Consider the following 72,089-nt stretch of genomic DNA (forward strand, 5'->3'; position numbering starts at 1 on the left):
AATCGAGTTGAGATTCTATTATGCCCACATTCAAACCCATCATGTTTGTAGTATCTAATCCATTTTTTATTTTTTCTTCTCTTTCTCTAGCATTATGCTACTTTTCAATTGAAATACACTTAATGTGTTTTCTTTCTCTCTTTCTTTCATCAATTTGTTGTTGTTGACTTGGTCTATATTCTATGTGACACTCAAATCTATTATGCATCTCATTCTCTAAAGAATGCAAATTCAAAGATCTATTTGAAAATTGAAGTTTATTTTTAAATTGAATTGGTGTATATTGATCAGAGCAAGCTAGAATATCCGAATTGTTTGTATTCCCTTGAACTATATTTTTATTTTTTATTTCACAATCCATCATTTATGTTCTCTTTCTAACACATATTTTTGTTTCATCTTCATTATGCATAAAATTTTGTGACCCATTTTCTAGAATATGCACTTGTTCCTTTTTCCATTGCCTATATTGTCTTTAATAATCCCTTTTGTATTGCCTTCACTTCTCCTCAGACTAAAAGCTTAAATGTCTTGGTCGCATAGGTACAATGTAAAATTAAACATAAAATATGTTTGAATTCTTTGATTGATAAAGGAAGTAAATTAATTTTTTAATAATAATATTCCTACCTCCTATTTAACAATCCATTAGATTTTATAAAAAAAATTAACAATAGATATTTTTATCTTTGCCATTGAAAATATCAAACACACATTTTTCTAGTTGAACACTGAACACTATTCAAATTGAGCCATTTCCATCTAAATGTTTCTATAGTGAATTTTAGTACTAAAAAAAATTCAACATTTTTATTCATAAACTAAACAAAATTTTGAACATAAATGTTTGAAATACAAAAAGCTTCTAAATATTCAAAAAAACTGATGGCTAATTGTAATACAAATTAATCCTTTATTAATTACATTTTGCTAATGTAAAATGCAATTTTCCTTTCAATCTCAATAAATATAATTATTAATTTTGTAAATTAATTTTGACTTTTCCAAATTTAATTACTCTATTAAATAGATTTATAAATTTTTACTATCTTAACAAATAGTTAAATAAAAAATGCTAATTGAATAAAGTAAATATGAAATTAATAGAAAACATAAAATTGAAAAGTTAAACATTTATTTCTAAACCTCTCAAAAATAATCCTAAGTGCCTCTAAGTTAAAAGTATATAAGTATATATTTCATATGTTTATAGTTTAAGTATAATTTTAACTTAGAACAGTATAAATATATTATACCTAATTTTTTTTTTAATTTAATGGTTTTAAAAAATGAAGATGATTAAAGTAGAAATGACACTAACATAAAATTGAAAAATGAAACATTTATTTATAAACCTTCCAAAAATAATCCCAAAACAATATTATGTATTTGTGAAGGTGGCTCTAAGTTAATAGTATATAAGTACCTATTTCATATGTTTATAGTCTAAATATAATTTTAACATAGAATAGTATAAATATATTATACCTAAATATTGTTTAGTTCAATGGTTTTAAAAAATGAAGTTGATTAAAGTAGAAATGACACTTACATAAGACACATTATGTTTCTTTTAAAAATTCTTAATAAATGTAAGTTTATATTTTCAAACTAAGGAACTATTTTGATTCTATAGTTTTAAATTTTTTTTAAAAAATAATTTTTAATTAGATATCTTTTGATACATATGTTACTTTGTGAAGTATCACTATAATGATAAAGTAGTCCACTCTTCAATATTTTCCTCTACACCTCAAGCTATCACCCACAAATAATAAATACCAATTCTTGAAAGAAATAAAATGTTCTAATTTTTTAAAATAAGACAATCTATATTGTACAAACTACAAATTTGCATTCAGGCTATTGTACTGGCCACATAATAAGTTTCAACTCAAATTATTTATTTGTTTATGTTATAATAACATCTAAGGGTTAAAATATATCTGAAAAAACTGATATAACATACTTTCATCGATCAATATCATTTGACATTTAGATGTTTAGACATAGATTTGTTTCTTTATATAAATTCTTCATTTGAGAACTTTTTAACATACTTTCACATACTTTCAGCTGTGAATATTATATTGACATTCGGATGTTCAAACATAGATTTATTACTTTATAACAAGAAGGGATGAGATTTCTTATATATGAAAATAATTATCAATGACAATCTTACCTTCAAAATAATATGATAGATCATTTTCATTTTCACGTACTCATTTTCTATCTAACTAGTTCAACATCCAGTTCATATAGAAAGAAGAATAAGCTTAACAAAATAATGCCATGGGAGTCCTTGAATTTATAATTTAATTGAGGAAAACTGCATCCACTGATTAGTAATTCTCACAAGGTTTCCTTTGAATTAAATCTAGTTACTAATTAAAGATTCATTCCCAATGAAAGAACACTCATACTACTATTATCAATTCCTTGCCGAGTTCATTTTCCAAGAACTTTCCTTCCTTCCTACAGCTTGATCCTGAAGCTAATAGATAAAAAAGCATCAATTCACAGTAAGTAGATGCAATTAAATGCACAATTGTAACAAACTAAAGGAAAAACAACTAAATTTTTTTCAAACAACCATACACCTATAATTGCAACGAGAGATTGACACTCTAAAAAAGGAGATTCAATTATTGATATTAAGTGAAGAGGAGAATTATTTTGATAGAGTAGATAAATGGTTGAAATTTGCACCCACAGTCATAGATATTCTACATACATCTTGAAGCAAGTTTTGCATTCATATTATACATGCTATAAGTATGATCCATGATAGAAACCATATTGTATGTATGTACATTACTGGTTTCAAACATACTATATTTTTGCAAATCATATAGTTAAACATACAATTCCATCTCCCAACACCCTGTTGCATGCTACAGGTAAGTATAAGTATCCAGTAAAATTAGTGGATGAGGACCGCATGATAACACAATCCAGTGAACCTCATCCCAATTTGACTGACCCTTCATAAGGAGTTACAACACTAGAACATGCATGAACATAAATTTTGTGTGTTATCTTGACATTGATGTTGGAAAAAAAGGATATTAAATAAAAAATAATCTGGTATGATTTGATGCGCAGTTGTCACACAAGAACAAAAACCAATCTCCCAGGCAAGGTTCAAACACACACTTATTCCACTGGGTGCTAAACTATCTAAACCAATCTATAGTCCATGCGATTAATTAGGTGCAACGTTTGTGATGATCAATACAGTGTAGTCCTACAATATTGACCGCTTTAAAATAATTCCAATATACTCACACATTACAGGTGTGGACGAGTATTCCCCAATATATATAGGCATTGCGAAGGGAGGTTTTGAGGCATGAGACTGTTGTGACAACCATCCGCATTGTTGATCAAATCCAGAAGGTGTCAGGCCCCTATTTGGCTCCAGTAAGATTATGGAGAAAAAACACATGAGATGACACAATCAATCATTGATTAAGACCAACTTTATACATGCATGACATTAAGATGAACCAAAGGTTTGTTTAGGTCAAGCTTCATCCTAAGTTCGTTATTCACATGGATTAATAGTGCACCAGCCCATAACAGTTAATATTATTCACGACGTAACAAAAACTAAAAGAAACATTATATGTTAACCAAATTCTTCCAGAGGAGATTGAGGCTAACGTCCACATATCTAAATCTTGGAAAGAACAAAAACAAAGCTAACAGCAACTTAGCTACTTTCTCCTCCAACAAAGTAACTTTATGGAATTTAAACATAATAGTATTGATATGATTATTCACACACTGCAAAAACATTAATCTAAGATTACCATTCCATAAATTTTCATTCTAGAAGAGGAACCTAGTATTGTCTATGCTTCCCCTTCTCTATCCTTGAAGCCCAATCTTCTACTTCTTCCAATATCCACGTTTCCTTGTCGCCTCCCTGTGTTTTGATGGAGGATACTTAAGAACAATTATGCAACCAATCAATCTGACTTTTTTCAACACCATCAATATTGTAAATGACATTTAAACAACATTCTTTCAACACCATCAATATTGTAAATGACATTTAAACAACATTCTTATGTATTATTTTTACTAGTTAACTAGAATTAAATGAGTTACACAAAATTACAGCTAAATATTTAAAAAGAAATTATTTACACAATTTTGGGGTCTCTTATGAGACTAGAGCCTCTTAGCTAATAAATATTAATAAATTAGAATATACTAGATTATGGACTAATTAACTAGCACACATTTTTGGAATATGAGGTCCATTTAATATTTTCCTAAGACCCAATTCTCATTTCATTTGTCCATTGATCTTTATTTTATAAATATAATAACCATTGATTAAAGGTTTGGGCAATTCAAAAATGGATGAAAGCCAATTTTATCAATATTATATTGATAGTGTATTGTGGTAACTTATAAAATATATTAAATACAATCATAACAAAAGTGATATCAAATGAAGACTTTCTTAGTGTAACATCCTCTCTAAATCATAATGGGGACATTAGGTTATTAAACAATAATTTTGAAGTGATACTAAATTATTTTATTTTGTAAATAGTATTTGAAATTATGAAGGGAATTAACTTATAACAAATTATATTCACCATTCGAGCTCTTTTGAGTGTTTATTGTGGTTTCAACACTAGAAAACTTAGCCCTCCCTGACTAGGTGGTCTACTGTGACCTTTGGTTAGTTATCTCTAGGGGGGTTCACCTGGATGATGAGGGGATTTTGAGAGATTGGCAAACTTTGTTTTTCTTTAGAATATTGGGCCCATGAATAGTCTAAAGAAAGATGCATATATTGTATTCCTAAAGGAGTGATGGAAAGGTGCATTGGTGGGACATTCAAACCTAGAATCATTACCTAGTGATATTCCATCCATATCTCATGGGGATACTAGGCCAAAAATTCTTCTACCAAATTTGGTGGTTGACAGTATCATGAAAGGATTTTCTCTATTCCTAGTTGGTAGGTTTCTCTATTTTAGACCTACCATCAACATGGTGAGAAAATGGATTTCTAATAGATGGAAACTGAAGAGTTCTATTGAGGTTGCATCCATGGTGGGAGCTCTTCTCCTATTATAATTTTCTAATGAGGGTGATGGAAACTAAGTATTGGTAGGAATGTGAAGATATGGAAAACATAATCTAGTTTTAGAAAAATGGAAACTTGGTTTCAACCCTAGTGTTGATCTTCAATGGATGGCCTTAGTTTGGGTTAGATTATCTAGTCTCTCTTCTCAATCCCCTTTTTCACTTCATCAAAGTAGATGTGGTCTCTCTTCGCAAGTCCTAGTTAGGATTTTCCAAGATTTGTGTTAATGTGGCGATGAAAAATAACCTTCCACATATTATTTCCTTAATGTATAAATTAGGGAATTGGAGGCAAGTTATGAATTATGAAAATGAGGATCTATAATGCTAAAGGTGTAGGAAATATGGCCATGTGGTCATGAAATATAAACCCTATGTGAATATGGGACAAACTGACCAAGAGAAGGGAACTTCTTAGGAAGGGAGTACATTAGAAGATGTCTAGGATGGTTCCTTGGGAATGGTGCAGATTAATGACAATGGGAAGGAAGTTATCAAGGAATAGAGTGCATCAGAAGATGTCTAAGGGTACTCCTTAGGGTCATGCCATATATTAACCTCCCCTTGGTGAAAGAAAATGAAATACAAACCACCCAAACGGTGGACACCGTAGCCATAGAGCATCTAGGGAAGAATTTCCCTCTAATGGAGAATACAATAGAAGAGAATAGAGAAGATTTGGAGGATGTAGATTCTAAGTGGATATTATGGTGGGGAGGGACCCTCAGTATCCTACCATAAAGAACCCAAAAGACCCACTACTGTTAGAGACAAAAGACATGTGAAAGGAAGGCATACAAACCTAAACATGAATGATTTGTTCACCTTTGCATGGTACTTGATCGTTTCCCTTCCATGTATGAAGGATTCACTAATCTTAGTCTTGGACTCCTCACTAATGATGGATGAGGGTTGTTAACAACCCAAGAAGAAGGCTTGAGGCCAATCTAAAGCTAATGTGGGCTCAGAGACAAGAGATGGATGGCTACCAAAAAGAGTGGTGTGAAAAAAGGTAACTTCTCATAATATTGCTCATGGGAGGGACAAAACCTTGGAAGATATCCAAATGTGTAGGAAATAAAATCATTTCATGGATTATTAGGGGTCTAAATAGCCTGAGAAAATAGTTTGATGTGAAAACTATGATATAGGATCATAAGGTAGATATTATCCTTATTCAAGAGGTTAAAATGAATAAAGAAAAACTTGATAAGTTTCCTAACTACATGTGGCAAGGGGGAAAATATGTTTATAATGAAGTTGTTGGTGCTTTGGGAGGGATTTCTATAATGTGCAATCCTAACAAATTAGATTGAAGAGAGGTAGTGTACCACCTCCATTTTGTGGTGGTGGCCTTTACTGATGAGAAAAATAATTGGGTGCTCCTAAATTTCTATGCTCCTAAGCCCAGGAGGGAGACTTTAGGTATGAGAGGAAGCATTAGTGTGTATGAATTGTTGGAAAGGAGTCAAATGCATTTGTATGGGGGATTTCAATGCCCCATCATATCCCTCAGAGAATATGGGAGGTCTTGATGATGTTAAAGAGAAAAAGTAGGATTTGGAGACATTTCTTGGAATAAATGATCTCATTGTTGTGGAGTTATAGGGAGTCTAGTTTAACAACTATAACAATCATCTAGAAACAAATCTTATTCAAGTTAGACTCGATAGGCTACTTCTCTGAGCAGATGAGGATATTTTTCCTCATACCTTGCTTCATGGTTTTCCAAGATTGGTCTAAGACCACTTTATTCTTTTGTTTAATTAGAAAAATAATACCTAGTACAAGAGGAAATGCTTCTCCTATGAGATTTTTTGGTACTAACACCAACAATTTTGTGATCATGGTAATGAGTGGTTGGAAACTTAGATCTAGGGGACTGTCATGTTCTGCATAGAAAGTAAGCTTGAAATTATCTGAAAGGAGGTGATTGGTTAGAATAAAACATCCTTCGGAGATATTTTATGCAAAAAAAAAGAAATTGAAAGTAAGATGGAGGAATTCTAGGAGAACATGGTAGGAGACCTTTCAATTACTACCCATGAGAATGAACAAAGCTAGAGAAGGAGATGGAATCAAGTGATTGTGTTGGGGTTTTTACACTATTAAGAAAAAACATACTTAATACCAAGATAAAAAGATCACAAAAACCTAAGGATTAGCTAATTCCCATAAATAGTTATATGTGCTTCAAATCTGGACACAACTTCAACACAATCAGAAAGATTTTCTACTCTTTAGGCTCTGGAAAGCCAAGGTGGGTGCACCTGGGGGATGAAAGATTTATAATATGATATTGCACACATATTTCATTCATTCCATGAAATTATATAACAATTCAAATCCCTTATAGTAGATTGGTGACAATTATTCTTAGATTTACAAGTAATTTTGGGAAATAGTAGCTAACTAAGACTTAGAGGTTAAATGTAAACAAGTGCTGACCAGCTTTGACACTCTTCAAAAATTAAAATAAAATTGATTTAACTTGGTTTTAAGCTTGATGCTTATTCATGATTTATCCATCTATAGACTAAATTAATAGATTAGTTCCTCACCCATTGGGATTCAGAGTCTATCCAATTTCAAGACCTAATTGACTGCATTACAATCAATATTATTAATAATTATCACTGAAACTCATTCTTATACACATCCGTCCTATTACCATGGAAATCCTATCAACTTCACTAAAGCATTTACTTAATTCATTAAAATAAAAGCAACAGTGAAAGGACATACAATTTGATTTAATTACATTCAATTGAACAAGCTTTGCTCATACAATGTCAAGATAACCAACTAATGAAGATGGAGACAAGATTTAGCAAGAAAAGATATGGGCAAAATTCATCTTTTTATTAATTTCTTCTAATCATTATATGACAATTGTGACAAAACTCAAAATGACTCAAGATAAGACATTAAATCCTATAACATCAATGTATTCTTAGATATTAATGACGACATCCCATGGTGCATCATATGTCGATCACCTCACTCCTCAGATTACTATGAAATTGCTCAATCATTTTCCATAGGCCAGAGTGCCTTGAATGAGGAGGAGGAAGAAGAAAAGAGCCATGATGATGTAAGTTGTAAAATGGTTAGCATGTGTGATGACTATGTAGATTTTGACTTTGAGGAAAATGAGAATGACATTACTAGTCAAAGAGCAATTTACTAGCTACAACATCAAAAAAAAATTTCACATGATGAAGACAAGGGATGTGTTACATCCTTAACTATTGATCATATCAATCTAAAACAGCATTCTCAAGAGGATATCGACAAAATTATTGCAGAGATGATTTTTCAAGTCCATAGTAATTATAATTTGAGAAATAGGATACTTGGTAATGAATTTGGTAAGCCTTCTGGTATATTCATAAAACACATTACCCACAAGATGAAGGGTGATAACAAGAAGACTAGTATGGATACAACAAAGATCACATAAAATAAGGCCAAGAAATGGAAGCCTAAGAAGAAGGTATAGTTTCAGACAAGTGATGGACCCAAAGAAATAATGCAAGAGAAGAAGTCTGGATTTGATTTGTTCAAACAAATGATAGTGCTTGCTGATCAAAAGATTTCCACTCCAAGTATGCTTGTAAATCCTATTCCTATTGTATCTGAAACTATTGATATGATATCTATACCAACACAAATAACTACCAAAGTACCTTTATCTAAATTGTTTAGTATTTATGAGCATAAGCATAAAGCCTTGTCATTGTTAAGTGGAATGGGTAATAGTAGAAATACTATTGAACAAAATATCACATAGCAAACCCTAGTGATAATTCAAGATAATGGCATTGTCTCCAAAATTCTTGAAATATTTTTAGATGATTTGTTTGTGGCTTATTTACAAGATATTGACCCATTTTTTCTTAGTTTGACTATAAAAGGATAGGCCCTAAAAAATTCCATGATAGGCTTAGGAGCCTCTAATGCCATCATACCTTTCAAAGTTATGGAAGCTTTAGGTCTAAAGGTAAACACCAAACAAGGGAGATGTAGAGGAATAGATACAAGGGAAGTCCCAGTCATAGGCACTATCAATGCATTACCATTCAAGCTAGCTTCATACCCTGATGTAGAATTGACAATGTCAATCCTTGTAGTTGATATTCCTCCAACTATGGAATGTTGCCCTCTACAAAATGGAGTGCTACTATGGGAGGTAGCCTACAATGTGACTTGTCTTATGAAAATTTTCATATAGGTGATATGGCTATTAGGGTAGATAGGGAGCCAAGTGTAAATCATGTTCTAGGAGAAGGAATTGATAGGGATTCAACTTGTTTCCTAGACACTAGTGTGAATGAATTCAAGGAAGAATTGATTATTCAAGAAGTTGAGAAACTTTCTACTATGATTGTACATGAATTTGAATGTTGCATGGACTCCCGAATTCTATGGACCATTTATTTTGATGGGGCCACCTCCAAAGAAGGTTTAGGGGTAGGGGTGGTTTCTGTTTACCCTGAGAAGAATACATTTAGATATTCATTCACATTAATTTTTCATGTACAAATAATATAGAAAAGTATGAGGCTCTCCTATTAGGAAGGAGAGTTTCAACCCACCATGGAATCAAGAAGCTACATGTCATAGGGGAATCTGAATTAGTGGTTTCTCAAGTTAGGGAAACGTATGCTTCCAAGAACAAAAGGATGAAATAGTATAGAAATTTTGTGTAGAATCAAAATTGAATTGTTTGATGCATTTGGTATTTCTTGGAGGGTTAGGAATCAAAATAAGATGGATGATCTATTCACTAATGTAGCTATCAAATGTAAGGATGCATCATTTGCAAGAATTTCATAGATTGAGATTCAGAAATTACCTTACATACATGAAAATATAGAGCATTGGCAAGTCTTTGAGGATGATAAAGATATAGTAATTTTTTTGTTAAGTGAAGACAAATACCATGGTCAAGAATTAGATTGTAGTGGTTTAATTGAAACCATAGATGGTAAAGAAACAATTTTTGGTCAAGAGATCATACTGTTGAAAACCAATAAAGTACCTAAAGGGTTATTTATTTTAGAGAACATGTTTGAAAATCAAGATAGGGTAAAACTTGGAAGTAGAGATCATAAGCCTCAAGAACTGGAAGAAATAAACCTAGGAACCTTAGAGCCTCCAAGGAAAGTTTATTCTAGTCAAAATTTATCTACTGAAATTAGAAAGCCTTTAGTTGACTTGTTGAGAAAGTACAAACATTTTTTTTCATGGTCATATGATGACCTTAAGGCCTATAGAAACAACTTATTCCAACATGTCATACCATTGAAAGAGAATGTCAAATCTTTTAGATAGAAGCAAAGACCGGTCAATCCTACCTTAGGCTCAAAAATACAAGAAGAATTAATGAAGTTGAGGGATGGAGGGATAATCAAACCAATTAGGCATTCTACTTGGGTTTCAAATTTGGTGCCTATCAAAAAGAAGAATGGAGATATAAGGCTATGTGTAGACTTTAGAAACTTAAATATTTCTTCCTTGAAAGACAATTATGGGTTACCAAACATGGAAGCTATGCTACAATAAGTGCTTGGTTTTGAATTGATGTCCATGATGGATGGATTCTCAGGGTATAATCAAGTTTTTGTGAAGGAAAATGAACAATTTAAGATAGCTTTCACAACTCCATGGGGTAGCTATGTATATGTGAGAATGCCATTCAGGTTCATTAATGTAGGTGCAACTTTCCAAAGGGCTATGGATGTAGCCTACCATGTTTATATCGATAAGTTTATGGTAGTATATCAAGATGACCTCACAACATACTACAAGAAGGATGAGGACCATTGTAGACATTTGGAGAAAAATTTTCATCAAAGCCTTGGAATATGGGGTATCTTTAAATCTAAAAAAGTGTACATTTGGGGTGACAAAAGGAAAATTGTCGGGACATATAGTGTCAAAGGATGATGTTAAGATAGATCCTAAAAGAGTGATAGTCATTGCTAAGGTTCCTGAACCAAAGAATGTGAAGGGAACACAATCATTTTTTGGGCAAGTCATTTTTCTGAGAAGGTTTGTTACAAATTTTGCTGAAGCTAGCAGACATATCTCCAAAATGCTCAAGAAGGGAGCTACTATTAATTGGGATGGTGAACCTTCACATGCTTTCTAGAACATTAAAACTAATATTAAGAATTCTATAGTCCTTAGGACCCCAAATTACACCAAGAAAATGCATATATTTTCTATGCATCCTTTCATACTGTGGGTGTAGTTTTATTAAAGAAGAATGAGGAAGGATATGAACAACCAATTGCATTATTTAGAAAATCCTTGTAGCCTACTGAACTAAAGTATGAAATAAATGAGAAACAAGCCTATGCCTTGGTAAAATCTATAAAAGCCTTTAGATGTTTTTTGATAGGTACCATTGTGATTGCATTTGTACCTAATGTAGCTATTAAAGACATATTTTCTCAGCAAGAGGTGTCAGGTAGAAGGTGCAGATGGATCAATAGGATCCAAGAATTTAACATTGATATCTAGATCACAAAATTGGTAAGAGGTCAAGGATTAGAAAAGCTTATGGCTTAGTCTAACTTAGATGCTAATCAGATAAATATAGTAGCAAATAACATGAGATCAGATTCATGCGATATTAATCACTATGAATGGTATACTAATGTCATATATTACTTGCAACACATGGATGGTCCTACCCATTTGATAGAAAATGAGAAGAGAAGTACAAAATTATAAGCCAGCAAATACATCATTGTTAGGGATGCTTTATGGTGGAAATTTTTTGATTGAATGCTACTAAAATGTGTTGATCAAGATAAATCAAAAGAGATATTGACTAAAATGCATGTTGGAGTTTGTGGAGGATATTATATGGCAAAAACTACTACCCACAAAGTGATTAGAGCTAGATTCTGGTGGCCTTCCCTTTTCAAAGATGCTTAGATACTAGTTAGAAAGTGTGATACTTGCCAAAGATTTGTAGGAAAACTATAATTCTCAAGGAATACACCATTAAAACTAGTTGAGGTCCAAGCCCCATTCCAGCAATGGGGGATTGATTTTATAGGTGAAATATCTCCTAAATCTAACACTGGTCATTCATGGATTTTGGTAGCTACTAACTATTTTCTAAAATGGGTAGAGGACATTCTCACAAGGAATGCTACTAGCAAGGTTGTGAATAATTTTCTTCTCAATAATATTATTTCAAGATTGGGATTCCCTCAAAAGATTGTGATAGATAATCTAATGTGTTTTAGATATGAGGAATTCATACAATTCTATGACAAATATGGTATAACAAGGTTAGCATCTTCTCTATATCATCCACAAGGAAATGGACAAGTTGAATCCAGATATAAAAGCTTGTTAAAAGTCACTAAAAGGACACTGGATGATAAAAGAAAGGCTTGGGATTCCACATTGCTATTAGTAATATGGGCTAATAGGGTGATTGTGAAGAAAGCCATAGGTGTAGTAGCTTTTCACATTGTGTATGGAATCTAGGCAAGGATGCCTCAGAACAAATTTGAGGGGTCTATATAATTACATACAAATTTATGATGAGGACATTATTGATGATAAGTAGGAGAGGTTGGACTAGTTAGTAGGACTAATTAAGACTAAAAAAGAAGCATCTCTCATAAACCAAAAATTACAACTGCACATCAAGACACTCTATGATGGAAGAATAGTGAGCAAGAAATTGAACTTGAAGATCTGGTCCTTTTGTGGAATGCAAGGATTGAGGATAAGAGAAAACATGGTAGATTTGATCCTATATGGCTAGGTCCCTATCTGATTGAAGCCACATGGCGGGGGGGGGGGGGACTCTTATATTCTAAAGGATCTATTAGGAAATATTCTTGAACTACCAGTTCAAGGATAGTTCTTGAAGAGGCATTTTTGCTAAAATACATGTTTTCATCCATGAGTAGTAGTCTAGGGTTTTTTGTACATTCTAAAAATCCTTTGTGTCTTTTGTATAGCCCTTGTAAATATATTTTCTTATGTGGTTGCTCTCTCAGAGTTTTCAAGAATGTTTAGGTCAAGAATGTGGTCTACTTCCCCTAGGGATTTTGTGATCTCATATGAACTTTGCATAGTCATTGTTCCTAGATAGAGCCACTATTGGTCATGTTTTTATGAATTTGTCATTTTGTGATTTATACTAGTTCTTATGAGAAAATTAGGTTTTGGTTCCTTTTCAAATAATAAGCCCTAACAAAATCCCTAATTTTCTCCGTATTCATGCCCTAAGCAAGCCCTTTAGGTCATATGTCTCACTTTTGAAAAATGAGCGAGAAAAGTCATTTTTGAAAATTTATATATTTTGAGAACCTTTTAAAGATTTTTCATTTGGCTCCGTATTTCCTCAAAATATTTCTTTCCATCATATCTTCCCAGATCAATAGTGGTTGCCATATCATCATTGAAAATTGTAAGGTTTTCACCCTTCACGACATGGGAACCGTTGCAAATAGAAACACGGCGAGACCCAATTCTGATAGATGGGCGCTAGGATTTTTATTACTATTTGTGATTTTCAGTGGCATGATGGGATGTAAAAAAATGTTAGGCACAATAAAGAGATACTAGTTAGAATGTGTCGTGTTTTACAATACTGGATCTCTATAGAATCACAATGGTCATTATGTTGCCACCAAAATTTGTGAGAATTTAGTTTGTTGCGACATGGTGACCTTTTGCAAAAATGAAAAGACAGTGGGGCCAACAATGAAGATGGGCATCGTAAAGTTCTTTGTCATTAATATGCTATGTCATCATTATGGAATGTTAGAGGTTGAATAAATAAAGTTTCACAATGAGAACGTGTTGATTTCATTGGGCTGGATTATTTTGAATTCTACGGTGGTCGCTATGTTACCATCGAAAAATGCAAGGTCTTCGCCAATAGTGACATGGCAACTTCTCATGAATTAAAATTTTGGTGGGACCTATTTTCAAAAGGTAGTGCGAAAATGATTAATAATTATAAATTTTATGCCAGCGTGTCAAGGTGGTTTGATGTCACATACCACGTGGATCTATGCTTAGAAAAGGATACATGTTGATTGGAGCTGTCAGATTTTCTCAGATTGATAGTGGGCACCATGTCACTATGGAAACTTTCCTAATCTTTAGTGCACATGACATGGCAACCAAAGGAAAAATTAAGGACCCACCATAATTACATTAAAATGCTTGTAAAATATGCAGTGTTAGATTAAGATGAATCAACAATGATCGCTATGTCACATGCAAAAGTTGCTTGACATTTATGCAAAGCGACATAGTGAGAGTGTGATACATGTTCATGAGTGCGAGTGGGTCTAGAATAAGTTTCCAATAGTGGATGGAAAAGCTTACATGGAGAAATTTGATTGGGTTGACTACCAACCTAGAAAATTGAAAATGAGTCACTCATGATTTTATTCCTAGATCATTGAATTTTTCAAAATTAGAAAGTGTTGCCACCCTATTTCTCCTAACAAGTCATTTATGAAAATTGAAAGCTTCTTGTGCAAACTAAAACTAGAGATATATGCAAGATTTTTCCATTTCTTCTCCATGCAAATGAATTTTAGAATTACAGAGAGCAAAGAGACAACTAAAGAATTATTCCTCGCATGTTTGAAATTGCAAAAGATTTTTAGCATCCACCATTTGTTGAAAAATTTGGAGAAGGATAAATAAATAGCCAAGTAAGTATCTAAATCCATTAAACAGTGAAGAGTTTTGGTACTTTTGTGCCACTAGTAAACATGCCTCCAAAGAAAGTTTCCTTAGGAAAGGTAGATCATGCAAGTAGAAATATACATGATGGCCTTCTTGAACTATTTCCAAAGTTTACAAATGAGACTACCCAAATGTAAGAGCTAATTTTTGTGAACCCTAGGCTCAATATTGTGGACAGGTTGTATGATAGAGGGAATTGCGTTAGAGATGCTACCACTACTAGAAAAGGGTTTCATCATTTTAAGAAGTGGTTCTCAAAAAGAAAATTATTTGGTCCCCATGAGAACATTTGGAATTTTGATTCGAGAAAACTTGAGGTCCCTCATGTTTTTATGGACTCTAAAATACTCATGGCCATTGACCAAAATTATGACCTAGCTACTAAGATAGTAAGAAGAATGGATGTGGAATTCCTGGTAAGAATAAATCTGAAAGAAATTTGAGAAGTTTCTGGTCTAGAACCATTTTTAGATTATCATGTAACCATTAACCTACTAGGACTAGAGAAAGAATTCTTATCTAAGAAGGATAAAATCAGGTAGTGTGCACTAAGAGCACACATAGATTCAATTGGGAATTTTCTAGTAGTCATAGCATCCACTAAAGATCCCTTTAAAAAGGAATTTTTTACTCAAGGGCCATAGAGATATATATAACTCTAGGTAGGGTTTTTGGCGAGGATGAGGAAAAATTTATGCTAATAAAATTTATATATATGTTGATTTAGATTTCCTCTTTTGGTGTTGATATTATTTTTTATTTTGCATCCTATATACGAGAGGAAATTGATATAGGGTTAGTTGGAATTGTGAAGGGCAAGGTGGAAAAACTTTTGGCCATTATTCATTGTTAATGCACATGTTCCTATTTAAAGGGGTTACATATTTCAAAAAGAAGATGGTTTTAAACTGAAAGTATGGAGAGGAAGATGTGTCAGTCTAGTTATAGAGTGTAGACATGACCTGGGATGCAAAGGAGGCTAGCTTTGTCAAATTCGATAGGTATTTTGCCTCTATGTTAAGATGCCTCATATTAAGGGTCAATCGTAGAATTTCCAAGGCACTCATGTAATTTATCAAACCCATGGATAATCCTTCTTATTTGAAAGTATCACATAATTGGGCAGATATCATACCATACCCTATTTCAATAGTTTTTAGGGTTTATGGTTTGCAAGAGACTCCCCATGTACTACCCTACTAGGTGCCTTTGCATGTAGGGATAGTTGAGATGTTGTGGTATGTAGGAGGATTGGAGCAAGCACAATTGGCTAGAAGGGGGAGAGGCTCAATTTTCCCAACTTGTACTATGGCCCATCATTTCATAATCACAAAAGGTGGTTGGTTCTTCTTGTATAAATTCCTGGACCAATACAAGATGGTTGTGTCTCATCCCCATTTTTGTGACACTAAAGGGATTTTTGATGTGTTTAAAAAAAGGGCTAAAGTTGGTACAAAAGACCATCAATTTTATTTCCCTAAGGACATAATAAAGAATGAATTCTCTCTACAAGAGTAGGAGATCAAAAATAAAAAATGGAAGGTTTATTTTATGATTTTAGAATTTATTCATTGTTTTGATAATACTTATAAGCCTCTAAAATATGCCAAAACAGAGGTAGACAAATTGAATAAACTTATGATTACTTGTTTTGAAATCATGGAAGTCATGAATGAGAAAAAGCTATTCTTTATTAATTATTTTCCCAAGAAGGCCAAAGAGGCCATGAGGAGGTTATCTTTTACTCATTTAGTTGTCTGAAGAAGACCTGGCTACAATATAATTCAAAATAGCAGGGCCACTGTAGATAAAGAGAACTAGATAATGGGATCAACAAGTGTTGTTCTTGAGGAAAGACCTAATGAGCCCTCACCTAAGGGGTAGAAAATACTAAAGGAACAAACACCTCAGATTGAGGAATATTCACCTACTTAGTCCCCATTAAAAATAGGAGATGAAAAAATCCCTAGAAAGTAGGTGGAACAATTGGGATCCCAATGGGGAGTGTTCATTACTCAAGTAGAGTTAGAAGAGGGAATTTCGTAGGAACCTCTAATGCCAAGCCTTGAATTAATAGTGGTTGACTATAGAGGAAGAGATTTGGACCCTATAATGGATTAGGCTAGTCATGAATTCATCTCTGATGATAATTTTGTCAAATCCAGAGCCTTCTACCAATTTTCTTGGAGATCAAACATGAGAATGTTTGAAGAAAAATGAAATAAGCTAAAACTAGAGCATCTGAAAATGGAAGAGGCAGATGTTCAAAATCAAATAAAGGAATAAATGATGCAAGAATTCATGAGGTTGTCCTCTAAAGAATGGAGACAAATGATAAAAGCATATGGTGTTTTGTTGCTACCCAATTGGGATATTGCAGATGTTTTGGTTTTTAACTCTTTTGCAGACAAAATGAGTATAGACGATCAAGGGAAGAAATAAATGAAACGTTCTAAATTTAGGGAGGACCAAGCTACATTGGTCATTTGGTCAATGAGGAAAGGATCTAGGACTAGCTCTTCCCAGCCTGATGATATTGGGTTGATAGGTAACCTAATTGTGAAAAGAGTTGAGAAACTACTAGTGTAGAAGGTGCACATCTGGGTGTTAGATCAGCCCACTTTATGTTAGCCACAACTCTAAGAGATGAAAAGGTTGGAGTTAGAAGACAGGTATGAGAAGGTTCTAGATATATATAATAAAGAAGTTCAAAAAATAATTGAACTTGAAAATAAAGTAATGGGATGATCCACTAGGCCAAGAACCACCTACCCTAATCCACCAATGGAGCCTTTTAAATTCACTCCCCTCATTGAGATCCCAGGCACACCACAAAGGTGACTATATTATACTGCAGAATATTTTGAAGAAGAAAAGAGAAAATTGTGAGAATTACATGTGGAACTGAATGTACAATATGAAGATAAGCTAAGAAAGGCCCTATTGTATTTAGTCAATAAAATTGACTAGCCCTCATTTTATGAGAAACTAGCAAAGACATTAAACACATGGAATGAAATAAAGACAACTGATGAAGGCTTGAAACCAATTATCAACAAGTGGAGTAAGAGGAGAAAATAGGTCACCTTTTTATGTTTTTCTATCATCATTTTATCACATGAACATATAAAAATGACTTATGATATTACCAATGATCTTTTAGAATTTGATTATAAAAGTGTTGAGCTACAAAGGAGAATTGTTAGTTATCTAGACACGTACAAGAGTATTAAATTTGATTTGTTCCCACATGCTTTAGATAAAATGAATAAGTTGAAAAATAAGGAGGAATGTGCCCAAGAATTAAATGACCTATTTTTCCTAAGGATGAATAGGGTCATTAATTATAAAAGTTTAGTTATTGTTTTATTCTTTAAGACATGATTTTTTTGAAATTGACAAAATTACTGAAAATGTGATTAATAAACAACATGATATTCTACAATATAATTTGCTAGATGACACACTTTTTGACAAGTAGATGGCAGATATCGCTCATGGTGAGCAGTTAAAAGATGCTGAGACTAATGATGATGAGGAAATGGAACAAGATGAGGTACAAATAATTGACACATTAGTAAGAGATGAAAAAGAAGAAGAGGGAAAATGTGAGCAACCAATTACAATTGCTAGCACAGAAATTGAGACTAATAATTTGGCATAAGAGAAAATAGATATAACTATTGTCTTATTAGTCCATGATGATATAAATGGAGATCCTCAAGTTGAATTGAATTTGCAACAATCAAAGCTAGAAACATCACTATCAATTCCATTAACCACATCTTTTGAGGAACCACAACAACAATAAAGCCAATCATTAGCTTTTTCATCAACAAGAAAATGAAACAAAAGGATATCGTAGAAAATGGTCCCACCAAAGGAATGTTTATGATGCAAAATCTTTTCTATTGCACAAATATTTTTCTTTTATGATAGTAATAAAATGTAAATATATTTTGTCTTCAGGACAATTGTTAGTTCTCTATGCCTGAAGCTTATTGCATCTCATACTATATAAATGAGACTCTAAGGCTAGAGAAGGGGTCCAAGTCATTTACAATTTTAGTGTTATTAAGTATTGTTTGGACTAGTTTCTTGATACAAGCTCTCTGATGTTTTCTCTACAAATATCTGAGAATACATTGATGATATAGGATTTAATGTATTATCTTGAGTCATTTGGAATTTTTTCACAATTGTCATATAATTTTGAAAGGAAATTAATACAAAGATGAACTATCCCCATAACTTTTCTTCTTGAATCTTGTCTCCATCTTCATTAGCTAGTTATCTTGAAATTGTATGAGCAAACCTTGTTCAATTGAATGCAATTAAATCAAATTATATGGCATTTTACTATTTCTTTTAGTTCAATTAATTAAGTAAATACTTCAGTGAAGTTGATAGGATTTCCATCGTAATAGGAAGGATGTGTATAAGAATGAGTTTTAGTGAGAATTGTTGATAATATTGATTGTAATGCAGTCAATTAGGTCTTGAAATTGGATAGACTCTGAATCACAATGGATGAGCCATTGATCTATTAGTTCAGTCAATAGATGGAGAAATAATGAATAAGCATCAAGCTTTAAACTAAATTAAATCAATTTTGTTTTAATGTTTGAAGAGTGTCAAAGCTAGTCAACACTTGTATACATTTAACCTTAGAGTCTTAGTTAGCTGCTATTTCCCAAAATTAGTTGTAAATCTAAGAAGAATTGTGACCAATCTACTATAAGGGGTGTGTATTACTATAGAATTCCATGGAATGAATGAAATATGTGTGTATTATCATGTTATAAATATTTCATCCCTCACGTGCACCCACCTTAGTTTTGCGGAGCCTAAAGAGTAGAAAATCTTTTTGATTTTGTTGAAGTTGGGTCTAGACTTGAAGCACATATAACTATTTATGGGAATTAGCTAATCCTAAGGTTGTTTTGATCATTTTATCCTGGTATTAAGTATTTTTTTTCTTAGTAATGTAAAAACCCCAACATATTGAATAGAGGAAGTCTTCTGGAAACAAAGATATAGGATTTAGTGGCTTATGGAGGGGGATATGAATATGGCCTTCTTCCATAGGTCAGCCTCAAACCATAAAAAAAGAAATACTATTAGAAAGATCATTAATAATAGTGTTGACCTTATTGATGATAAGAATAATATAAGATGCTCCACATAATATTTCCAAGATATATACAATTGTTCTCATTGTGGTTTTAACATATGAGTGAAAATACACTTAAAGTCATTACTTAATAGTACATAGTTGATGGTGAGCAAGTAGTGTATACTGAGCATAACTTGTTAGATAATGCACACCAAGAAAAATATATAGTATATGTTAAGCACTAGTATGTGCCAACTAGATATTTAGTTCTAAGTCACTCTAGTGACGAGAAAGATAATATATGCTGAGTGATTTAGATGTGAGTGAATAGTGGATGTCAAGCATCAGAGGCTTCAAGTATTGAGTAAATAGTTTTGGACATAGTTGTTTGTAATGGCACAAAATCATATGTAAACCATTTTGGGGGTGACTTAAGGATTTTTTTGTGATTCTAAATGATAAGAACAAATCTTCATTGAGGATCCCTATGTAATACATGCAACTAATTAGAAAAAGGGATGAATTAACTATCAAAATGGGTGAATAAAAATTGTTGATTCCTACATAACCTTAGGTCACCTAATTATTCTTAAGGAGGGAAAACCCTAAAGATTTTATGAGTGAAGAGAGAAGTTTTCATACATAGATAGAGCATTCATGGTGACTAAGGAGTTGTGAGAAGTGATTGAATTGCAAAATTAGTTAGAGAGAATAGAAGAAAGAAAAAAGAGCATAGAAATGATACATCTTATCAAAGAGGATCAAGTATACATTAGGAAAGAGGTTATCTAATATCTAGCAGAGAGGTGCTAACTAAAGGATCAAGGCTAAAACATTCTAAAAGGTGAATCAGTAATAATCTCTTAATTGAGTAGTCCTTGCAAGATTTTTTATTCTAAGTTGAAATCCTCTAACCAAAAGAACTTTTAGTAGGGTGTTGAAATGCTTTAATAGGAAAAAACCTAATAGTCTTTATAAGCCTTTAAAACAGGGCCAATCTTTCACAAGGTAGATCATAGTTTATGATCCAACAATTGTGAAGACTTTTGGGTGTCATCCCCACCCCATTTTTACCTTCTAATTGGAGGGTTTCTAGGTAACCAGATATGTTGTGTCACATGCATTTATTTATTTTCATGCTATGGATGAATATGTTTAGTTTGGTATTTCAGTTTACATACAAATTATGATATGGATGTGTGGTGAATATTTTAATGGCTAAAGTATTGAAGTATTGATTCAACCCCCCCAGAGTTTACTTTTCCTATTATTATTTTGAACAATATAAAAACCAGCTCAATCTTAGGTTAAACCATTAGTGGAAAGGGAGTTATTGGAGATTATACACTAGGTAGTGGATGAATGAATAAACAAAGAGCTCATGAACAAAGTGATTGAGGATGAAGTTAAAAAGGTGGTCTTTTCTATGGGATCCTTGAAGGCCCTAGGCTTTGATGGATTTCTATTGATATTTTTTTAGGAGTTCTTAGAGATTATTAACAATGATATTGTTATGCAATAAGGGACTTTTTCAGATTCAATAGAATTCTTACAGAGCTAAATTAGACTTTCTTAGTTTTGGTGCCAAAAGTTGATGACCCAACTCAGCTAGAAGATTTTAGACCTAGATAAGCCTTTATGGTACCATCTATAAGATATTTTAGTATGAATATTGATTTTATTCCTTTGGGTCTCGAGTATCCTAAGCATTGGTGAGCATGTGGCAGTATTGACATGATGCATTCATGGCTTTGTTTCTCATTGATGTCAACATAGAAGTATGTGAAGACTGACAAAGTAACAAATAGAGATCATGGTCATAGAGGCAAGGTTCTAATTTTTAGGTGATGTGTAGTTGAGGACATGTTCATCACTGTGTCTTGATGAAAAAGTTCAATGTGTACATAAAGTAAGCCATAGATATACAAAAGTTATGTGTGATTTATAGAGAGCAGTACAGAGACAGAGCACTTGAGAAGCAATTTTTGGTGATTGCATTATATCTTCTAACAAAGATATAATCTAGAAATTTGTAGTTAGATAGTGATAGAAGATATTATGATGGTGATGTCAGTGTGTGGACAAGTCCTAAGTTACACATGTGCAGAATTTTTATAGATTGTAAGCCGACAGTGATATTGTAATTATGAATTAATTAATTATCATTTTATAATTAATTGGGAAAGCCTCAAGGATGACTCAAGGAATACTATTTTCCTTATTTGTAAATCATATGTTAAGTATCAATTGTGAAAAGGAGTAGAGAGTTTGGTGAATGCGAGTAAGAGATCCAAGGGATTCTTGGATGCTAAGTTCATGATTTGGTTACAAGATCAGAAGGAGTAGAAGTTTGGTTGACATGACAAAGAAAGATGAACTAGCAATATAATTTAATTCTATTATTATATAAGGAATAATATAGATATTATTTGGATAATGAGTTCATTGGTCATTCTGTAAAGCTATTTGGATAGAGGGTCGATCTGCCTTCTAAAACTCCTAACATGGTTGGCACAACTCCTAATAAGGGTGGAATTTCCTAACAAGGATTCAATGTCTCCTAACATGAACTGATATGTAATGAATATATTTCATAGACTCCTAGCCATGTCTATCCTCTAATAAGGAATATTTATATTAGTACATCATCTTGTGGGTATCATCTCCATTGGGGTTTTCCCTCCAATCAAGGGTTTTCCTAGTTAACATATATGGTATTATTATGCATGAGTATCTTGTTATAGTTTCTAATTATATTGCTCATATGGTAATGATATAGTAAGGTTGATAATTGTGATAATATTTGGATAACAATTGATAATTGTGATAGTAGTTGGATATATTCTAACAATTGGTATCATAGTAATAAGTCCTTGTAGAAAAAGTTTAACAAGTTTGGGAAATCATGGCGAGTCATTTTAGAAAGGGTAGTCCTATGTCTAATACAGGAAGTTTCATCACACAAAAGATAGAGCTTCTTGGTGAGTTATCAGATTTGTGGAGAGAATAGAGAATTGAGTTTTGACATCTAGAAGCCTTTTGTTTCATGCAAAATAATAGAATAACAAGTAAAGATAGATTTGAATCTAAACAAGACACAAAGATCAAAGATGGTACTAATCTTCTTATGAAAAGGGAGCTAAAAGGTATGAAAATTTTTATTTGTTGGTCATGCAAAGAGTTTGGTCATTTTTCATCCAGATGTCCTAAGAGAGTAAGAAAAACTAGAAAGAGTTCACTTTCTAAAGAAAATGAAGAATTTAAAGAAAATATTGAAATAGTCTTGAATGACTATGATGATAAAGACAATGAGCTTAAATTAGTTAAGGAAGAGGAAGTAAGAAAAGAGATATCTTTGGTAACTATTTTTGATGAAAAGTATAACCATGAAAATTTAAGATGTTTTTTTTGAGACTCAGAATAATCCGCAAAATGATGTTTGAGCAAAGAGGAGAAATATTAGAACTAAGAGTTGAATTAGAAAATGTAATAGGAATCTAACAAAGAATCACTCTCCAGAGTAGATAATTGGAAGAAAAGACAAAGGAGTGACAACAAGGAAAAAAGTCAATGAGGAAATATGTTTGATTTCTCAAGTAGCATCTAAGAGTGTAGATGAAGCATGCAAAGATGATCATTGGGTTCAAGCATTGAAGGAAGAATTACATCAGATTGTGAAGAATAACACATTGGAATTAGTTCCTAGACCTAATGACAAGAATGTTATTGGAACCAGATGGTTATTTAGAAACAAGATGAATGAACAAGGTGAAGTTGTAAGAAATAAGGCCAGACTTATATGCAAAGTTTATTCAAAAAATGAAGGAATAGATTACAAGGAGACATATGCTTCGATAGCCATAATCAAAGTAGTAAGAATGTTTTTATCTTATAGAACAAGCAAGAAGTTCAAAGTGTATTAGATGGATGTCAAATAATCCTTCATGAATGGAGAACTTGAGGAACAGATATACACTAGCCTACATGTTTTCGTCTAACATAATAAAAGTATATGGTATCTAGATTGAAGGAATCTCTATATGGTCTAAAGAAAGCACCTAGAAACTAGTACACAAGGTTGGACGTGTATTTGGAAAAACATGGATTTGCTAAAGGTACAAAAGATAGTAACTTGTATTTGAAAGAAATTAATATTTTTTTTTCTGATAAAAGTAATATTTGTTGATGACATAATATTTGGAGGTAATGATGAAGCAAGTGATAAGTTTTCTAAAGAAATGAAGAATGAGTTTGAAATGAGTATGATAGGAGAAATGAAGTTCTTCCTAGGTTTGCAGATTTTCCAAAATAGTGATGGTATTTTCATCTCACAAGTGAAGTATTTGAAGGATTTTCATCTATTAAGTATCATTTTTCTAGAGAGAAGGTAGTAGAAAAAGAGATTAGATTGGAGTATGTTATAACTAAAAATTTGATTGTAGATATTTTTACCAAGCGTTTACATGCAAATACATTTGAGCACTTAAGTGGTATGCTTGGGGTTACACCCATACCTACTTCTGAGTAGATGATGTAGAGATTACATCAGTCTAGTGGTACAAAACATTATTATTTTACTAGATTGAACATTGATGCTTCCTATGTGGGGGAGTATCTTTGATAAGTAGAGTCATTGAGGACTCTTTTTATTCAGTATTGAGCAATGTCTTTGGACACTTGAGCTAGTTGAAAACTTGGAGCAATAAAACTAACATTATGAGGACTTTGTCACTAATGTCAATGGTGGAGAAGCATGCATAAAAAAAATCTCATAAGCATGGGGAGAGAGAGTATGAGTGGGGATAAAATATCAATTTTATTAGGGAGATTTAGAAAGATTCATGTGATTTAGAAGAAGCAATATCTCTATTAGGGAGATATGCAACATGAAGAGTTTTTGATATATGGGGGAGAAGCTGAGAGTTGTTTAATGTGAACAAATTTTGATGATGCTAAAGAACATGTAGAATAAAGTATTATTCCAAAAGATTTCAGATTTGATTGATGAAGACAATTCAAAAAGGTAAGTTCAATAGCAACAACAACAGAGTATTATTAGGTATTCTTAGAACCTAGATGTTTTTCATCTATGTTGCCATCAATGTCAAAGTGAGAGATTGTTAGCATGATTTCTAATGGTATTTATTTAGGGGATTATCCTAAGCATTGTTGAGCATGTGACAATATCGATATGTCGCATTCATGACTATGTTTTTCATTGATGTCAAAATAGTAGTACAAGTTTGTAAAAATAGAAAAATAAAAAATAGAGATCATGGTAATACAAAAAAGGTTTTTGATTGTTAGGTGATGTGCAATTAAGGATGTGTTCCTCACTATGTACTGATGATAAGGTTTAATGAACATAAAGTAAGTCAGAGATGTACATAAGATATGCCTAATTTATAAAGAGTTTTATAGAGATAGAGTACTTGAGAAGAAATTTCTTGTGATTACATTATATCTTCTATCAAAGATATAATCTGGAGATGCATAGTTAGATAGAAATAGAAAATAGTTTGATGGTAACATTAGTGAGTGCAAAATCTATAAGTCACACATGTGTCCAAAAGTTGTATAGACTATGAGCTGATAGTTCTATTATAATTAGAAATTAATTAATTATCTTATTATATTTATTTGGGTAAGCCTCAAGGCTAACTCAAGGAATTATTTTGAAGATATGGTATAAAGGAAAGATGTTTTCCTTATATGCAAAAGAATATGTCAAGTATAATTATGAAAAGGATCAGAGTATTTGGTGAATGTGAGTAAGTGATCCAAGGAATTATTGGATGTTAAGTTCATGATCTAGTTACTAGATTACAAGGAACAAAGGTCTAATTAACAAGACAAAGAAAGAGGAAGGAGTTGTAAAATTTTATTCTATTATTTAGCAAGGAATAATATAGAGATTATTTATACAATGGATTTATTGTTCTTCCCCTTGAAGCTATTTGGATAGTGGGTCCGTCTACCTTTTACGACTCCTAACAAGGTTGGTACAACTCCTAATAGGGTTGGAATCTCCAAACATGGATTCAAAGTATCCTAACACGGGCTGATATGTACTGAGTGTATTTCATAGACTCATAATAGGGACTATCCTCAAAAAAGGAATATTTATATTAGTACATCATCTTGTGGGTATTATCCCCACTGGGGTTTTCCTTTTGATCAAGGGTTTTCCTAGTTAACATATCTAGTGCTTTTTGTGCATGAGTATCTTGTTTTGGTTTCTAATTATATTTCTCATATGGTTAAGATATAATAAGGTTGATAATTGTGATAATAGTTAGATAACTAATTCACCTCACTCACTCAATATATTGGTGAACTATATATTCTAACAAGATCATCTCCAAGGTGGTTGTCAATAGAATGAAACCTATCTTGGATAAGAAAATTAGTACTATTTAGAAAAGTTTCACCTTTGGTTAGAAAATTTTGGATGTTGTGATCACCTCACATGAGGTCTTGTACTCTATGGAGAGGAGAGGAAACCTAGGTATGGAAACAAAACTTGATATTTCAAAGGCTTATGATAAGGCAAGAAGATCATTTTTTATTAAAATTATTAGAAATTTTGGTTTTGGGGTAAATTTTATTATTCTCATTAGGAAAATGATAAAAAAAAATTCATTTCTTAATTCTTGTTATGTATTCCTGGGAGAATTCTTTTGGGCTAAGAGAGCCTCCAATAGAGAGTCTTTTTGTCACCTTAACTATTCAAATGGTCAATAGGATTGTTGGTAAAAAGCTCCTTACTATGGCTGCTCAAAAAGAAATTATGGGGGTGAAAGTGGCTACAACCCTCCCACCTAAGGTATTACTCAAATCTATTGATGATACCTTCCTTTATGTAATCTCCTCCATAAGAGAGGCTAAGTCTTGGAAGAAAATTCTTTAAAAATAAATGGAAGTGTTAGGACAACATATCAATTACCACAAAAGAAAACTCTACTTCTTCACTACAAACAAGGGCTTTCAACAAAAATTACCAGGTAGTTACTATATCAGGTTGTGAACCTCCTTGACACATATTTGGGGCTTCCCATTATAGTAAAGGAAGTTACCCCTCAATTATCAAATACTATGGTGGAGAGGATGCAAAGGAATTTGGTAGCTTAATGCTAGTAAACTTGAACTCATCTCAGACTCATTACATAGAATCCATATTTACCTTTTGTTATTATTCAAAATCTCTAGTAGGTTTAGAGATATACTTCAGAAGATGCAAAGAAATTTCTTATGGTTGGGATTAGAGGAGAAGATAAAATTGAGAATTTTTAGTTGGGAAAGGTGTGTTGACCTAATTCCAAATGGGCTTGAACTTGAGGAGAATTCGGGATCTAAATAAATTTCTCATGATGAATATTGGTGGAGACTAGCCTATAATTCAACCTCCTAGTGTCATATCATGAGAGCCAAGTATTTGGGAGGTGGACCTTTCAATCAAGCCCTCTTTATGGAAGGTCTCCCAATTGGATCAATAATATGGAATAACATCATCAAGATAACAAAACACATAAGGGTAAACATTGGATAGAATATTGGAGATGGTAATGCTCCTCTAATTTATAGATCATTGGGTGATTCTCCTCTAGTTCACACAAATTTTTCTACTTTAAAAGAGTGAAGGATAACTAAAAATGGTGAAAAGGTAGCAAATTATATCCACAAGAAGGAGTGGAAGGATTTTAATATGAACAATTCTAACCCTAGGGATAAGACTGTGTATGAGGAGTTGAGATCCTCCCTCAAAAATATTTGGATTCCCTCCTTCCAAAAGTTTGAAAAACTAAAATGGGAAAGGAATACAAGTGGACACTTTAGCATGAAATTGGCCTATAGTAGCATAATTGGGGAGGTAGGGAACATAGAATGGAAGAATGTTTAGATTTCCCACTTTCTCCTCAGACTTAACTTCTACTTGTGGTTTTTTGTACACTGTAGTATCCTCACTATTGATAACCTTAAGAGGTGTTGTTTCCAAATAGGAAATTGGTATGTGCTATTCTACAGGGAGGAAGAAACCATCCCAAATCTCTTAATCCATTGCCCCTATGCTATGCAAGTCTCATAAAGAATCCTTGGCCAACTTGGAATCTCATGGGTCTTTAACAAATACTTGTGCCAATTATCTTTAGATGGAAAAGCCCCTCACACCACCCCTTCATCAAATGATCTAGAAGATTATCCTCCTATATGTGTGTTGGAACATATGGAAGGAGAGGAATAACCATATTTTTAGATAAAAAGATACCCCCCAAAGATGGTTACTGAAATTATGATGGGAGTGAACAAGAAGTGTGCTTTGACTTGGAAATGCAACTCTTGCACCCCTCAACCCCCAACCTAGACATATAGAGAGGTTTTAGGGAGAAGTATAGGATATCTCCTAGTTAATTATTAAATTTGATAATTAAAGGATCTAAAAAAGACCAAAAACTAGATAAAGCACTACAACATTTGGGGTCAAATTGCTATGGAAATTTGTGATGGAAGTCTAATTTGTGGTTGTTTTCCTTAATTTTTTTGGGAATTTTCCCTGGCACTCTCATAATATTGATGTTTCCATCATACTTTTGACACCCTTGTGAGCATAAACAGAAAAACAAAACATGAAAATCATTTACTATTTGATTTTGATTGTGGAGAGATGTGCATGAAAGAGGTGGAGTGAGCTAGATGAGAAAGAGGTGTAGTGTTGTGAACATTATCATGGCCCATGTGATTAGTGAATTTGGTTACTATGCCCTCATGATCTCTTCATTTTTCATAATGCCCTTGCTTTGTGATTTCATTTCTATGATGTAATCTTGCTCTGCGATTTCATTTTCGTGTTGTGCCCTTGCTTTGTGATTTTATTGTCGTGTTGTGCCATTGTGATCTACATGCCCTTTCTCTACAATTTTCTTCTAGGGAAAGAAGAGGTATGCATGTAAATGTTCTTCTCCTTTCCTTGTAAACATGCATGTATCGATATTTCCTTCTAAACATGTATCTCTTTTTATATTCATAGAGATCATTTTTAAAGTTTTTATTACATATTATCTGCACAATAGAAAAATGATATAGCTGCATACATATTCCAAAATTTGAATAAAAATAATAATAATAAAATACACTCAACTTGTGCTAAGCAACTTTTCTAAAGATCCTACATAAAAATAATGCAAACCATGAAAAATAGGCAGAGTTCAGAAGAAATTTTATAAAAACATATCATACCAGATATCTTTATATATTTAGACAGATCTTTTTTAAGGTGCTTATTACATACTATCTACACAATAGAAAAAATGGTCTAGCTATATATGTATTCCAAAATCCAAATAATAAAATAATAAAACTCACTCAACCCATGCTAGGTGACTTACCTGAAGATCCTGCACAAAAATAATGTAGACCACAAAAAATGTATAGAGTTCGCAAGAAATTTTATAAAAAAATATCATAGTAGATACTATACATACACAAAATACATAGAATTATTTTTTTACTATACAAAATCTTCCTATTTTATTGGAAAGGAAAATAGATAAGAGTTGAAAGCATGAGCTATGCAATATTAGTTCAATTTTATCAACCCTAAACTTTTTTCTTAACTCCACCAAATGCTAGGTGATTGTCTACTTCTAAGACATACTCCATTTTTTGTTTTCTTAAGCCTTTGATTTCCTTGACCATTTTGGGGTATGGATGATTGTTTACTCTCTAGCTTATTAATGCTGATCAAGAAACACATTCACTTCAATATTCTTATTTGTAATCATAAGACCTAAATTCCACCATTAATAAAAAGAATTGAAATGATCTCAATGCTAAATGTAATTGATTATTCAAAGGCATGTGGAAATTAAGTCTTTTTAATGATTTAATCAAAGGAGTAATTTAGAATATACTTGGCTAACATCCAGGATAACATAAGGCTTAGTGTTCTCATGGGTTGAGCACCATAACCCAAATTCTTATATGATTATCTGAGATAGAGAGATCTAATGGTAGAAACTTTTGAATTGGGTGTGCATGAATATCCATTGAGTCTAAGAACAATAATTCTAGGAGTTGTTTGTGCTTGTCTTGATACTACTTGGATAGAAAACATGGTATGCCCAATTCAAGGGGATTACTTCCCAAATTGAAAAAAGAAAAAGGAAAAAGGTTATTGACTAACAAAAAGTTTGTATAGTAAAAACAAGGTTATTGTTTTTGGTGCGGACTAACAAAATACACGGAATGATATTACATTGTAAAGATGGTTGTATTTGATATTATGTTTATTTCACAATTATAGTTAGATACTATATGACTCCCTATTTGAATTTTGTTCCCTCTATTTTTTGCTGAAATTTTATCTACCAATAGCTTACTTTGTGCATACTTTGATCATTATAAGTATATGATGATTAGCTAGTTTAGTATTTCATTAAATAGCATTAGATACACAAATTATTTATTTAATTGAACTCCTTTTCTATTTCTTTATTCATATATTTGCAACCACTTTCCTTAGTGTCATCCTAAGAAGATATGGGCTTTTCTATGGATCATAAAACATGAGAAAGAAATTAAAAATCTATTATAGAGTACAAAACAATAGAGAAACAATACCACTATGAGAAGAAACAATTTAGGTTACTTGAACATGGAGAAATAATTTTTCAATTGAAAATAAATTAAACAATCAGTTGTTCCCCGCTAGCAGGACCAAATATAGTTTTTCTACATGATAAAATTACATATAGTGATGCATCACTTGCATGCTAGGCATGAACTACATTCCCCAACTTATAAAAAATTGTTGGATATAAAGGCTCCATACACTAGCCCAACAATGGAAGCCAATAATGTTGCCATGCATGCATTGGCACAATCTCTCAATGAGGATCCCAAGTATCTATTGGTGCTATTAATTTGGGCATCACTATATGATCCAAAATGTTATGACATACTGAATTCGCTAGTAACTTGTCCCATCTCTCCAAAAAAATTAGCATAGGTTTAGGGTCTCTTGACTCCTAGGAATTTGTAGCAGATATTCTCACTACTAGAAGAATAAATTCAATGAAGAGTTGAGTAAAAGGAGTTGAACAAGAAAGTTCTACTTCTATGTAAATGCCATAATCATGAGGCTCATTCTCTTGCAGAAGCCTTTGCCATAATGACATTGTCTCTAAACCATGAAAAGGATGTTGAAGTGGTCTCCAACCTTGAAACACTCTTATAAGAAATGAAAAAGAAAATGTAGATGTAATTCATGATGAATTCCCAGGTGATCATCAAAAATCCTAATATCTTAAATGAAATAAATTGGAGGGTAAAGATCTTGTGAGATGTGTGTTTTCTTTAAAGATCCCATGTACGCACAATTTGAAAGGAGAAACAAGATAAATAATGTACACAAAAACTAGAAAAATGTTTCAAAGAATTTTTTTTGAGAAACCAAAATTTAAGATATTAGGATATGCTGGTTTAAGAAAATATAGATATTATTTTGAAGGTGATCATGACAAAACAAGAAAGAATGTAATTCTTGCTATAGTTTGGTCAAAGAAAGATGAAATTTTGACACAATAATGACTCATGTTTAACACCATCCACTCACACATGCATAAACCAATAAATGGCTAAGTTGAAGGAAAAAATAATTCAATTAAAATATGAACTAATGAGTAATCATGTGAACAACTCCTTGAATGTTCAAGAAAAGAAGAAGAGGAAAACAAGAAGAATAATGGAGGGAGTGATAACAAGTTATAAACAATAGGAATGAAGAGGAAGGGGGCAGAGTACAAGAGGCATAGGTGTTTGATCCTCGATAGCTTCCAACTTCACATTATGTTGTAACTCTAGCATAGGTGTTTGATCCATGATAGCTTTAATTTTAACATTGAAGTTTTCAAGATTGGTCAACACCCTCACTTGTAGACCTCTCATGTCAAGCACTTTCTATACTATTTCAACACCATGTTCTTGCTTCTGAGCTAACTATTCTTCAGGTGCATTTTCTTGTAAAACATTAATTTTGTAAAACTTACTATTTCAACACCAAATGATTCTTTCAAAACCATATGTGAAGATATAACATTAAGTACAACTTGTCCAATATTTTTGTAGGTATACACTTTAATTACACCAAATGTTTCTTTCAAAACCATATGTGTAGATATAAATATTAAGTACAACATGTCAAATATTTTTACAAATATACACATTAATTACACAAAATTTATATTTAAAAACCATATATTCAGATATAAACATTGAGTATGACATATCCAATATTTTTGTAGATATACATATTAATTATAGCAAATATTTCTTTCAAAATCATATGTGTAGATATAAACATTAAGTACAATATGTCCAATATTTTTGTAGATATACACATTTATTACACCAAAATTTTATTTTAAAACCATATGTGTAGATATAAACATTAAATACAACATGACCAATATTTTTCTAGATACACATATTAATTACACCAAGTGGTTCTTCCAAAACCATATGTGCAGATATAAATATTAACTACAACCAACTCAATAAGGGTACACAAATAAGTTATTTCCATGAAGAAGGATCATGTTAGATAATACAAAGTAGTTTGATCGAATTAGGGAGAAAATTACTAGATTTTTATCTAACTTTCAAAGACTAGGTGATGACAAATGTTATTGTCCTTGCAAGTGTTATAATAGCTTAAGACAAGAAGAATTAAAATCAAAACAACTAAGAGACTGTTGGAAATGAGAATGGAGTAACTGAGAGGGGAGGGGTGAATTAGTTACTACAAAAACTTTTCCCACAAGTCCCTTAAGATGTCAAAGGAAATACTCATTGCTGATACTCATATAATCAAACTGAAAACACAAGAAACAAGAGACAAGAGACACCAGATTTAACGTGGAAACCCAATATGGGAAAAACCACCAATGTAACTAGTTACTGTTTTTCACTCTTTTGAAGTGAGCCCTGTTAGGAGCCAACCTTGTTAAAGGTTACAAAACACACTATTAGGTGCGACCTTGTTAGAGGATTTAATCACCCTACTAGGAGTGGCCTTGCTAGAGGTCTTTAGATCAATTCAACTGAATTGCCACCTTGTTAGAGGATTTTACAAAAGCTTGTTAAACCCACTCTGTTAAGAGATTTGAAAACACTGTTACAATTGTTAGAAAGTAACAATGAGTGATCTGAAATAAATACAACTTATCTTTGCTGATACAGATCTCTATTCTGTTCCTCTAGATCCTCTCTGATCAAATGCAACTCTGCATCTCTGATCCTTCAAAAATTTGCTCTGACCTTCCTTATAATTCACATATTAGATATTCAATCATATCTGCTAGCTTTTTCACATTCATACTTCCATACTTGAATTCGCAACTTGATCCTTCATATATACCTTTCAGATTATCAAGTCGGCTCAAATACAAGTTACAATTATAAATAATTTTGCTATAAGTCGGCTTCATACATTACATAAAGTAATTAACTTTAATTACTTAACCTTCGAGAAATCCTTCGCTGACTGACTTAACTTGGTAAATACTGCACAGAAAATAATTCCTGTGTTAACCGACTGAGCTCGGTTAATACAGAGAATTTTGTGAAATCCTTCAGTCGCCGAGTGAACTCGGTAAACACCGATTTCTCCGACTTTCCTTTGATGACCGAGTGAGCTCGGTTAACACTGTCTGCTACTTTTCTTCGATGACCGAGTCAACTCGGTAAATACTGACAACCTATCTCATATCCTTGGTTTACCGAGTGAGTTCGGTAAACACTGTCTTTCGGCAACAAATCCTTTGATTACCGAGTGAGCTCGGTAAACACTGAACTTCCTTTGTTTACCTTGCAAGCTCGGTAAACTCTGTCAACAGCTGTACTTACCTTTTGAGCTCGGTAGACTCTGTCTGATGACTGATATGACATTTGTGTAACATCAAAGACAATCATGCAATTATCAATTGTATCCAACAATCTCCCTCTTTGGCATTGATGGCAACACAACATGTCATAGCAGAATGAAATTTGAAAACAATTCCTTATCAGCACAATGTGTCATCAAAACAATTCTCCCTCTAAGATGATAGACTCTCCCTCTTTCAGTAATCTCCCTCTGTGAAGGAATTACATAAGAACTTTCTTTTTCATACAAATTTCAGAAAGATATGACAGTAAAGTAAATCTCTCCCTCTTTGACAACAAATGCCAAAGACAATAGAACTTAAATGAATTGTAATGTACCTTTAGTATTGATTCATATGCAAAGCTTCCAGATTTGACTGCATCAACAAATAGATTTTCATTTTGGTATGCGTTGATGCATCACTAAAACTTGTTTTTAGTGAATTTCGGATAGGGGTGTAACCCCTAACTTACCTCTGAGATACAAGAATGCATCCTTAGGTAGTGGCTTTGTGAATATGTCAGCAATTTGTTCCTTTGAATTGACATATTCCAATCTGATCTCCTTGTCTTGTACCAATTCTCTGACAAAATGATATTTGATTGCAATATGCTTGGTCTTAGAATGCATCACTGGATTCTTTGATATATTGATTGCACTAGTATTGTCACAGAACATAACAACTGGTTCTTTGATTTCCATCCTCATTCCTTGCAATAACTGCTTAAACCAAACAATATTTGAACAATTTACTGCTACAGCAACATACTCTGCCTCTGCTGTAGATTGGGATGTACAATTCTTCTTTTTGCTTGTCCAAGAAACCAATCTCTTTCCAAGAAAGAATGCTCCTCCACTTGTACTTTTCCTGTCATCAAGGTTTCCTGCCCAGTCAGCATCAGTAAATACTTTCAAATCCAAATTACCTCCAAATTTATACCATAGCCCATAATCTTCAGTTCCTTTCAAATATCTCATTATTCTTTTGATTGCCATTATATGAGTTTCTCTTGGTTTTGCTGAAAATCTTGCTACAATACCGACTGCAAGGGCAATATCTGGCCTAGTATGTACTACATACTGCAACTTTCCAATCATAGATCTATACAGTGTTTGATCCACTTCTTTGGATTCATCTTCCTTGGTAAGTTTCAATCCAGTACACATAGGGGTTCCAACTGGTTTACAATCCTCCATACCAAATTTTTTTAATATCTCCTTGATGTATTTTGACTGTGTGATGAAGATGCCATTCTTACTTTGTTGTATTTGAAGACCTACAAAGAATTTAATCTCACCAAACATAGACATCTCAAACTCCTTGTTCATTTGTTCTGAAAATTCTTTGCATAGATCATCATTGCCTGTGAAAACAGTGTCATCTACAAATATTTCTGCCAAAACAATCTTATTATCTGGACCTTCTTTTATATACAAGCTACTGTTATCATTAGTCCTTTGAAAACCAATCTAAATAAGATAGTTATGCAATCTTTCATACCATACTCTAGGAGCTTGTTTTAGACCATACAACGCCTTGTGTAATTTGTAGACCATGTTCTTCTTATCTGGATCAACAAAACCTTCAGGTTGTTCAATGTAAACTTCTTCATCCAGTATTCCATTGAGAAATGCTGACTTGACATCCATCTGATAAACTTTGAATCCTTTGTGAGTAGCATATGCAAGTAAGGTTCTTACACCTTCCAATCTTGCAACAGGAGCAAAGGTTTCTCCATAGTCTATACCTTCTTCTTGAGCATATCCTTTGCATACTAGTCTAGCTTTGTTTCTTGATACCTTGCCATCTTCATTTAGTTTATTTCTGAATACCCATTTTGTTCCAATCACATTCTTATCTTTGGGTCTAGATACAAGAGTCCATGTTTTGTTTTTCTCTATCTGTTCTATTTCTTCATTCATAGCCTCAATCCAACTATCATTTGCCAATGCATCTTTGATATTTCTGGGTTCAAAATCAGCAAGTAAACAAGTGCCTTTTAACTTACTTCTTGTCAGAGTTCCTTCAGATTTGTCTCCAATGATCTGATCTGGAGCATGATGCCTTCTGACATATTTAGCTAACACAGGCTCTTTACTTCTTGAATGAGTTTCATTGTTGTCCCTTTGTACTTCAGATTCTTGCTGTTCTGGCTTGGTAGATTCAGACTCGGTAGATACTTGCTTGGTAGAGTCTGAAAGTGACTCGGATTCTTTTAGCTCGGTAAAAACTTCCTGTGTCTCGGTTTGAACTTCCTGAAACTCGGTCATTGATGACTCAGGAGTTGAGGATTCCTGATTAATTGGAGTACTTGGTATAGTATCAGGTTCAATGTAAATAAATCTTTTGTAGTCTTCAGGAACCTTCTTGCTTTCTTCTTCTGATTTCTCTGCAAACTCATCAACTTTCACATGTGCACTTTCTATGACCTTGTGAGTAGATAGATTTAAACATCTATATGCTTTGCTTTTACAAGAGTAACCTAGAAATATTCCTTCATCTCCTTTTACATCAAATTTACCTTTTCTAGATTCTTTCAGAATATAACATTTGCTTCCAAATACTTTCAGATAACTTACATTGGGTTTGTAGCCATACCATAATTCATAGGGAGTTTTGAATGAGTCCTTTTTTAGTTGTACTCGGTTCAAGGTATGAACTGCAGTACTGATAGCTTCCTTCCAGTATTTGATAGCAATGTTCTTTTCAATCATTAGGGTCCTTGCACAATCCATAATGGATCTATTTCTTCTTTCAGCTATCCCATTTTGTTCTGGAGTTCCTGGTGCTGAAACTTGTCTTTTAATTCCTCTTTCAATGCAGAAGTTATTGAACTCATGTGAAATGAATTCACCACCTCTGTCTGACCTTAAGCATTTCAATCTTTTCCCTGTTTCTTTTTCTACTCTTTCCAAGTACCATTTGAATTTCTCAAAAGCTTCTGATTTATTCCTTAGATACATAACAGTCATCATTCTTGAGTAATCATCAACAAAAAGAATGAAGAACTTTTCTCCAGTATAACTTTCAATTCCAATGGGTCCACATAAATCAATATGCACAATTTCTAATATATCTTTAGACTGATAGCTTTTACTTTTAAAACTAGTCTTTCCCATTTTTCCAATCTGACAATTCTTGCATAAACCGACCTCAGGTTTCTTTATATTAGGAATGCCTCTTACCTTTTTGAATTTGCTTATCTTCACCAGATTATCAAAATTGACATGACACAACCTCTTATGCCATAACCAACTTTCTTCAATTTGAGCAATAAAACATGAGCATTCACCAAGTTCTAGGTAGAACAAGTTACCTTTAGTTTGTGTGCCAGATCCTATCAGCTTTCCTTGCTCATTCAACAGTCTTGCCTTTCCATGCATGAATTCCACCTTAAATCTAGTATTGAGTAACTGTGCCACACTTAGCAAGTTATGTTTAAGACCTTCAACCCAATAGGCATTGTTGCATATAAGTTCTTTGGTTAGAGAGATTCTTCCTCTTTCTTTTATGAAACGAGGTTCATTATTACCAAACCTTACACTGCCACCATCATAATCTTCAAACTGATCAAACTTAGTTTTATCACCAGTCATATGATGAGAGCAACCACTGTCTATAATCCATGTATCATTCATACTTATATGAGAGATAAGAGCCATTTTATCTTCCTCATCACTATCAGAATCATCTTTCACAGCAATATAAACAATTTCATCTTCACTATTATCAGAATCCTTAGAATTTTCAGCCATGAAACATGATTTCTTACCTTTGTTCTTGAATGATTTGTAATCTTTCTTTCTATTCCATTTATGACCCTTCTTTTCATCATTGTTCTGCTTGTTTGGGCACCTAGCTGCAATATGACCAATTTCTTCACATGAAAAATAGATTAGAGGAACTTTACCTTTATATTTTCCTCTGCCTCTGGAGTATTTCTTTGCCAGTAGAGCTTCAATTACTTCAAGATCACTGTCTGAACTTTGGTCTGATTCATCATCACTTTCTGACTCTGATTTCTTTTTGCCTTTATCTTTGAGTGAAAGTTTCGCCTCAAATGCTAATTCAGTGTTTTTGGAAGCTGGAACATAGTTCTCAAAATTGTCTAGTTCAAATGCGGTTAGTCTTCCAACTATAGCCTCCAAATTGATATTATGATTTGCTTCACACCTTCTTTCTTGAATTGTAGAAACTCTGATTGCATAGATGGGAAGCAAGGTTCTGAGAACTTTGCTTATAACCGTCTCTTCTTTGATATCACCTCCAGATGCCCTGATTGCACTGACACATGCTTTGATTCTATCAACATATTTTGCAATGTTTTCATCCTCTCTCATTCTCATTTGGTCAAATTGTCCTCTTAGACTTTCTGCTTTTGCTCTTTTCACATTGTCATCTCCTCCATAGATTTCTTTCAGCTTGTTCCACATGTCAAAAGCGGTTTGGCAATCCTTGATATCATCAAATTCTTCATAGCTTAGTGCAGATGCAATGTCTATCATCATATTGTTATGAGTCTTCTTTTCAGCAATATCATTGACAGATAATGTGCCGGAAGGTTCTTTGTATTTTTCATCAAGATATTTCAGTCCTGTATCACCAATAGTAGCCAAATGAAGTTTCATCAATCCTTGCCATGCAAAGAAGTTATTTTTGTTGAGTCTTGGAATTTCTCTCTTGTAAGACATCTTGATCTTTGGCTTAGATCCTTGAAATCTTTTCCTGCAAGCACCAATAAGCTCTGATACCAATTGTTGGAAATGAGAATGGAGTAACTGAGAGGGGAGGGGTGAATCAATTACTACAAAAACTTTTCCCACAAGTCCCTTAAGATGTCAAAGGAAATACTCATTGCTGATACTCATATAATCAAACTGAAAACACAAGAAACAAGAGACAAGAGACACCAGATTTAACGTGGAAACCCAATATGGGAAAAACCACCAATGTAACTAGTTACTATTTTTCACTCTTCTGAAGTGAGCCCTATTACGAGCCAACCTTGTTAAAGGTTACAAAACACACTGTTAGGTGTGACCTTGTTAGAGGATTTAATCACCCTACTAGGAGTGGCCTTGCTAGAGGTCTTTAGATCAATTCAACTGAATTGCCACCTTGTTAGAGGATTTTACAAAAGGTTGTTAAACCCACTCTGCTAAGAGATTTGAAAACACTGTTACAATTGTTAGAAAGTAACAATGAGTGATCTGAAATAAATACAACTTATCTTTGCTGATACAGATCTCTATTCTGTTCCTCTAGATCCTCTCTGATCAAATGCAACTCTGCATCTCTAATCCTTCAAAAATTTGCTCTGACCTTCCTTATAATTCGCATATTAGATATTCAATCATATCTGCTAGCTTTTTCACATTCATACTTCCATACTTGAATTCGCAACTTGATCCTTCATATATACCTTTCAGATTATCAAGTCGGCTCAAATACAAGTTACAATTATAAATAATTGTGCTATAAGTCGGCTTCATACATTACATAAAGTAATTAACTTTAATTACTTAACCTTCGAGAAATCCTTCGCTGACCGACTTAACTCGGTAAATACTGCACAAAAAATAATTCCTGTGTTAACCGACTGAGCTCGGTTAATACAGAGAATTTCGTGAAATCCTTCAGTCACCGAGTGAACTCGGTAAACACCGATTTCTCTGACTTTCCTTTGATGACCGAGTGAGCTCGGTTAACACTGTCTGCTACTTTTCTTCGATGATCGAGTCAACTCAGTAAATACTGACAACCTATCTCATATCCTTTGTTTACTGAGTGAGTTTGGTAAACACTGTCTTTCGGCAACAAATCCTTTGATTACCGAGTGAGCTCGGTAAACACTGAACTTCCTTTGTTTACCTTGCAAGCTCGGTAAACTCTGTCAACAACTGTACTTACCTTCTGAGCTCGGTAGACTCTGTCTGATGACTGATATGACATTTGTGTAACATCAAAGACAATCATGCAATTATCAATTGTATCCAACAGAGACATTGTTGGGAGAATTGTCACATTGAAAGGGGGTTTGATTATCATCAATTGGTAAGTAATTTTTTTATATTGTTTTCATAATTAGTATACTTATGACCCAAAAAATAAGGGTTTTATTATCATCATTTTTATATAGTTTGATCTCCCTAGGGTAGTATGTGATATGAACCAACACATCTTAGAGGAACATGGAGGTGTGAGTATTGAAGGAGAAGATCATGATCCCATGGAAGATGATGGTATGAATGCATTGATCCATGGAACATTTGGTACTGGTGTTGATGTTTCTGATGATGATGAGGATGAGGATGAGGATGATGTTGAGACTATCCATGATATATCTCTAGTTCAGAAGGAAAACATGACCCTTCATGAAGAATCCTAATCAACTCTTGTCTCTATTGTATTATTGTTGGTGAAGTTGAAGGTTATGAATAGTTTGTCCAACATAACAAGGTCAAGTATGTTAAGGTTTTTGATATACGTCATTATGGTCTATAAAAGCTAAAATATGTGTACCATTGAAATTGTTTATACTAATAGCTAATTTTTTTCTGTAGATTGATAGGTGACTATTTGTTACAACCATTAAATGTTCTCCCTCACTCACACTGAGAATTATGTACCACTATGAAACATATTGGAATAGAGTATCAATAAATATATGCTTATCCTCAAGATCATGTAATTTATCATAAAGAACATGAAAATATAGTAGAATTTCTTGAATTCCATGCAATTAGATATTGAGATGATCAAGTCACAAAAAAGGTAACTTGCAAGGTTCTTTGTAACATCCCCATTATTCCACAACTTAAACTATTATTCAAGTGCAGTAGCTTGGCACAATTTATGGATTACCATGCATGCAATATAAGTCAAGATGACATTATTGAAATTCCTATAGATGTTTCAAAATTTAAGGACTTAGAGGATAAGTGGACACTCTATAAAGAAGAACCTCAAAATCTCAAGCTTTCTCTAGCAACTAACCATGTCAATCCTTATGGAGAGATGATATCCATTTACTTGGTCTAGCATATTTTGGTTATCAACAATAATCTTCCCCATTGGATGTCAATAAAGAGGGAGTACATTATGTTGGAAATCATTTTTCTAGTTATTTTATTATTTTATTATTACCTACATGTAATTATAAGTCTTGGACTAAAATGACCACAATAATTATCTAATTCTTTTCATTCAACTAAGTAAGTACCAAGTAAAAGATATGAATGCATATATTGTGCCTCTCATTGATGAGTTGTAGTGTTATGGAATGGTTTAACTATGTATGATATCTCTAGACCAATCAGAAAAATATCATTTCAATTCCTTGGAATTCTTGTGTGGACAATTCATGATGCCTCAGGGTTGACACATTTTTGTGGTATGTTATGTTGAGATATAGTTGTATGCAATAATACTAGTTCCAAAAATGAACATATTTAATCTAGTTGTATCATTATCATGTAGGTCTTCAAACAAACAAAAAAAAATCATTTCTAATGTGTGGTCCAAAGATGAAATATTGTCATTCCAAAAGTTTAAGAAAGCAAGTGTTTGATGAGAATAGGCACTTCCTCCACAAATAATATAAGTTTCAAAGTGCCAAAATACATTTTTTGAAAGGAAAAGAAGAGACTACTTCAAAGGTACAAATAATGACACCTCACCTATGGTAGTTGGAATATAATAGAAATTAGTGTCGTCAAGGCATCAATATTGACCACCTTCCAAAAAGGACTAAAATGTTATCCTAGAGAATTTAGTAGGCTACCCTACTACAAGAAGCTACAAATTGTACATTTGTTTGATACATTGCATATTGGAAAGAATTTAATAGAGACACTATGGAAAATATTAGATGGAAAGCATGAAAAAGAAAAACTTGCCAAAATTTGTAGTGGCATTCATGATTCAATTCATAGAATGAAAAATATCATTTAATCAAAAAGCAATGGAGACTGAATTAATCTAAGTGCCCTTCCTTGGTTATTAACAGAGCAAAAAAGTAATTTCATAAAAGAAGTCATACAAAAAATGATATTTCCTATAGGATTTATACAAATATAAGAAATCTCATATCAAGGAAAAGTGAATTTGACCCATGGTTTAAAATGCATTCAATCAACATTCCTTCATCAAGGTAAGCCATTGTCTTTTGTGTTTACAATATTTGTGAAACTGCATTCAATTTTAATTGTATTACATTAGAAAAGAATGAAATGACTAGTTGACAATTCTTGTAGTATGTGCTACCCCTATCACTCCCAAAAAACTTCAGAAAAAATATCAAACAAGTTATATATTATCTAGAAAAATACATGAGGTAAGTAGTGATATTTGTTCAATATATCAAACAAGTAATATTTTCTAAAGTCTCCTATTTGTATGTTTTTGTGTCTTGAATCCCTTTTAGGTGGTTGTTATCTAAAGAAATCCATAAAGAAGATATAAATTATTGGAAGAAACTAATTTTTCTACTAATGTGTGAAATGAAAAAGTTTTTACCTCCAACTTTTTTCAATGCACAAGAACACTACCTCATACACCAAGTTGAGGAGATTAAATTGTGTGGACTTGTACAACCTAGGTCAATGTGGATGGTTGAGAGACACTTGAAATTTTTGAAAGGTTTTGTTCAAAAAGGAGCACATCTCAAGGGTTGTATGATTGAGGGATATATGGCATACTAGATGATGGTGTATGTTATTCAATATCTTCCTAATCTTGTAGCAAAGACCCATATAGATTGCATTTGGAATCTTAGCTCCATTAAATTTTTTGAAGGGGAGTACTCGGTGTGGAAAGGTAGATTTAGGAAAGTGAAAGATAATAAATTATGAGATGTTATTGTACCTAATTAATTCTTAATCTTCAAAATAAATATGTTCTAAGTCATCTATTTACTTTTGTATAGCTGCTAAAGAGTGGGATGTAATACATTTGTTTACTAAAAAAAATCAAGATTGGATGACAATATGGATTGAACTATATCAACATTCTAGTCATGGATTAAAATGGGAATTCATGTCTTCCTTGGTTAAACAGACTCATTTTAATAAAGATTCCAATCTTACACAAAAAGAAATAGATTTAGCACATGGTTTAAGAGATCTCTAGGTACTTATAAGTTTGTTAATCAATTGTATGTTTTTGAACTCATGGTGGAATAATTTATGCATGTTTGATATTATTGAAGGTGAAATGCCACAAGACTATGTTTGTAGTGGCTATAAATCTCACATCAAAGAAGTAGATGACATGAAGAGAACTTCTGATTCTAGGATAAGTGTAGTTTTCTAGCTGACCAATATTTCATCGAGAAATGACTTACATTCTCAACAATCTCAAAATTGATACTATGGCATTTTGGTTGATATATTTGACTATGACTTTAATTCCTTCAAATTATTTCTCTTCATCGTCAAATGGTATAGAATATGACTTAATCAAAATGATCTTGATGGAACTATTATTGATCATGAGAATGGATTTCTATTGATTAATACAATGTTGTTTGAGCCAATTGGGGATGAGCCCTATGTTTTTCCAAGCCAATGTGAGGACGTATTTAACTTAGAGATTTCACATAAATTGTGTTGGTCATTTTTTGTTAGAAGTGATCTAAGGGGAAGGTCGATAAAGTATAATGCAATGGAAGAAGATGATACTGAGGAAAAGGAAGAAGTGGATCATGATCAAGAGTTAGTTGATCATGCTATTGAAGCAAACGATGTTGCTACTGATCACGATGATGATGGTAATGATGATAATGATGATGATAATAATGATGATGTTGATGATGATGATGATGATCATGAAGATGATGACTATGATGATGATGATGCAAATGATGATGATGATGATGATGATGCTAATGATGATGATGATGATGATGATGATGATGATGATGATGATGATGATGATAATAATGATGATGATGATGACGATGAAGACAAAGACTAGAATAGTTGTGATGACAATGTCAACGATGACGACCACCTTGATGATGAGATGGATGAAGAATAATATCAATGTATATACAAGTAAAATTTTCTATTCAATTTTTTATTTCTGAATTATTAATACTAGTAAAAATTTTAAATTGATTTTGATATAGTTATAGAAATTTAACTATACTATGTATTGGGATTAATAAAACATCTTGTATTGTGGTTGCATGGGATACAGATGATGAGCATGTTGAGGTCCAAGCTGGTGGGCAGGATGATATTGTTGGACAAGGTAAAGAGCACTAAAATGTTCTTTAAATCTTTAAAGTCTCAATTTTTAAAAATTTAACCCTTTTATTTGTTATTATAGAGGACCAACCTTTGTAAATGATAACAAGTGCATGTCCAGAGGTGAGAATAAATATCAATTATGACTAGATATGTCTTTGAAACAATATAGGAAAGGAAAAAAAACAAAAAAAGAGATGATTCATGTGAACCTATGTAACTTATTTGATAATGACAAATTTTTATGCATAAATATTTTATTTATGTTCTATTGAATGATCATGTCAATGTTCTAATGAATCATATGTTTCAATGTTAATATGAATTTTCTAATGAAACTAATGTGTTAATGAATTTTATGATGTGATAATTCATGAATGTTACATTTTATTAATAGAATGAATGAATTTTAGATTTTAATGGGGAATGTAGATGTTTGGGAGAGGGGGGGGATGAGCTTACAACTTCACGTGGTTGGCCCTAATTATTAGATAATATTAATTTTTTTTTGAAACCAAGTGAAGGTCAACATTAGCCTATGATTTTATGACAACTAACTATGTGAATCTCTTGGTTTCAGGCAATGCAAAAGGACACCATAATCAAACTCATTTATTTATGAAATTTAGTTGTAGTGTATGAAGTATTTGAAAGAATGAATTTCTATGGGATTGCCTCAAATTATTCCTGTCCATGGTATTCTATTGCCTCTATTTATCTACAATCATGTTTGATAGCATTTGATCAATTTTGTTGTAAATTGGGAGACATGAAGAATTATTTGAATAGTGGAAATAAATGATATTAGATCATTCTAAAGTATACATTGATTCATGAACTATTCTCATTATTTCTTTGAGTGTGGTGATATGTTGAATAATATTAAAGGGAGGAAGAAGAGGATCAAAAAGTCTATACAACATGCAAAACTTAATGAAAAAGAAACATTTATAATTTCACAATTTACAATCCTTGTTGCAAATTACAATGTCCAAAAGTCAAACTTCATTGGCTACATCTCTAGCTAGGTTTATATATGATATCTATTGATTTGAATTTTGAATTTTACTTTAAAAATACTTTGGTTAAATTATAATTTATATATGAATATTTTAATTATTGGGTAAAAGCACAAAATTGTGTCACCTTTTATAAGGAAACTTGATATCAGAATGTGACAGTTCAACATTAATGACAAAAAAAAAAGGTATTTTTGTTTAAAATATGAAGATGATGTAAACTGATGAAATCTAAAGAATTGGATAAATTTTATACCTATAATTTTTATAATTTTTTTGAGTAGGAATTTATTCATTTTGTTTTATTTTGAAGTCCCTTTTTTAACTATAAAAAATATAGGGTGTAGTTCCCATCAAACAAGTATATGCAAATCATCTTTTTTTACTCTAATTTGAAAATATCTTATAGATGACATGTATAGCTAGTGCACAAAAAAAGAAATAATTATTTTTGATGTATATTTTCTTTGTTATAAGTACTCAAGTTTGACCTTATCAGAATCTAATAGTTTTTTCCTCTCGTCAAATCTTTCCTATCAAATCTATACCTTCTTGAAAAAAAATTACATATTCATGAAGAGGATTCTCTCCTCTAGAGATAAATATAATTTTTAAATTTTTTTGATATGATTTACTATTTTTTTCCCTTTTTTAAGCGAGCATCTTCTGAAATGTTGAAATATTGAGTTATAATACTTTGAGATTATAGCATATTATAACTAATCAAAACACTCAAAAATTTATATAATGATGATATTGAATCTGAGATCTATAAAAGGGTATTTTTAGTTTTTGAAAAAAATTGAGTTTTGATAGAGAAATGAGATTTGACCAAAATAGGTTTTGGTATCACAAACGGTGACACAAATCTATATTTTTACCCTATTGTTTCCAAATTTCAAGTTCATCTCTTCATTTTCATACTTTATGATATTTCATGCTTTTTAGCTGGTCAATTTGTAGGCCATTCTCAAATGCAGATTAATATCATTGAATTTTTTCTATCCTTGCACAATAAACAAAATCACAATCTTTTGTAGCAATCATTGGTTCCATGTCTGATCTAGCAAGGCATTTACACAAAATCATGCATTATACTTATGAGGCTTTTGACCTTAGTGATGATATAAACAATTGGAACAAGTCTTTTCAGGCTACAATTGAAGAGTGTCTAGTGCAATTTGCAAAGAAGGTGACAAATTTAATAATTACTTTCCTTTCTTGAATGTACATGTTGTTAGACAACACATATTACATTAGTATTAAATATCCACTAATATGTAGACTTGGTCAATATAATGCAAAGTTCAACTTGTTTAGATACAATCCTAAAGAGGTGCCAAGAATTTTTTTAAAATGTTGCTTCTCCTATAGATGATGGATAATCTGTCCTCCACAATCCCTCTTCTTCAAATTCCCATTATGGTGACAACAAATTTTTGACCAAACTTATTTCAAGTCTCATAAAACTTATTATGGAAACTTCTCATAATAATTTATTCAAAATGCTTTTTAAATTTGCATTGTCCTCTATATAGTCATAAATTTGTCCACAAAAGCCTTTATAAATCTGCACTTTATCTTTTCTAATAGATCCACATTAATCTTGTGTGTGTTTCTTTATTCACAACCCATGATCTTGCCAAGATCACAATCTCATTTATATATTGAAACCTTCATGAAAGAATGTAAATTTTTGAAATACAAGGATGAGATACAATCTATATGAGTATAACATCCTTTTAAGCATCTCTAGAGAATACTTATCTAGCTTTATCTAGGAAAAAATTCCACAAACTGAATAAATGATTATCCTTCAAAGAATAAGAGAATGAAGAAAAATTTCAAACAAATGATTATCATTACCTGTATTTAATAGAGTGGTAGAATTTTGTACTTCAAACATATAAATTAAATAATATTCATTTTTATTAATAGATTCTCCCTACTACAAATTGTGTAACAATATTATAATCATATAGTAGTAAAAAAATGAAGAGAATTTGAAACATAAGAGTCTTGAAGTCATACTTTCCTAAAAATGTATAGTAGACATAAATAAATCACCCTTAAGAGGCATGATTGCTAATTGTGCTAAAACTATGATGACCATATAGCCTTGAATGAGGACACTCTATCTGTGGCATTCACATTTTTCTAGTTGCATATAGAAATTGGAGGAATCCACCCATTAACTCACCATAACCAAAATCCATGTAATTTGATCACAATGTATAAGAAAAGAAATGTGTAAAAAGAAAACACAATATATAAACAAAATGGAGGAAAAAGCTGACATCAACATAAAATTCAAAACAATATCGACACCTCTCAAAATTCAGCATACCACTAAATCTTCAAAACTGCAAATGCCTTGCGGGACCTAGAGTTTTCTTGTTGATTATTGAATCTTAAAACTTTCTTAATGGAATTGAACTTATTATTTTCATAACATATTTTATTGTACTTATATATTTAGAATAATCATTCTACTATATATCAAACTTCCATAATAGAGCTAAACACACACTAAAGACTGTTGATCACCAAAATGTAACTATTCAACATAAAGATATAGAAAACTTGCCCAAACATGAAAAATGGAAAGAAATGTTAGTTATAATAGAAACAAAGGAAAAGTTAGGCACCCAAAAATGTTTTTGACAAACACTTATATTGATCAAGACCCTATCATAGTACCATCTAGCCACCTTCCACAAAACTTATGGCCGCCTTTGAATTCAGTGGCAGAGAATGTTACCACAATTTTGTATATTTATAATTTATAATATCACTAGAGATTCTAAAGTGTGAAGACCTAAATTTAAAATTATTTACAATGTATTAAATTTGAATCATTAATTTGAAGTGGAGAAAGTGTGAATGGATGGCATAGTTGTCGTGGTATTTGACAGATGTTTGTTTGGGAGGTGTCTAAAATATATTATATCTCTATTTTCTTTGAAATTTTGAATGCATGAACTTGGTGTTGGGAATATTACACCATTATCATTTTTGTTTTAATGTTAAATAGGATTGCTTTCTTGAGTTTTTGAAACAATTCATATATTAGGGAGTCCTTTTAGGGTGGTTCCTATAATATAGGATATGAAAAAGAAAAGAAGTATGTTTATTCTTATTAAATAGAGATGAAGAACCAAAGCATGACATTATTTGTATAAAATCTTTGCATTCTTCCATAATTCTGCTAAAAGTCTCACATGGCATCATCATAGAAAAATTATTCCAAGAGAAAAACACAATTAGATAATTTTGGGGGATCTCAGCTGAAGAAGATTTAGGTTATTATGGAGAGGCCTCTAATCCAGATAGTTATGGAGTACATGGTTAATCACTCTATTTCATGTTCACATGAAATAGGTCCCTTTTTTGGATGAATATTTTATTGCATAAATCTAATGAGACATGCTACATGCAATTTGTATTTGCCACTAAAGCATGAACCTATTCATACCCTATTGTATATATCTTTGTATTGTCCTCAATTTTTTTTTATTTTGGAGGAGGTTAAGGTCAAGATATTTTCCATGTAACAAATTTATCATAAGTGCATAATAATTTTACCATTTCTAATTTCTGACTCTAAAGTGTGAGAATTTTATAGGGAAGAAGTTCTTGATGTATTTGGAAACAAAAACTTATCAAAGCAACAAGAATCATGCTAAAACATTGCCAGATATTGGTGAAGAAGAAATAATAGCATTGGGACATATGGTGACCACAATTCATAGAGGGGAAGAAATATTCTATCAACTTTTTCATGGGTGGGCTTCTCACGTAATGGTTAGACCACAAATAAAAATAATCTGCAACATTTGAAATCAGCCTTCCACCCCATATAAAAAGATTATAGATTTTCTGAAGAGGGCTACTGAATTTCTCAATTTTCACTAATATACATTTCAAAGGAAGGTTCTTTAATAGTCATTCCTTTTCTAACAATTTTTGTGGAGTTCTAAGTAATTTTCTTAACCAAGTGCATGTCTATATTAGTCAATTATGACTAACAATGAACAAGTCAACAATAAATATATCTAGCAAATATTTAACTTCTACTATATAACATATATGTATAAGCTTGAAGAAGAGCTACACAACATTGTACTTGTACCCTTTCCATATGATAATTTTGACATTTTTTGTCCTTGGGATACTACTTTCTCCATTGGCTATGTACTAAAATAAGAGTACTGCATTTTTATTTATTTTTGTTATATGATTCCAATTTACCTCTGTTGAATATTAGTTTGATCTATATTTTGTTTAATGAGTCTTGTCACAATATACTAATTCAGAGATGAAATATACATGCTTGCAGAGTTCAAATCTTAGCGACCACAAGGAGAGCCAAACCAACAGAAGTTGTGACCAAAACCATATGAGAAAGAGAAACCTCCAAGTAAGAGATGAGAAATGAGGATACACATCCCCCATTGAAACACCAAAAGGCATAGTGGATCAAAAAAAGAAAAGGAGCTTTGGCGACACCATCAACAACAAGAGAAACTCAAACCATGACAAAAGCAACTGGAATGATCACAATGGGTTCGTGAATCACATGATCTTCTACATAATATTGTGAGTTATTAAGCATGATTTTAAGATCATAAGTTTGCAATATGTTAGTATATATTATTTAGAGGCAACTAATTCTTGGAAAACACTTGACAAAATCACTTTCATTAGTCATTAATTTTAGTATATACTTATATAATGCTATGTATTAAATATTTCCTATTGAAATCAACTATTATAGAAAGATAATAAAAGACAAATAGATATAGAAGAAAACAATTAAAGCAGACCTTATGCAATTGAGAACTTTTGCAATATTAGGTAGACCTATAGGAGAGCAAATGGAGTGTGCTATAGAAGGAGGAAATTTTTCCTACATGAATGAAACTACACCATGTTAAAAGGACCTTATAAAAGAAATGTTAAGAAATAAAAAGAGTGCTAAATCCCTTGGGAGATAGTTATATAAGTAAATACAATACACTATCTCATCATGTGTCAGAACATGAGATATAAAAAACATTGAATGATTCCACAAGGAAAACATCTAAAGAACATGTTAAAAAATAATAATATGTTCTTCTTTGTTAGAAATACATTTTACTATGTTGATCATATGCATATTCTATTTAGTGTAGTTCATGAAATCTACTCTTTGGCCCTACTCATGAATATTGTGCTAACATTCTTCTAAGTTGTCTGATTGATACTACTTTTACCCAAGCATTTCATAGATAGTGTTGCATTTCCATTTCCTTTTTATATTACTGTAGATAAGAACCCCAACATCATGACTATTTTTCCATGTAGGAAGTTGTGGATTCAACATACATTTTGTGTGCAATATTAGTTTATTGAGGAATTGAAATGAAAATAGGTAGACCATCACCAAAAGGCCACTTGGAAACATTTGGCAGTGGTTCATACATTTTCATGTCAAGTCCTCAATAAACTAATATTTCACAAAAAATATATGTTGAATCCATGACTTCCCAAATGGAGAAATAATTAGGACATTGGACTTCTTATCTTTAAAAAAGAAATGGAAATGCAACACTAACTCTAAAATGCTGAAGAAAAAGCAATATCAATCAGACAACATAGAAGAATGTCAAACACAATCTTCGTGAGAGGAGCCAAAGAGGAAAATGCATGACCTATGCTAAATAGTATATGCATGTGATCAACATAGTAAAATGTATTTATAATAAAGAAGAACAATTTTTTTTTTAAATATATCAAGAGGCCATCATAATTTCTACAACAATTTCCAATGAGATGTTGTTTTAGATTACAGTAAAAGTAGGTTTTGAAGGGACCCCGAAACCCTTTAACAAAAAGCAAAAAGATAAAGCATTACAGCCCAAACAGGAAAAGAAACCTGCAACAAACTATAGAACAGTATCAAAAATAGGTTTCATAGGGACTTGAAACCACTAGAAAAGATCCAATGAGACGTTGTTGGAGCAAGAGCACTATCATCAAATATTTGTCACACTTGTGATAGAGAAAGAAGACATAGAGTCATCACACCAATGGATTTGTTGTTGCATACTGTCACGGTTGTGGAAACCATTCCATTGCTTGATTGTCATCCATACAACAAGAGCATCTCTATTTAGATGACAAAGTGAAACTATTAGATGTCATAATTGCAATGGTGGCCTGCTACAATTATGGAAATGTCATGATGACCTATTGGCCTTTCTTTCTATCAAATTGTGACATCTTTCAGCATAATAATTGAGATGGACAAGATTGTCATCACAATTTTTGATGCCAATATGATGGGAGCCAATTCTTGGTACCGTCACTTGGGTAATGGTCAGCCATCATAATTGCAACAACCTACCATCATAATTTGGGTCTAAATATTTCAATGAAGACACCCCCTTAAACTAGTATAAATTTAATTTTGATGGGTCAAGAAGGAGTATAGGTGTTGCAGCTAGAGGAATCATTCAAAATGAGTGGAGAGTTTGTATGAAGGGATATTCAAAGAAATGTGGGAAATTTTTTATGAATGAGCCTAAATCCTTGGGACTACTATGGGAGTTAGAGCTAGCACATAATATGAGAATTCAAAATTTTACAGTGGAGGAAGATTATTTGTCAGTAATTGAGATTGCTAAAGGAGATAATAAGATGATCTAGCATTCCATGTTGATTATTAGAGATTCCAAAATTCTCCTAAATAGGGCTAATAAAAATTCAACATGTCTAGAGGAAAGGAAAAAAACTGGTGGATAGCCTAGTGGGGTACAAATATGAGGTTATTAATGCTCAAGTTTGGGAAATGAGTGCAATCTTCCAATGATAATTAAATCTCTAGCTCAAAAAAGAATCCTTTCCAAGTAATGATATCCACTTTAATTAAAATTAAAAGGATGGCCTCCATCATTTTAGATTTTTTGAGGGATACTCTTAGCATTTCTAAGCTATTATTTAATATGGTGGGTTGGGCCATGATAGCACTAACTATAGTAGAAGTACTAGCATCGATTTGAATTACTATAGAGTCACATGTACCTTTAATTTTCAGTCATGATTTATGATAGAAAATTGAAACTCAGTAATCAATACAAGATTTGTTATGTTATTCTGATACATCCATAAAATAAAATCTTAGATTTTGAGGTTATCCTTTAGGGTGGGTTATAGAAGCATTGTGATCTAGTTGCCAAGGAATATATTTTATTCTTAATAAAACTTTGTTAAAATCAAATGTTTGGTGAACATATTTGGATTTTCCTTTTTCAAGATGTAGTGCCTTGTGTGTGAAGGATATTCTCTTGTTTTTTGGGTATACTATCGAAGTTGATGAAGGTTATGGTGGTTGAGTTGAAGCAGGGAGTGAAAGGAGTGATTGAGTTAAAGGAGGGATGGAAGGGAGTGGTTGAACTAAAGAAGGGAGCAGCGAGTGGTAATACAAGGATCAAATACCCCAAAATTGATGAGGTTGTTTGAAAGGATAAGACAACATGGATGAACTTGAAGGAGGACGAGCTTATTTTATTTATGGAGAGTATCAAAGGCCATGATGATATGGTGACTTGGTAGTTTCTGGACTTATGGAAGAACCGATGTGTTAATAACAATATTGTCTCCTGCAAGGTCACTAAAGAGCTAATTGGTAATACTATTGGTTTTTAATTAGTAGTTAAAAATTGGAGGAAGCAGTCGAGGCTAGAAGACACAACAAGTATGGGGAATGTTTTCCATTTTGATGAAGCCCCTATTCACTTTCATGGTGGATTTTTTCACAAAAATAACCTAGAACCATGGGATATAGTTTTTTATGTGATCATGTGATTCATAGCCATGGAAGATAGAGTCAAGGTATGATACTATTATCAATTTCCCATCCTAACACATTTTAGGAATAAGGAATCATACATTTCCTTTTCCTGTCTTATTTTTCACTCTATGGAAGATTTCATGTGGAACATTAGAAAAAAAAGAGGAAGGAAAAGTATATTCTATATATCACTAATCCTTGGCTTGTTTCCTCTTTAAATCATACAATGGCCTTCATCCCAAAATCTCAAGCCAAAGCCCTTCATCTTTGAAAATTTTTGATATAGGTTAAAATTCATCTCCCTTCATGCATACCCAAAGTGATAGGGATCACATTGCCTCTTCATGGAATATAAAAATAGAAAAAGTCAAGGTCATTAATATCAAGAGTACTAGTATCACCATCAAGAAGGGAAACAATAGATTGAGAGAAAGACTTAGGGGAAAGAATCCCTTTCCCAACACTAGTTTGGATAAATCTGGAAAATATGCTTCAAATGATAATTTTGGAAGAAAGTCTGTCCCTAGACAAAAAACATAAAGCCACTAGAAGGAACTACAGGGAGAAGGAGGAGAAAAATAAAAGCGAATGTAAAGATGAGGAATTTGTGGAGGAGGAACCAATTATCCCTTTTCCCTCTAAGGTTTATGATACCCTAAAAATGGAAACCATCACCTCACATTCTGAGAAAGGGGGGAATGTTGGGGAAAAAGGTATGGTCAGTTTGCCTATGAGAATTGGGAATTTAAGTAGCAAAAATAGAGAGGAGGTTATTGGGGGAGAGGGTGGGCATAAGCCTAAACAAATGGAGGGAGATCATAGTCAGTCAAAGGGAACCACTATGGGAGAAACCAAAAAATAAAGGGGATACTAGAGAATGAGAGGCTTGAGAAGTCCATCGTGAATTTGGTCAAGAAGAATGCAAAGCTAGATGATATGTTCAACAATGTTTCCAATTTCTTGGTGTGGGTGATGCATTCAAACCCGACCACCCTCTACCTCATGCATAATAACAAGGAAGACACTGGTTATGCAAAGGATATGGAGATGACTCACTCATTGTATGGCTTCTAGCTAATGACTAGTTGCAACTACTTCTAGAGAATCCAAGGAACCAAAACAAGGAGGATTATCAGGTTCATGACCCAAAAAATTTCCCTTTATAACACATAAGGTAGATTTCTTGGCATTAAGGGAGCTTCCATGTTCCCTACATCTCATCAACACTTTCTCCAAGTCTTCCAGTAACTTTCTCTTTTCTTGGAGAAGACTGTTAAATCATCCAAATAGATGACAATAATCTTGTCCTTTAAATCTGAAAAGGATGAATTCAAGGCTCTTTCAAAAGTAGCTCCAACATTGATTAGTCCAAAGGGAATTTTTTTATAAGCAAAGGTTCCCCAGGAGTGGTGAACATTGTTTTAAATTGATCATCTAGATCTACTTCAATTTGATTGAAGCCTAAGAAACTATCCAACATGGACATCATTTTAGATCTTGTCATTATCTGTAGTAAATGATCCATGTTAGGGAGAGCATAGTTGTCTTTAAAAGAAGCTTGATTCAAATTCTAAAGTCAACACAAATTCTGATCTCCCCACTCTTTTTCTAGACAAGGACAATATTAGCTATCTAGGTTGAATGGTGTATAGGATATATGATCCTTGCTTCTAACATCTTATGGATCTCTCTAAAGATGGCACATGAGATCATTGGGTTGTAGTTTTATTGTTTTTTTCTAAAATGGATTGCATCAAGCTTAAGGGGAATCTTATGTTTAAACTCACCATTTTAAAGTTTTTAAATCCTCATATCCCCAAGCAAAAACATCTTGATATTAAGAAAGAAACCCTTTAGCACTAGTCCTTTCTTTATTAGAACAAATACTACCAATATTAATCATATTAGGCTTAAACTTAGTGCCTAAACTCATTCAATACTATATTTGGGCATTAATTATGAAAATAGTTCATCACAATTGCAACAATCACTCATTAGATGAGTGACAATAATAGGAATTAGCCCTTGTTAGATAGGCATCAGATTTATACTGTCATAAATTATGATGACATGGACTTTTTTCACAATTGCAATGAAAAAATTCATCACAATTTGGAAAAAAACAAGGTGAAGAGTTCCTCTTCATGTCGTCAAATGTTGGATGGTATACCGTCACAACTATGATAGCCTACAGTTTTAGTCGATCATTGCAGATCTAATGATATTGCTATAGGCTTGATGGGTATTTGACCAAAGGGGCACTACAATAGCAATGAGCATGTGACAATAAATTTTTGGAGTGATGCCCAACTATTGAGGGTTTCTATCGTAGTGGTGATGACATGCGATGTTAATGTTGTTGGAGCAATTACTACCCATCAGAAAAGTCATTGTGATTATGATGGATTGTTCCATTATCAAGAGATATATAATTATTTGTGAATCTCTACATGGATTACGTAAGAAGTTTAAGAACAAAATGAAATGAAATGAATCCAAGAGAGCTTGATGTGAAAATAGTTACCATAAACTCAAATTCAAAGAAGGCATGAAAGAATGAAAAAACACCAACAAATCAACAAGAGGAGAAAAATATTTTGAAAGGGGAAAGAAAAGAAAACCCCTTATGAATAATATGAATAAGGCAAATGCCTAAATAATGAAAGAAGGAGAGAGAAGAGAGAAAATGGAACCATAGGCTCATTACAAGAACTACATAGTGATTGTATGTTGAGAATGAGAGAGAAGCGTCTCTTATAAAGAGATGAGAGGAGGAGTTATTTGTAACTCCCATGTGAATGATTGCAACATTCATAAGTGTGTGCATAACAAGTATCATAATCCTCTTAAGCAGGAATTACTATTTTTCTTAATAAAAGAATTACAAAATAGACTTTTCCTCACATGTGGACTAGAGGACAAACAACATAAGGGATACCTTGGTTTATCCCATTTAATAAATAAAACCAAAGAAAGATTACCAATTCTAATACATTACATAATTAGACTCTACACAGATGGCTGCCCTACCAGCTTCTATAAAAATGATATGAAGATCTACTCTATTGAAGCCCTAATAAAAGTTTAAATAATCTCAGCTATATAGTAATTAATCAAACAAAAATTACCAACTTCATATACTATAACTAAATTTCATAAATCAATGAGTTTGACTAGAGCATCCTTTTGCATTGCTTGAAACCAAGAGATTCACACAGTTAGTTTTCATGCAATCTTAGGTTAATATTGAGCTTCATTAGGTTTCAAGAAGAGTTCAATATTCTCTACTAATCAAGGCCAACCATGTGAAGGTTGAAACTCATCCTCCCCCCCGCCCAATCTAAATTCCCCATTAACATCTAAAATGTTTTAAAAATGATCAATCTTTAGAGTACAAAAAAAGATTCCAGACCTGCAAAAGTGACATTATTTTCCCATCTTCTGGTGCATGTCATTTTTCATCACATCCAAAATAAGATTCTACCACTCTGAAGCAAGAATGCATGTGTAGTTGCATTCTGTATAGGACAATAGAAGGAGATGAAAAGAACCCAGTAGTTTACATTTATTTAATAGGTCTATGCAAGCTTCTAACAAAAAATTTAAACTTGTTAGGTTTTTTTAGTTCCACCTGATGTCATATGCATATGAATTAAGATTGAATATTGAACTATTGAATCCTTCTACAATGCCTAAAACCAATAGATTCACACAGTTAGTTTTCATACAATCATAGGTTAATATTGAGCTTCACTTGGTTTCAAGAATAGTTTAATATTCTCTACTAATAAGGGCTAGCCACATGAAGGTGGAAACTCATTTTTCCCCACCCCCCCTAACATCTAAATTCCCCATTAAAATATAAAATATTTAAGGAATAATAAATCTTTAACGGATAAAAAAAGGTTCTAAACTTGCAAAAGTGACACCATTTTTCCATCTTCTGGTGCATGTCATTTTTCTGTCACATCCAAAATAAGAATCTACCACATTGAATTGAGAATACACATGTAGTTACACTCTATATGCATGGACAATAGGCACACCTAAAATAATGCAATATGATTACATTTATTTAATAGGTTTATTAAGTATTTAAAATTATAGGCCATCATGAACATTGGAACTCTAGTTGCTATGGCTAAGAGAATGTCTGTGATGTAATTAAAATACCTAATTAAATACCTCTAAGAAAAAGTACAAACTTCTTACATTTTTCAGCTACACCTAATGTCGTATGCATATGAATTGAGATGTCATATTGAACTATGGCCCCCTTCTACATTACTTGAAACCAAGAGATTCACACAATTAGTTGTCATGCAATCATATAAGCTTAATGTTGAGCTTCACTTGGTTTCAAGAATAGCTTAATATTTTCCACTAAGTAGGGCCAACCACGTGAAGGTGGATGCTCATTTGGCCCCACCTACACCCCCCCACCCAACATCTAAATTCCCCGTTAACATTTAAAATCTTTACGAAAGGATCAATCTTTAAATTACTTGGAATGTCCCCATCACCTCTTGCTACTCTCAAGGGAAGTCCATATTCATTTCTCACAAAAAATTCATCACAATTTTTTATTGATTCCCATACATCTAACATGGACCTACATTCAGGAATGTCCTCATTACCTCCTGTATAAAATAAATCTAATATTACAAAATGGCACATAAGAAATAATAGTTCAAGTGAAATAAACACATGAAAAATGAGAGAGAGAAAGAGGAATATACTTACCAATAGGTGTTGCCATCACATTTGTGGCCATGATATGTGTTGAGTGAGTTTTATTATTTTTATGCTTTGCCAAGATGTCTTTTTTTTATATACATACATACATACATATACAAAAATCACAAGGTCACATACATATATATGCATACATATATAGATACATACATACATAGATACGTATGTACGTATATGCATACATACGTACGTAGCTAAATACATATATAGACATACATACATGCATAAATACATGTATGTATGTATGTATGTATGTATAGATAGATCTTTTTTAAGGTGCTAAGTGCTTTACATCAAGATCATCCACAAAAATAATGCAAACTAGGAAAAATGGGCAGAGTTCACAAGAAATTTTACAAAAACATATCATAGAAGATATTTTTAGAAAGAAACAAGCCATAACCTAGATAAATGGGTGTAGTTGTTGATTAGTTGGGTTGATTACGAATTCCTATAGAACTATCATCATATTATGTACAATAAAATGAATGAGATGCAAAGATTAGAAGGGCACATGAATGAGATGCAAAGATCACAAAGGCACAACAATGAAATGTAGCTATCACAAGGGCACAACAACAAAATCCTGATCTCCACTAATACATACATACATACATACATACATGTATACATATATATACATACATACATGTATACATACATACATACATACATACATATATATACATATAGATACATACATCATGCATACATACATACATACATACATATATACATATAGATGTATGTATGTATGTATACAAAGAAATCTTTTTTAAGGTGCTTATTACATCTTAGTACAATAGAAAAATTGATCCAACTGCATACATACTCCAAAATCCGAATAATAAAACAATAAACCCCACTCAACCCATGCTAAGTGACTTACCTCAAAATCTTTCACATAAATAATGCAAAGTTAATGGGCTATATGTGTGTGTGTGTGTGTGTGTGTGTGTGTGTGTGTGTGTGTGTGTGTGTGTGTGTGTGTAATTTAAGGGAAATATAATGCCCATTTATGATGACATTAACTCTACCCATTTTTCTCGGTTTGTATATATATGTATATACATACATACATACACACATATATACATACATATACATATATCTATACATTCATACATCTCCATCCTTTGCATGGTTTAGAGGTAATGCCATTTTGGTAGAGGCTTCTACAAGGGAATGAGCCTCATGATTATGGCATTTACACAAAAAAATGTGGAATGATTAATGTTGTGTTTTCTTATTTGTTTATTTTAAGTAGTCCTCCATATGTCCTTTGTTAATATATGTAATGCATCTATATTTGCTTTGACATTCTAGTACAAACAATAAATACTTGGGATCCTCATAGGGAGAGAGTACCAATACATGCACGGCCACATCCTTGGCTTCCATTGTTGGGCCAGCATATGGATCCTTTATATCAAACCATTTTTTATAAATTGAGGAATATGCTTCATTCCTATCATTCAAGTGATGCATTTGCATATGCAACTTTATCACCTTCAAAAACTATATTTGATTATGCTAGCTGGGAGTAGTTGATTGTTTACTTTATTGTACATAATCTAATGATAGTTCTATAGGAATTTGTAATTAATCTAGCTAATTAGAAACTAGACCCATTTAATTGGGTTATAGATTGTACACACACACACACACACACACACACACACACACACACACACACACACACACACATAATAGTAATATGTGTATTGCATCTACATTTTCTTTTCCATTTCTTATAAGAGTATTTCAAGTTTAGGAACCACTTCAACATGCTTTGCATGGTTTATAGGTAATGTCATTGTGGCAGAGGCTTCTACAAAGGAATGAGCCTTGTGATTATGGTATTTACACAAAAGTAGAACTTGCTTCTTCAACTCCTTACACTCAACTCTTTACTGAATTCATTCTTCTAGCAATGAAAATAGTTGCTAAAAATTCCTAAGAGATAGGGGACCTTGAACCTATGCTACATTTTTTGGAGATATGGGAGAAGTTACTACTAGCTTCAATATTTCATAACATTCTAGATCATACAGTGATGCCCAAACTAATAGTAGTAGTAGATACTTGGGATCCTCATAGGGAGAACATGGCAATACATGCATGGTTACATCCTTGGCTTCCATTGTTGGGCTAGTGTATGGAGCCTTTATATCCAACCATTCATTATAAGTTGGGGAATTTGATTCATGCATGACATTCAAGGGATATATCTAGATATGTAATTTTATCATCTTAGAAAATTGTATTTGATACTACTAGTTGGGAACAACTGATTATTCATTTTATTATACATAATCTTATGATAGTTCTACAAGAATTTGTGATCAGCCCAGCTAATTAGCAAGTAGACCAATTTGACTGGGTTATGGCTTGGGCATCTATTATTCCCATTTATCATATGGTTTCAATTTTGGAGGTAGAATTTTTTCTAAAGTGGCAGAAAATTTTGTAAAACAAAAAGTGCTTATACAATCTAGAGATAGATGGGTGATTGCATCATTGGAGTAGTTAGTTGAGATGCATCGTAATCAAATTGGAAAAAATCAATGATAAAGAAAATATTTAATGAAGAGAAAACTTGAATTTTAAAATGTTGAAATGAAAGCTATCAAGGATCAAACACCTATGCCATAGTTACAAACCAATGTGAAGTTGATTTTAGATATGGTAGAGATAGGTATTTGGAAGTTTGATTAAAATTTAAGCCATATGAGAGAGTTTGTGGCAGTATATCAATGAAAGTGTTTTTGTAGGTACTCTATCATTTGAGTTGCAAGTGTCTTTGAGAATTTACTGTCTAAATATTGAAAGGACTACAAGTTTTGCAATTTTTCATGTATTGCATCTACATTTAGAGGAATAAAAAAATGTTTATCATCTTTGTCTCATTCTTGGACACAAAGTGTGCTTGAAATAACAAAGTTTAATCATCTACGATTAGTGGACAAATATAATAAATATGCCAAAATTGATTTCTCACTTGTTATAGATGTTCAATAGATTTTAGTCTCCACTTTCCTTCCTTAACACCAGATGCAAGTCTTACATAATCTTATTTTTGTTTCACTACAATGACTAGCAATATTCCCTTGTAGGATGCAAACTATGGGTGGCGACTAGTAATAAGTAAGATTATTACTAGAGGTAATTTGAAAAAATAATACCAAAAGATCCATATTCAAGCCTATAGATGATTTCTAGTAGCAATCCAACATATATGAAAGTCGGACCCATAATGAGACCACAAAAACAAAATCTACAAGATAATTTACAACATACACATCAAATCATAAAATGAAATGTCTGTCTACTTCACCATACCAAAAGATTTATAACTTACATGTTAACCATTCAAACTTGTATGAAACTCATCTTCATTCTTAGATCATCAAGAACTTCTAATCCTTTCATAACCTGCATACATATGTACCAATTAAAGTTACAACTAAGAAACTCATCTCCATTAATAGATCATAAACATGAAATCCCTGTACAACTCAAACTACTAAAAGGTCTATTGAATCTACAAATGAAATACAATGTACCCACCAATTCAAAATCAATTTCATAATTAGATAATAAAGAGATTTCCATTTATAACCCACAACACCAAATGATAATCCTTTTGAGTCCATAGGAAACTTATAGAAAACCTTAATTCAGTTAGATGTGGGACATGTTTTAGTGTAAGCATACCCTAATTTTCTAAACATATAACCATACCTATAGGTTTCATCACCTAATAAAAAATGTGATGGATTCTTATAATAAAATTAATAAAGAAATGAATGATAACAAGAAAAATGTATATGAAAATTTCATAATGGATGTCATCTTGAGGAACTTGTGTATGCTCTTGGCAATCATATCATTGAAAATGTTCATGACCTTTCTTGCTTCTAAATATTTTTTCATGGAGTCTTCACACACCTAGTGCTTACAAATGTCTACTTAACAATATTTTATTATTTGGATTTTGGAATATGTATGCAATTGGATCAATTTTCATGTTGTGCCAAGATCTCTCTATGTATATATGCATATATATATATATATATATATATATATATATATATATACACATACTATTGGTCTTAGAATGGTTTTGACATTTGAGTGTCAACACACTTAACCACTTTTTACATAAGAGTCAAGTACACTATACATGTTGAGCCATAGTATGTGTCGAGCTAGAATTCCAATAGGTGTTGAGTGACTTTAGGTGCCAAGCATTATACAGGTGCCGAGTGATATATAGGTGCCGAGTATAGTTGATGTTAAGCAAGTGAGAATTCTTTATGTGCTGCTTGAGCCAGAACTATGCATGTCCAGAGCAAGACAGAATGTAATAGGTGTCAAGCAAACTAGGATCATACAAGTGTCAAGCACCAGTAATCCAGTATGTGCTAAGTAACATAGAATCAACATATGAGTTTGTGGCTTCACAAACTCATATGTAAACCATTTTTTGAGCCAACATAGAAGCATTTCAAAGGATAATAAGGATAAGAATGAATCTTTTATATGTCCTATGTAATCAACATGTAGCCAATAAAAAAAATGAAGAAGGCATGAAACCAATGAGAAAAGTGCAAAGAACAAGTAGGAATTAAAGATTCAATATGGATTGTACATCCATACCTAATCCTAAGTCTATGAAGCCTTTATAAGAAGGCTTAGACCCCATGATTTCATGTTGCTGAATAGAAGTTAAGGAAGTTGCTAAGGATATAGCTAAATTGTAGAATAGGGCAAACAACAGGGGCATTAAAGACTTGGTGAATTGAACAACAATTACACACCCAGTTGATCAGAATAGTACAAGGGCTATGAATAGATATCAAATCAAGCAAGGATTACGTTAGAATGAACAGATCAAGTGCCTAAAATCAGAAATTGAAGATTGTAAGCAATCAGGTCAAAGATTTCTAATACTCTCTAGCGATTGTATTAGATAGTGAAAATACTATGATAATAGGTTAGCTTAACAACTATTTTGTAGATCCTTTGAAGAGGTGACTAAATCCTTTGATAAGGTGACACTTCATGTAAAGTGTTTTAAATCCTTTAACCAAGTCATTAATAACATAGTGTAAAGCCTTTAACAGGGTAGGCCTTTAATAGGGCAGACCATCAGAAGTGGTCAAACATTTATTGCTCTAGTGATTTTGTGGGTATCATCCCCATCCTAGTTTTACGTTCTTATTCCTAGAGGTTTTATAGGTTACCAAAATTCTGGTGTTATGTGTGTTGATGCATGTGTTTACTTTATGTTTATTTGATATGTTACATGCATAATGTTTATTATTAGTTAAAAGTTTTAATGGATAAAATGTATTACTTCTGATTCACCCCCCCACCCACAGAGGTACTCTTCCCATTTGAATATTCCAACAATTGGTATCACAGCAAAGGTTCTCACAAGGAGAAGCCTAACAACTTAGAGAAAAGATCTGAAGATGGAAGTCTTCAAACTTGGGAAGATCATAGACAATTAGATGATTGATGTGCATCTCGCTCTACACAAATTGGAGGAAGATAGAGAAGAATTGATAAAGTCCTTGAAAAGAAGGAAGGATATAGCCATAGCTGAAAATGACATACACTACAAGGAGATTTATACCACACTACTATTTTCCAATGGAGATTCCAAGGAATTTAATGTAGTAATAGAAGAATTGATGGAGAATAATAGAGCTCAAGCAGAAGAAATTAGAATACTCAAGCTTGAACAAGAATCACAAGCCATAATGCTTTGTGAAGTGATTGAACAAAAGAAGAGAGCCATTGAAGACAAGGCTATGATAGAAGATGACAAGAGAAATCTTACCAATAGACTGGAGGAGAAGATAATTGAGCTTGAAAGAATCTCAAACATTCAGCTTGACACCTTAAGCCAGATGATGAATGCTCATCATGAACTAAACATGAAGGACATTGAGATCTCCACCCTAAGAATGTTCGAATTATTGTAGAATGAATTAAGGAGAGAGAAAGAGATAGCAGAAAGTTTCAAAAAACCTAATGAGGCTATCAAGTGCTTTGAGCAATTACTAAAATCACCAAGGGCAAGTAATGATACTTCAAGACTTGGTTACACTAGCATTGAACAAGGAGAATCATCCAAGACTGTAGAAGAAAGGAGTAACAAAGGTAAGAATACTAAACCCGCTTGTCATTTCTATGGTAAAAAGGGACATACCTCTAATGCATGCAGGAGCAACAATGGCCATCAACATGATAAGCCTAAAAATGAAATCTTTTGTCACAAGTGCAAAAAACAAGGACATCAAACACATGAATGCAGGACTAGGACTATAAGAACACCAATATTTGAGGGTCACTACTAAAATTGCAAGAAATATGGACATAGAGCTTTTGAGTTTAGATCAAAGCCTATGCAGACACCTAGCAGCCTACAAGCAGAAACAACCATGCACACCACTACAACTAGGATTACAATACTAGGCAGAGCTGTCATTATTATCAGGAGTATGGGACATTCTTGAAAATTGCATAAGGACACATTTTGGAGGGAACTACAGTGGGTGGTTAAGCCAAACTACATGTTTTAATTGCTCGAAGACTAGTCATATCAATAGGTATTGCCCAAAAAGGTCCAAGGCACCCAAGTTAGAAGTCAACAAAGGAAAAGAGAAGGTAGATGTTGAAAAAAATAGAGGGAAAATGAACAAGACTTGGAAGAAGAAAGATGAGCGCAGCACATCAAATGAAGGGATCACTTCACCCAAGAGGTCAAGTGATCACACCTCATCCAACTAAGCATTAATAGGTGTATGGCACTAATATACATAGTTATATCATGCATTAGTCCCAAGAAAAAAAATTACTACAAAGAGGAAATCAACATGAGCAAAGATGCCAATTCAAAATTTGAAGTTTTTGCAAATACTGCTGAATTGTCCTCAGATGCTGAGTAAAGCTCTAGTTTATGTTGAATTGCTAGTAGCGAATGAGTTGATGGTTGATGCTGACTTGAGATATGTCAATGGAATCCAAGTGAAGTGGAAATCTAGTTGAAGCTAAGTGAATGAAGTCCAATGGAAGCCGAGTCATGTTGAAACCTTCAAGTGCTGAGTTTACAACTATATGCACTACACCTTTAATGCTAGGTTTTGAAAGGTATAAGGTCAAATTTTGATCATTTTTATGCCATTCAAACATAGAGAAAAGATGAGAAGAGTGCATAAGTGAAAAAAGAGCAACCTTGAAGCCATTTGCATTGATTTCAACAACGATTTAGCATAAATTTTGTCGATCTAAGGTATTTATCAAGTGTTAAACTTTGTAGTGTTAAAGTTTTAATATATTGAAACCCTAGATCGGTATAATGGCTTTTGGTTCAGATCCCCAAGGGAAAGGAAAGTCATGAGTTTTAGCTGGTTAGTAATGAAGTAAAAAAACTTGAGTTTAGACTCATTCCTAAGGTAGCCTTTAAGAATGACCCTACTGGCACATTGTCCTTAATTCCACCCAAGGTTGTCATGGTGTAGGATATAAGGAAGTGTTGCAACTACAAAATAGGAGCAGTAGGAGACCTTGAAATTTTTTAATCCTATGACAAGTTGTGTGATAACTAAATACTGAAGGATGAATTTCAAATAGTCGAGAAAAAGGGTTTAACCCATGCCCTAGTTTACCCTACAGGTTTTAAAATAGAGTGGATAAGAATTTTTTTAAGCAAGATACACAATAGTTGTCTGTGGCTAGAAATAGGACCAATTAAGATTACCAAGAAGATAGTGCATAGGGTTATGGGCTTCCCAACCCTAGATCAAGCTAAGACCTTGAGAAGTGATTCAAAAGAGGTCATTTAATGGAATATAGGGGCTAAGTGGAAGAAGAGGGGTATGACAATTGATACTGTAATATATCCTCTTCTAGATTTTCTCAGTGAGAGTGATATTTCACGAATTTTACCAATCCAATAGATTAAACAATGTACCATGTATTGTTGTTGTGTAGCCTATAAGCTTGTAAAGAAAGATCATACATATGATCTAGTAGAATTGATGTTGCAGTAGATAAATGAGAACCTAGGAGTAATAAGAAGGTCAAAAGGTGCTTAATGCAAGTTTGGTTTAGTTCTTGTGTGAATATTCTTTTATGTCTTGGAAGAGTTTCCATCAATAGGAAAGGTGAACTAGAATCTAATCAAAATTGTAATCACTCAAATCAATGAGTATATTGATCAGATGGGTGACAACTTTGAAACATAAATAATAAGCTATTTTGAGGATTTTAAGAAATCCATGAAACAAAGAGTGAGAATACTAGTTTCCTAGTGGAAAAACATATCAATGACATATGCTTCTTGGTAGACATTGATTTCACCTACATTCAAGCAGTAGTTCCAAGGGTGAGATGGCTAAGGCCATTAGGTTATGAACTTGATGTGGATGAAGCCTCAACAAAAATCACTGCATTGCTTGCAGAAGAGATTGATAACGAGGCACCTAACTTTGGAACATATGATGTTGTATGTTCCAAGGTAGATATGGAACTAAAAAAAACCTCCACCCTAAAGAAGAAAGATAAACTAGTGAAGAAAATAAATAAGAAATTTGGTGTAGATATTGAAGGAGCTGGTGCTGAAGAGGAAGGAAAAGAAGAAGGTGAGAGTGAAGAACAAGAAGAGAAAGGGAAAGATCCTATGGATTTAACCCAAGGCTTAGGAGAAGATAAGGAGGAAGGTTCTAAGGAAGAAGAAGTCAAGGAAGCACCTACACAAGCCAAGAAAAAGAAGAGAAAGGCTAAAACTCAGCCTCTAGCTTAGCCCAAACCCAAGAAGGTAACCAAGCCTACACATGCCAAACCAAAGACAACTATAACAAGGACTACCACAAGGGCATCTTCACAAATGGCCAAGGAGGAAACAAAAGAGAAGAAGAAGGCCACTAAATAGACTGGAGAAGTACAAAAGAAAAGAAGAAAATATGTAGCACAACCAAATTCTAACGAGGAAGAGGAGATAGAGATAGAGGATATCAGCCAATTCTGAGTGGTAAGCTATCCTCCCAAATTTTCCATAGATAAAATTTGTGAAAATATTAAGAATACAGATTTGACTAATTTGAAAAGCCTTGAATTTAACAAGTTAAGTAGAGAAGACCAAAAAAAATAGAGGAATCTGTATATGCCATGATGGATGAATTGAAGAATACACCTCTAGAGCTAGACAATACCATGCCTAGGGAATTATATGAGATAATTGAAAACAAATGGAATTATTGTCTGAAAATAGAAAAGGAGATCAAAGAATCTACCTTAGCACAAGTGATGAATGACCTAACAAGAGGTCAAATAAAAAAAGCTAATAAGAAACATGGTGGAAAATTTGTACCAAAATATAGAGCCTTCAACATCCTACAAAATAAGATTGAGGATGTAGTAGATAAGTCCACAAAATTGTGGAAGATGATCTACATATTGACTAATGATAAAAATGAAGAAGAGGGATAGGATAAGGATGTAAATAAGGCTAAAGCTAGTGAGAAGGAAAAGAAAATAGAAGAGAAGGCAGAAGAGGAGAAAATAGTGAAAGGAGATGAAGAGAAGAAAGGAGAAGAAGAGAAGAAAGAGGAAGAGGACAAGGAAAAAGGAGAGGAGGAAACAAAAAAGGGAGAAGATATGGCAATAGTTGAGCAGTAGCAACAAGAAGAACAAAGTGTGAAGACGCGCAAATGTCACCTCCTAGCCCTCCTCATGTAACCATCACACTTGCAAACATATAACAATCAAGGATGTTACTGAGAAATCATGTCAGAACAGCAATCCCCTAACTGTAGAGGATCTCTCCAAGATCCTTCACCAATCCACTCTATAGGCATAATTATGCACAAATCATAAATTGGTGAGTGTAGATGAGCTACAGGTGGTAGTAGTAGAACCAAAAAAAGATAAGGTGAAACCACAAGAACCACCTTTCATCTATATAGCTACTAGTACTCAAATTTTAATGCTTCCACCACCATCTCCAACAATTTCAATAGCAATAGGTGACACCATTCAGAAGCTAAGTGCAAAAGAAGGGAAGTTTGATGAAGAGAAGGAGGATACATCAAATGAAGAGAAGAAGGCTGCTATTTAGACATTGGTAGAGCTACCAAAAATAGGCACTCCAACAAAAACTCTTCAGAAGCCAATCACTAAAGCCATACCTTTGTAAACCTCCACACCAAACTTGAGTTCTACAAAGGTCACCAGGGTACTTCACTATGGAGACCTTGAACTAGATGAAGAGATAGTAATACCTTCTTATGACTCAAAGACTATCAACACGGAGCAAATTATAGAGATGCAAGATGCATTATATAGAAGGAGAAGACAAGAAATACTTAGAAAAGAGTATAAGCATGAGCAAGCACTACATGAGATTTAAGGACATCTTTATGGATGCCTTCAACTTGCAGTCACCATATGAGTCAAAACCTATAATGGAATAATTATTAGATATAGTTGACTAGGTGACAAGTGAAGACCAGGCTACTAATGTCAAACTTATGGAGTGGTCTAAGAGGAAGTTTCAAGGAAAGGTGAACGAGAAGATATCAAGTGGTATAGCACTTCAACAAGTAGTATTGGGCAAGAAAATTGAAAAGGTCAAAATTGTACTTGAGAAAATTTTCTCACTATATATAAATTTGTGTGGTTTTTTCAATTTCACACAAGCGATGGGCCAGAGGATATTGAGCTTGGAGACAAATCTTAAGATTTCTAGCATGCAATTACAAAGAGATCCAACTCAAAGTGAGAAGCATTTTGCTCAATCGCTTCACACTCAAAGAGAATTAGTTGTACTTACAAGTGAAGAGGCCAATATTAAGAAAAAATTAATGCATATTCAATCCTCCATAACCCCACATTTTGAGGTCCTCCACAAAGAGCAAGTCTATATTGAAACTATCTTAAAGAAAGATCCTAATCTATCTACACTTGATCGGCTTGTACGTCTTGCTACAAAGACTACCATCTAGCATAAGTCACTTGAAATTGCTTTGGAAAACTAGGATGTAGCTCTAAAAATGATAATGGAGGTAAACAGTACATTTTTGGCTAAATATGGTATCTTAGAACCCTTTGACATAAGTGTCAAAAAAGGGGGAGAAATAACAATAAGGGACACAAGATAGATATATATATATATAATGTTTTGGGGGAGAAATAATAAGGAAATATAACTAAGGGGGAGAATACTAAGAATTTTGATTACATTCTTTCATTCATTCTTTTCAAGAATAAAGGGGGAAAGATTGTAGATAGCCAAAATATAGAACAACTCAGCACATATGTAGAGATTATAGAAATAGGGCAAAGGCAAAGAATATCAGGTATATTTAGCATAGAATTTTGGTTGCAAGAATAGACAAGGCACAATTAGCTCAGGGGGAGTTATAAAGTATTTTGAACAAAATTTTGAAATTTTGTACATATGTAGAGCATAATGATTAATGTACTCATAAGGTTAGACCAATAATGTCTAGCTAATTTTTTTTGACACTCATGTCAAAGGGGGATATTTTTGGTCTTAGAATGGTTTTGACATTTGAGTGTCAATATACTTAACCACTTTATACATAGGAACTGAGTACACTATACATGGCAAGCCACAGTATGTGCTGAACAAGAATTCCAACAAGTGCTGAGTGACATATAGTTGTTGAGTCATAGTTGATGCCAAGCAAGTTAGAATGCTTCATGTGTTGAGTGAGCTAGAACTATGCATGTGTCGAGCAAGACAGAATGTAATAGGTGCCGAGCAAACCAAGATCAAACAAGTGTTGAGCACCAGTAATCTAGTTTGTGTCAACTAACACAAAATCAACATATGAGTTTGTGGCTTCACAAACTCATATGTAAACCATTTTTTGAGCCAACATAGAAGGATTTCAAAGGATAATAAGGATAAGAAAAAATCTTTTATATTTCCTATGTAATCAGCATGCAACCAATAAGAAAAATGGAGAAGGCATGCAACCAATGAGAAAAGTGCAAAGAATGAGTGGGAATTAAAGATTCAATATGGATCATAGATCCATACCTAATCCTAATTCTACGAAGACTTTATAAAAAGGCTAAGACCCCATGATTTCATGTTGCTGAATAGAAGTTAAGCAAATTGCTAAGCAAATAGCTAAATTGCAGAACATGGCAAATAGTAGGGGCATCAAAGACTTAGTGAATTGAGCAGCAATTACATACCCAGTTGATTAGAAAAGTACAAGGGCTATGAATAGATATCAGATCAAGTAAGGATTACATCAGAATGAGTAGATCAAGTACCTGAAATCATCAATTGAAGATTGTAAGCAATCAAGTCAAAGATTTCTCATACTTTCTAGAAATTGTATTAGATAGTGAAAATCCTATGAGAATAGGTTAGCTTAACAGCTATTTTGTAGATCCTTTGAAGAGGTGACTAAATCCTTTGATAGGGTGATACTTCATATAAAGTGTTTTAAATCCTTTAACTAGGTCACTATTGACATAGTGTAAAGCTTTAACAGGGCAGACCATCAGAAGTGGTCAAACATTTATTGTTGCAGTGATTTTTTGGGTATCATCCCCACCCCAGTTTTACCTTCTTATCCTTGAAGGATTTCTGGGTTACCAAAATTTTGGTGTTATGTGTGTTGATGCATGTGTTTACTTTATGTTTATTTGATATGTTACATGCATAATGTTTATTATCGGTTAAAAGTTTAAATGGATAAAATGCATTACTTCTGATTCACCAACACCCCCCGCCCCCAACTCAGAAGTACTCTTCCCATTTGAATATTCACACACATACATACATACATATGCATATACATAAATAATAGTAGTATATGTATTCTATTTGCATTTTCTTTGCCATTTCTTATAAGAGTGTTTCAAGGTTGGGAACCACTTCAACATCATTTGCATGGTTGAGAGGTAATGTCATTGTGGCATAGGCTTCTACAAGGGAATGATCCTCGTGAGTTAACATATAATGTCTTAAAATAGTCAAGTGCTACCGAACTATGTCCAAGACATGTGCACACTGGAGGCATACTCCACCTACTAGTTTACCTACATAACTATATCCATGAGTTCAAAATCCTTGAACTACTCACTCTAACAAATATGTAGTTCTAGCTTCTAATTTTTTCCATGTAGCTATATTCCTATAACCATTGGTGAGCTTTACTCACCTAATATAACTCTTTACCATCACCCACTTAGGTGAAATAGGTGGTTTTGTACAATTACAATATTGTAATACCTTATTGCAACCTTTTTGTTGTAGTTTATAGTTGATGTAAGGTATTAAACTATATATGTGCTAACTCACTCCTTATATAGTTATGTTTAAAAGTTTTTTTTGAAGAACATATTCTGTTTATTAAATGTAAGGTTGATTATCTAAACATACATATGTGTATAAGCATGGTAAGTTACCTAAAATTTCATGAAATCAATCTTTAAAGTACTTGGAATGTCCTCATCACTTCTTGCCACTCTTAAGGGAAGGCCATTTTCATTGCATGAGAAAATCATCACACAGGTACATCCAAGAATGTCCCCATTATCTCCTACATAAAATGAATCCAATATTATAAAATATCCCCTAAAAAATAATAGTTCAAGTGAGATAAACACATGAAAAATGAGAGAGAGAAAGATGAATCTACTTACCAATAGGCATTACCATTACATTTGTGGCCATGCCACCTATTGTGTGAAATTTAATATTTTTCTATTGTGCCAAGATCTCTCTATTTATATACATACATATACATATGTATGCTTACATACATACATACATACATATATAGATATCACAAGGGCACGAAAATCAGATGCAGAGATCACAACGGCATGACAACAAAATGCAATGATCACAAGGGTACAACAACAAAATCCTAGATCTCCACTAATCTCCACAATCCATAATATCTCTCTATATATATACATACATGCATACATAGATACATAGACATATGTGTGTATGTATATATACATATATATATACATATACATATATATATATCTATATATACATGCATACATATATACATATATTCATATATATACACATACATACATACATAGATACATAGCTGCATTTGCATATGCAATTTTATCACCTTGGAAAATTGTATTTGGTCCTGCTAGCTGGGAATAGTTGATTGTTTCTTTTACTGTACCTAATCTAATGATAGTTCTACAAGAATCTATAATAAACCTAGGTAATCAAAAAATAGACCAATTCAACTAGGTTATGACTTGTTTCTTTCCAAAACTATCTACTATGATATGTTT

Source organism: Cupressus sempervirens, chromosome 3 (assembly GCF_028749045.1).
Source record: "Cupressus sempervirens isolate cs-2001-9-10 chromosome 3, ASM2874904v1, whole genome shotgun sequence".
Taxonomy (NCBI): Eukaryota; Viridiplantae; Streptophyta; class Pinopsida; order Cupressales; family Cupressaceae; genus Cupressus; species Cupressus sempervirens.